The sequence below is a fragment of the Rhinichthys klamathensis genome, unplaced genomic scaffold (genome assembly GCF_029890125.1).
Source record: "Rhinichthys klamathensis goyatoka isolate OS25496 unplaced genomic scaffold, OSU_Roscu_1.1 h1tg000695l_1, whole genome shotgun sequence".
Lineage (NCBI taxonomy): Eukaryota > Metazoa > Chordata > Actinopteri > Cypriniformes > Leuciscidae > Rhinichthys > Rhinichthys klamathensis.
The window spans coordinates 522,434-579,692 of NW_026607121.1; the positions used below are offsets into that span (position 1 = coordinate 522,434).

Below are 57,259 nucleotides of genomic sequence, written 5' to 3' on the forward strand. Positions count from 1 at the left end.
TTTGGAGCACAAGTGTGTTGTAAAACTGTTGAAGATATTTTATTAAATTGCAGGTGTTTTTCTATTTGTATGTGTTTTCTTCAGTTACAGCGCGTTGAGCTCTCTCGGCCACCGTACAGTTAATTACTCCTTTGCCCTATCAAAGATATTATTTTTATGCAAACCCTGATCATTTATAAAGATGTGATTTAATTTTGAAAGGAGCTGGCTAATTCTCCTATGTGGTATTGAACATATGAACTTAACTAGTGAGAGTATATGTCTAGATTTGTGCATGCTGTGTGTTGTTTAGCAGACAGGACAGCACAGCAAGTGTCAGCTTTTCTTTTAGCTGTTAAGAGTCAGAAGTCAAGAAAGGGGTCACAAAATCAGACAGAGTGAGGGCAGAAACTGTGTTTGGCCAGGACAGGAAATGTCAGCAGAAAGGTCCCACACAATCCCCCATCAGACAGATGTCTGACAGAGGAAGCTTTTCAAAAAGTCTAATCATGTATATCATCAGAGTATAATGTATTACTGGGTAAACCGATGTGAAGCTGCATGCCACTGAAAGCAAGTAACAATTATATCTGCTAACTGCAAATATCTGTAACTGCTATATCAGAAACCCACACAGATGTAAACCCACACACTGAAAGGCATGAAAAAATGTTCTGTTGAAGTATGTTTTTGCAATGCTTATCTTGCATGTTCAATAAATGGTGACAGTGACCATAAGACTTGGTTTATATTTGTTTTATGCAGGTGCAGATAATGCTTCTTCTGAGGCACCTGTTTCTTCATGTAAGTCTAAGTTTGTTTTGTTTTATGATTTAAAAAAGTGAAGGCAACACCTTATTTTGTGTAGAAGAAATGCTAAAAAATCTTCATGCTTTTCCTGTTCTTCCTATTTTTTCTCCAGGAATGACCTTTGTGAAAAAGAAGTGTATTTAATTCTATTGGATGTGCACTTGAAGTGTGCTTCAAGTCTTAAAAGTATATAAATGACTATAAATTCCTTTGTTTGAGGTGTACCATAAAGCTTACATGATAAAATGTTAGTAATACGTATGTAACTCAGTCATTTATTTATTTGCCAAACGACGGTAATTTCTTACAAATCTGCCACTCAGTTCCGGGTAAGCTGATTCACAGCAGTTATTGTTATGTGTCGTCGTCACTGTCCCGCGTTCTCATTGTTGGTTTGCTGGCATATGGGGGATTTAATGTACTAAATCAAGAGGAGAAAAAAGTCATAACTGAAACTATTTTCATAATATTTCATTTTCTTCACAGGGACATTTATTTTTAACGAAAACTTAAATAAACTGTTAAAGACAGACCTAAGCAGACCTGTAACTATCCGAGGCTGTTAATCATATTCTATGCGTTTGTTAAAGTCATAAATTTGCATTAGCTATTTCAACTTATTTTTTCAAATAATAATTATATTTGTATTATACTTACTTATTCTAATGATGTTTTACTTATATTTTACTTATAATAGGCTACTAATATTTATTATATTATACTTAATTTTTTACTTAATTATAGGCTACTTCATTTTTAATTCTTAATAAATAAATAAGATGCCTGCCTGCCGATGCGCCGTAACCTTTAAAGGTGACGCATGTAATTTCTGCGACATTAGTGCCACCTAGCGGAATTACAAAAATACGGCACATTTTGTAAAGCCCCCTTTCGCGCGTTACGCCTGACTCAACTAGACAGCTTTTACTGGTGCTTATGAATGCATCAACTGCTTTCATTAAATGGTCAAATATAGGAAACGTTTAGCTGTGTTGCCATGTGTTACAAGATTAAGCAACTGAGAAGCAACACTCTGTCTAGAGCGAATGCGCTTATTATAAACCCATCCAAAGTGCATAGGTGCATTTTTTACATAACGCATCACCCAGCATACCCGGTTAAAAAAGTCACCGCTCGCCATAAAGTTAAAAAGTGAAAGTGACAAGGCCAAGTATGGTAACCCATACTTGGAATTTGTCCTCTGCATTTAGCCCATCCAAGTTTGTGCACACACATTAGGAGTGGTGAGTAGTGAACACACACACACTACAAACTGTGACACACACACACCTGGAGCAGTGTTCAGCCATTTTTCTTTTTTTGCTGTGGCTCCTGGGGAGCGATTGGTGGTTTCAGTCATTTCCAGCCAGTACTGAGAATCGAAGCAGCAACCATTAGACCATGACTGCCCCCATATATTATAATAAATCTAAATAATAAAAGTACTCTTTTTAAAAGTAAGTAAAAGTGTACTTCTTTTTCACAAAGGGATGATTAGTTTATTAGACTTTGACTACTCATCTTTCTTTCGCCAGTTGTGTTAAGAGCCTTGAGTCATGCAAAGGGTCACAAACACAGACAAGTAGAGAGCAGGGCTGAACAGGAAATGTCAGCAGGAAAGTAGCCCAATCCCCCAGAGAGTCAGACACAGGATGCAACTATTCACAAGTCTGTTAACATGTGAGAGAAAAGTCACATCCGAGTGTTTAACCAATGTCTTGTCATGTCTGACCCCACCCAACAACCGTAAAGCAATTCATTTGGCTGGAACTCTTTTGGGAAGCGCATTATATAATTAGAAGCATTATGTCCATAAATGTTATTAGTTAATCTATCTCTGTATATGAATTTAGTTATCATTTATCATATAACAGAAGCTACAAGTTGCCAGTTTACAAATTGATTTTCTCTTGTTTTCTGTTACTTACGGTTAGTAAGCTTATCTCAACCCTTTTTTTTAAGGGAAAAACCAACAGTAAACAATATATTTGTCTTTCTAATCAAACACAACTGGTTCAACTCATCAGCTCATTAGTAGAGACTTCAATACCAAGATTAGTAGAGATTAAAATGGATGGGTCAGATAAGGGAGATGGGACAGAACTGGGAAAGACTGAGCTATCCAGTTGACATAGATATCTTAATACTTAATGTATTAGAAAATAAGAAAGACATTTTGGTTACCTAGAACAGGACATTATGTGATAGCTTCTCCTTATAGTCTTGTGTGATAGGGTTCTGACAGGGGGAAGGATTTGGCACAACATCCGAATATACCCAGCTGCAATATTGAACAAGTAACAAGTTGCTAATTTAACTGCCATAGCAGAAAGCCACACACGGACCACTTTCTAGGCATACTGAATAATTGCTCAGAGATCTTATAAATAGTTCAAATGCATGGAAATGACAAGGAAAAATATTCATGTGTTTCTGCTCTGCTTGAAAATATTCAGTTACTGAAGTCAGTGATCACAAGATTTCATATCTGTCTTATGCAGCTTCAAGTGCAGCACCAGCTCCTGATTCTTCAGATAATGGTGAGTTTGCCATACAGTCTGCAAAAGATAAAAGAACAACTCGGATTTTTTCCCCCAGTTTGTTTTTATTCATAAAAATGTTGCCCAAATCCATCATTAATCAGTAACAGTGCCATCTATTTGATAATATTCACCAGACCTAAGATGTGTATCCACGCTAGTTAAGCTAGACAGTTATGCAAAACATGCTAATGGCATTCATTGTTTAAATATTAAAGGTATTGTAGGTAGGAATTTTATAAAAAACTTTTTTCCAAATTTGTTTAAACTTTCTGTATATATCAATACATAATTAAAATGTAAGTACTCTGATAAAAAGAGTATAAAAATCGAGTGACTCTAGACCGTTTAATCTGCACTAAACACAGCTCATTATTTCCTCCGGGACGAAACAAAGGATTGGCTTAGGCGACTGTCAGTCTCTCGCAACCATGGCAACCACCCTTTTGCCACACAGGACCTGCCCACTTGCGCGTATCCGTTTGATTTGAGAAATTCAAGAGGCACTGAACCTAGGAATAGCAAAACAATGGCAGAGAAAGACCAATCAAAATTCACATATGCAGTTCGCGAAGGCAAACCTTAACCAGGCAAAAAAAGGAAGACAGTAACGTTACTAGAAAAGGTAATGAACAAAAAGTCTTTGGATAAACAACGAAATAAAACGCGTGTCAATATCGGCGTGGCTTTCCAGCGATGGCGAGAACTGAGAGACCTCAAGGGGCTGAAAAGTGACGCCTTGTGACGACCTCCTCTGCTTCGCCCTCGACCCCGGATCTGTCCTCGAGCTGACAATGCGGTACTTGTCTCTGAAGTGTAGTCCTCATCAGAGTCAACAATGCTTTCATCATGGAAACTCTTACATGCAGAACACCATACACGAAATTCATCTTCATCACAGTGTAAATGATGGCAATGGAAAAATGTGTATCATGCAACCTGTTTTTAGCTTTGCCTTATAGATAACTAGCTCGTTAGCGAATCAATATATATTTGCAACTTTACCAATATCAATATGCTAGCTTGATAGTGAGTACTAAAATATCCTATTTGTTTATCTTCATAATGATAAAGTTAGATTTTTTTATTACTTGTGATTCTGACATGATGTCACTACATGCACTGCGCTCCTTCCTCTCCGCTCGTCTCAGGTAAATAATGCGTCTTCAGCTCAGTGGTCGGAGTCACGCGTTCATGTGTTTTTGGGGCGTGGCTTTGGAAGGAGCCCAGAAGGGAGGGGGTGGAGTGAATGGAAATAATGAGCTGTCTTTAAAACAGTCGTGAGAGGTCTACAGACACTTGATTTTTATCCATTCTTTTTCAGAGTACTTACATTTTAATTATGCATTGATATATACAGAAAGTTTAAACAAATTTGGAAAAAAGTTTTTTTATAAAATTCCTACCTACAATACCTTTAACTCGTGTGCAGCTTATTCTAGCACAGACTTTGCAAATAGTGGAATACCAGAGCGCCTGCTATGGCAGAAACCTACACACAGTACACTACTTCAGACATGACGCATTATTTTATACACATTTGTTGTTATACACAATTGTTTTAAACACATTTTATAAATAGTTTAAAGACAAGAACATCAGAACATGTTCTGTTTGAGTATGTTCAAATAGTTCAAAGACTTTACAACATGTTCTGTTTGAGTATGTTTCTAATATGCTCAGCTTGAACGTAAAATAAATGGTGCTAGTGACTGTTACACTGTGCTTTGGTTTATATCTGTTTCTTTGCAGCTTCAAGTGTAGCAACAAGTCCTACCACCACTGCTTTAACATCCAACTGTGAGTTTGTGTTTGATTTGTCACAGATGAATAAAATAATTTTCTTTCCGCTGATTGAGTCTGATTTTGTAAAATGATGACTTACCCACACTGGTTCTTTAATTGAGAAAGAACTTATCGCATAAAATCGAGGAACATATTTATTTTCTCTTGTTTTCTGCTAGTTTATGGTTAGTAAGCTAACCCAGTGTTTCTCAACCCTTTTTCTGGAGGCACACCAACTAGTAAACTTTTTTTTTCTAATCAAACACAACTGGTTCAACTTGATTACCAAGAACAGGATATGATGTGATAGCTTCTCCTTTTAGTCTTGTGAGGACAGGGGAAAGGATTTGGCACAACATCAGAATATACCCAGCTGCCATATTGAACAAGTAACAAGTTGCTAATGTAACTGCTATCAGAAAGCCACAGAAGGACCACTTTTCTAATTATTGCTCAGACGTCTTATAAATAGTTCAAAGGCATGGATACAGATATTCATGTGTTTCTACGATGCTCTGTTTGATAATTTTCAGTAACTGAAGTCAGTGATAACAAGACTGCAGATCTGTCTAATGCAACTTCAAGTGCAGCACCAGCTCCTGATTTATCTTCAGATAATGGTGAGTTTGCCATACAGTCTGCAAAAGATGAATTAACAACTTCATTTTTTTTCCCAGTTTGTTTCTATTTAAAAAAATGTTGCCCAAATTCATCATTCATCAGTAACTGTGTCATCAATTTGATAATATTCACTAGACCTTCCTTAAGATGTGTAAAGCCAGGCAGTTGTGAAACATCCTAATTGCATTAATTGTTTAAATATCTAGTTAACTTGCTTAATACCTTCAACAAAACCTTAAATATCTTTAAAGAGTGATGAACTTTGACAAATCCAGTGATTCGTTTTTCCTCGAATGGATGCATAATATCAGTCTGTAACCTTGTACATAAAAACGTTGTGCCCTTACTGCCAGAAGTTGTTTAAAGTCAACCAATTAGATTTTGTGCATTTGGTGTGTGCAGAATGCATCAGAGGGTTACTGGTCCGAGGGTGGTTTGTTGGCATGTCATGTGAGGCTGAAACTAGTTTTTTTTTTGTGTGTGTGTGTGTATATAGCTTATTCAAACACAGACTTTACAAATAGTGGAAAACCAGAGAAAGGACATTCAGCATGTCACCAACCATTATGTTCAGTTTAGTTCAGTTCAAGGACTTTTAGTTTGTATTTCTTCAGTTTGTGTCTCCCTTTGTTCTATTTTCCCACTACAATCTGTCACCATGGACACTAACATCATTCATCACAGCTGTTCATCTTTTTATCACCGTGTATTTAAGTTCCTCTCTTAGTTCTGTTCATTGTTGGTTGTTGTTTGTGTTTGACACTGTTGGCTCTCTTGTTGGTACTTGTTTAATAAACCTTGGATTATTATCTTCATCTTCTGTGGATATCAGTGTTACAGAATCATACTTCTACATGCATATAATCTGAGATCATTGTTTTCTGTTTTTGTTATTAGCAGCGGAGATTGTTGCATTGCATCATCATGGATAGGCTACGCCCTCTCTTATCGCTAGAGCAAAATTTGGCTCTTTAGCAAAATAGCTTTTTCACAAGTCAAATCATACTAAAAATATAGCCTACAGTAAACCGCTATAGCAGAAATCAACACAGAGACAGTACACCACTTTGCAGACCCTGTGAATTGTTTTATACACATTTGTTGTTATACGCAATTGTTTAAAACAGTTAACAAATAGTTTAAAGACATGAACATAACAACATGTTCTGTTTGAGTATGTTTCTACCATGCTCAGTTTGAACATGTTCAATAAATGGTGTCAGTGACCATTAGAATGTGGTTTATATCTGTTTCTTTGCAGCTTCAAGTGTAGCACCAAGTCCTACCACCACTGCTTTAACATCCAACAGTGAGTTTGTGTTTGATTTGTCACAAATTAATAAAATCGTTTTCTTTCCGCTGATTGAGTCTGATTTTGTAGAATGATGGTTTATCCACACTGGTTCTTTATTGAGAAATAATTTAAGATGTACATGTTTTCTGTAATTGGAAGCAGAGATTATTGCATCAGAGTTTTAAAATTAAGGAACATATGTAAATGCATATGTCTTCTAAATGTGTAAATGCAAATAGATATTCGTAAGAGTGAATCAATTTTGATTTCTCTCAGAAAAGTTACAATGATGGTACTGTCTTTATTGTATAATTTGATTCTTCGTGTCATTCATTTAACCAACTCAGCTAAAATATACTTCTGTTATATGTTTGACGCTAATGTGTAGGCAACAATGACATTTCTGAAATATGCTTTTGATTTTTTATTTGTTTTCTGCTTTCTGTCAATACATAATGATTTTTGGTTTCTTCCACAAATACAATAACAGGCATTACACCATCAAAACAACTGACTACCAGTAAGCTATTTTTTCATATAAAGTCTGAGTTATGTTTTTTTCCCTCTATTTATTCTATTATGAAGTAATATTTAATATATGTTGTATTGTCCTCGTCAGCAACTCTAGTGCCAAACACAACTAGAAAAGAAAATCACAACAGCACTTTTACCAGCCATCCTCCTTCACTACCAAAACCAACCATCACTGCAACATCAAGCAAAGCATCTCCTGGTGAGCATTTCACCACAATTTGCAAGTTTTCAAGGACAATCAAATGTAGGTTTTGCAATCATGGCTTTCGTAAAGGGAATATTCCTGAATTAAATGTACTAAACACTTTCTGCTATAAATACAACTTTTGGAGCTCCAACTATTAATACATTCACTCCAAAGACGATTTGGATACTTATTCCACACTTTGAAATGGTTGAATTAGTTTGAAATGTTGGTATCTAATGCAATGCCATTAATATATCTTTACAAATGTCTGTGGAGGTAATGCAGACACTTTTATCCAAAGTGATTTACATTGAATTGCGAAATTGCATAAGTCTTGCATTCTCTGGGCACTGAAGCCATGATCTTGGCATTGCTAGCACCTACTTTTTGATCTACAAAAATCTAACATTGTTTTTCATGTACTATATTTTATTGCATGTAGATCAGATTAGCATGGTTTCCTTTCTTATCCAATACACAAGAACAAATGACAGCAGTAATTAAAATACAATGATTTAAAGTATTTGTGTGTCTGTGACTGCTTTAATGCTTTGTAAAGTCAAAGGCAAAGTCAAAGTTTATTTATAAAGCACTTTTTAAAAACAGCAAGTGTTTAACAAAGTGCTGTACAATAGACCTGTGTGTAAAAAAGTGTTTATTTTCCAATTAAAGGACCCGATAGTCAAGGAAAGCTTGCAGATAATTCAGGTATATTAAATTCCATTATATTTAAGCTCAATTGAAAATCTTTGGTGAGATATATCTTTCATTCATATTTGATTCATATATTTATTAAAAAAAGCACAGTCACTACACAAACCGCTGCACTTGTGCAGACAGTATATTATTCAGTGAAATGTAGTCATTTCATCTTTCTCTTCATAGAAAAAAGATATCTGTGGATTCTGTTGCCTGCTCTGTGTATTGTACTGGCAGCAATGATATACTTGAAATTCAAGTGTAAAAAAGTCCAGCATCGGCCAGGTGACTAAATCTGAATGAATCCTATATGCAATATTTCCTTAATTTCTGTCAGTAACTCAATAAATGATAATCATATATTTTCCCTCTTTTCAGAAATGGCTGACAATGGAACAGAGAAGTGAGTGTATATGTTTACAGAATCTCAATCTTAAGATTGTAAGGTTTAGTTATCATATAAAGATAGTGTAGGCCTACAGCCAGTTAGCTGTTATTGTAAAATATTGCACAATCAAGAGTGCTGAATATCAGTGATTCGGCTGAGTTTGATTGAACTGGAAATAATTTTATTCGCATATTATTTAATTAGAATGCCTTTTTTTTTGTACACAAATCTGGATTAAAAAATGTAAATGCCACGCCCTGTATTAAACATTAACTGTAAATGACGTTTTGGGTGGGTTGAATACAGTGTAGACGCAGTAGTGTATGATAAGATTCAATTCTACATTACCCTTGTCTAAAATCTTAATTTTACTAAATTACTAAAGAATATGAAAATTCTTAACTGTTGTATTTTAATGGCTCACGTTATCGTTTTCAATGGTGTTCTTTCATGTTGTTGCGGGCACTCAGTGCTTCTTTCCAGAGGACAGACAGTAAAGACGGTGTTATGCTGTTAGGAGTCAGTAAGACATCAGTTGGAGAGGACAATGGTATGTCACTTAGTTATCTGTCTGTGATAATCACTGCATAAATGTTTGAGAACACATGAATAAGACTTTAGATAGTCTTGTTTATAATGGGGATGTATTTTCTACTAACAAATTCATAGTACCAAGTAAATCAAATAAAACCCTACATAAAGAATCAGATCTTAGATATAATACAACAGCCATCTTTATTAAGAATCTTGCAAAGTGGTCTTTTTTCTAAAGTTCTGCAAGATGACATTTTTAAAAGTCAAATTTGTTTGTTCCAAACCATGCACATTATCTTTCTTCAATGTGAAGCACAAGAGGATATTATGAAAATTGTCTTCTTTTTTGACAAAAACTGATGAAAATACTCTTCAGAATATCCAATTTTGTGTTCTAGAAATACAGACAGGTTTGGAACAACATGATCTTGACTAAATTATGACAACATTTTCATTTTTTTATTGTAATATCTATGTTTTTATTGCTAGTGTGTGTAGTGCAAACAATCCCAGATTAGATGCAGTGAGACTCGGTTGTTTGATTCAAAAGCCTCTCACAGGCAATAAGACAGATCCAATCCTATTTTTCATACCCAGATTGTTCCCTTCTCCCTCTAATCTGTCCACACACCCTTCCCTTCTCGGCATTCCATCGCATTCCCCATCTCCAAACACTCAGAGGAAGCCGAGGGCTTTGAATATCTCATTGTGGATGCAATGGAAGGTGCTTCCTCCTATTTATCGCACCTCCACAACACCAGCTTTCCCCTGCCTCTGAGCCCTTTTCCCTAACCGCCACCCATGGGTTTTCCCTAACCGCCACCCTATCTTTGTTCTCCCTATTATCTTTACTGCAGTAAAGATAATAGGGAGAACAAAGATAGGCATTTCCACTGCAAAACACTATCACTAACACAGTGACCCTAGAGACCTGCAATGTCATTGTGTATAAACAGACTTTTTTAAATATGGAAATATTTTTCTCTGCAAGCTCAGGTCCAGTCCAGTGTGCGGTTAAAATTGTGCAATTTCATTTGACTTTAATAGTCCCTGCATGCTCCGATGAAGGAAATGCTGTCGATTGTTTTGTTGAAAAGAAAATTTGAATGAGTGTTGTGACTTTGAACAGCTATTGTGTCCAGCATGTCAGTGCGACAATGTGGTTTGTTCCTATTTACCATAATGTCTGGCATAATAGCTTTATACAAGTATACATTTTTTCACATTTATACTTGTATAAAACTATTATGCCAGACATTATGGTAAATAGGAACAAACCACATTGTCGCAAATGTCATTATGTAGTGCAATTTATGTCTGTGTTTACCAAATTTTACTCAGAGATTTTGTATAGAATACATAATAGACAAAAAGTATAGAATATTATACACAAAGAAAAAACAATGTGAACAACCCAAACCTCCTCAAAAAGATGTTTTTCTTTTTGGGATATAAAATTCCGTTAAAAAATCAGTCTAATTATCATTAAACTTGACAATATAGTCAGACATTATTTTTGAATATTTTCTCATAAACCTCAGAAACAATTCCTGAGAAAGGCTCTTCTGCAATGAGCGAATGAATGTTTGTGTGTAGCTTGATGTTTGTGTTTGTTTTTTTTGTTTTTAAAGCAATGAATTTGTCAACTTTACTGTGCGTTCACACCGGACGCGAATAGCGCGTCAAATTCGCGTCTACCGCGTCTAGTTTGACGCTTGACCACTTTGTGTTAATTCGCGTGTCAATGGCGAAATTGACGCGCGTAAAAACAAAAGTTTGAAGCGAAATTTACGCGCGTGGCGGCCATCTTTTTAGATGTTTATCGAGCATTAGCATTAGCATTTTTCGAGAGAGTCACCGCTCGTATATGCTCTGGAGAGCAGAAACAGCTCCGTAGGGGACATTGTCGCTGTACTCGAGTCCACCAGAACCTCCAGAGGGTTTCAGGGGTTTCACAATTTGCTCCAGGAGTTAGGTTTGGTGGACCTAATGGTGAGGACGCCGACGAGGACAGCGTAGGCCGTATAAGCCCTCGGCCTCGAGTGGTCTAGCTATGCCTGTCGAGCCCGCGCTCTACAGCCCGGCGCGAGGTTCACCCTCGCCCGCATCCACCTAATCTGTCATTTATTTTTGTTTTGATAATAAATGAAGCCAGCCTCCAAAAGTGATTAATCTGTCCTGTGATTTTTCTCTCTCTCTCACACATCAGTGTCCAGACACGAACTTATATGTTGGTTGTCTTTACATTATAATAATATTTCATATAATCTAGATATGGAATAAATAGCATTCAATGCAAAATGAATATGTCTCATATATTGAAATCAAGTTTTATGTGATAAAATATTTGCTTTGTTGTGCATTAGAACCACAGTCATATATTACAAAATAATTTATTGAAGCATCCAGATACTTCACCACGTGACAGCAGCAAGCAGCTAGGCTCCTGATTGGTTAACGCGGCACGAATTGACGCAGAAGTTCAGATTTTTCAACTCGGGCGGCAGACGCGAATTCGCGTCAAACGCGTGAATGCACAAATAGCACTAACTAAATCATTCGCGCGTAACGCGATTAACGCGCCAGACGCTCAATTCACGCCATTCGCGCGAACTTGACGCGCGAATGAGGCGTATTCGCGTCTACCGCGCCGCGCTCTACGCCTCATTCGCGCCGCAGGAATTTTTTACGCGCGTGACGCGTCTTTGCATTGACTCACGGTAGAGATCCATTTTTGCGACACGACTGTAGCGTGGTGTCGCGACGCCTCCCCACATTTGTACTTTGATGGGCGTTCCTCAAGTTTACCGCTATGGGTGTGGTTTTGAGCCAGCGGCCAGTCTAGAACAGAGGACCTGCGAGAGACTTCCCCCCGTCTACATATGCTCTGCTTCTATTGGATAGTCGCGTCGCGTTCAACGGAATTCATTTGCATAAAGATGGGCATCGGCCAGCTTTTTGACACGCAGCATTTTTCCAAATGAAGCGCCCCCTTCCCGGGATGCTTTGCGGGCGCGTTAAAGTCGCGTGACGTCATCCATAGGAATAAAGTGGAGCGCGGCGCAACAGAAGTGTCGCACGGACAAGTGGATCTGCACCGTTAACATTGAAATCATTTGCGCCTGACGCGCTATTCGCGTCCGGTGTGAACGCACCATTAAGGCGCAATTCCTCCCTCTAGTGGGTAAATTATTTATTACAACTATTCTGAGAAGTCTTGTTATCACTCTAAGTACTGGCAGCTCATTACTCGGATTAGGTCCCATAGTTAAAAAAAATATATAATTTTCTGTTAATTGACAGTGTGTTTGACTTTCTGTGTTTTATGGTGTATATATATAATTTATGGTTTACTTGCAATAAATTTATAATAATTATTATATTATATTATTATACAATAAATACTTGCAATACAAAGTCAATTTTTTTCAAGATTATAAAGCCTACAGCAACAAAAATATAACTTTTCTGTTAGGTAACGGTGTACCTACAGTGATAACAGTTGTTGGAAAAAATCAAACAGGTCTTCTGCGATAAAAGCATTTTTTTATTAACTTACAGATCTTTACCAAATTCTTAAAAGAATAAATTAAAAATATGACACTTATGTCCTAAAGGGAAAAATTATCCATATGTAAAGTGTTCCAGGTTTGCTACACATATCATTGTTCCTTCAATGATTTGGGCAATTTCTTTTTTTGTTTCAATTTTTTTATTGTCTCTATCACCATTTAATACAGCTGCAGCAAGATAAGTGGAGTTCTGCAGGAGAAGAAGCTCAACATTAGCCATGAATCCACACTGACTTACTCTGAATAATGAAGAATAATGACAGAGGAACTGAAGAGGAAAGGAGTGATGAAAGCTTCCCACAAACAAAGGATTTCTTACTTTAAGAGGAGTGTTTGTGTTTCAGAACAGCAAACAGGAAATATTGTGTTTGGACATTCTCCATTATTTGAATAGGATTGTAAACTCTAATTCTTCACAGCTTTGCAACTTTGCTGTAGTGTAAAGAAAAGTTGGTCATAGAGTGTGTTGCAGTATTTTTTACACATCAATTTCCTAGTTTGTAATTTTATCTTTGTGACAATTAAAAATTGCCTGGTTTAGCATTTATATCTTGAACAAACTGATTGGTCATTATTTTAGCTTTTTTGTTATTATTATTTTCAGCAAGTTTCTGAAGTATTGTATATTTTTTATAAAATTGTGCATAACAATTGTTATTTTTTGGTCAGTGTAATTTGTTCCTTGACTCCAATTGTTGGGCGTTTAAACTGACTGATCTGTGTGATGCTGTTCAATACAACTATTACTCAGTTTTCAAATGTATTTGATAGTCTGAATTTGTAAGCGAATAATACTGTTTTTGTACCTTTTGTATGCACTGCTGAGATTTTGTAAGATTAAAGGAAGTTTAGAACTTCAAATGAATACCTGGATTTTCACTACTGCCATGAGTTCTTAATGCACTGTGACTTACTGCACTTATTTAGGGTCATTAAAATAAATAAGAGAAAATGATGATGGGGTCATTGTTATTTTATTTCCAGTTAAAGACACATTGGTTTATTGGTTTCTAAAATTGACTGCCTGGGTTGTTTTAGTAGATATTTTAGTGAGCTATTAATATACACAGTAGTGCCAAACTTATTGAAGGCCAGATTATTGGTAATATAGCATGCTATAGAATAAAATGGTTTTATCAACATTACAAGCCAAGGATTTGATCAGTTCTTAGTTATATATATTGATATTTATTGAATTATAAAGGATAATTAGCTTAATTTTATCACATAGACCTACGGGTTAATGTAGGGTAACATGGGGGGAGTTGCCCTCCTTAAGAACAATGTGGATTTACTTTTAAATTGTAACATATTTAGATATAAGTTTAGCATGTGCAGGATGATGATGCATCAGCCAATGTGTTGTTATAGGAAATAAATACAAGCATTTGCTAATTTAGTTCTTATAGCACAAAATGTCAAATATTAAAACAGAGATAAGATGGCCCCTACTGGGTTGAATTGACCCCCAGTCAAAGACAAGTAGAAGACAGAATTATATTTGAAGATGTCCATCTGGTAAAACTAAACAATTTCCTTTATTTTTAAGTTTACAAAAAATAAGCATAATAACAGGTTGTGAACAACTTCATAAATGATGATTACTGACTTTCCCTCTGACTGACTAATAGCCTACAGCCACCACTTTGGAACAACTCTATTTAGGGCTGTTGTGGATTAAGATTTGGTAGCATTTCTGTTTCAGGTTTGATGTTAAAATAGTGATCTATATGACATTGTATTATGTTGAATAATATATATATATATATATATATATATATATATATATATATATATATATATATATATATATATATATATATTTGTCTATTTGTTAATGAGGGATTTGTGGACAAATCAATGTGTTTGGACCGCCCAAGTGGCATGTGGCTACTGTTATTATTTTAAAATGTAATACTTATTGTAATGAATGGGGTATTATTAGTATTTCATGAATTATATGTACATTTCAGACATCTTTGCTTTCATTAAGACCTATAGATTAGTTGAATGAAATCCTTAAATTTGCATTCATTGCTATTATGATCTTTAATTAAAATAAGTAAATATTCATAGTCCTGTATATAAGTCATATAATAATTTTACCTTTCAAATTAATCTTTTTTCTGGTATTCTGCTTTGTCTGTCATCAGTTATTCAATTATCATCAAATATCACTTTATTTATATATATATATATATATATATATATATATATATATATATATATATATATATATATATATATATATATATATATATATATATATATATATATATATATATATATATATATATATAATTAAGTGTCATTAATGTAAAATACTAAATAAACTGTATTTAAAATTTTATTTTGACAATTTAGTATATATATATATATATATATATATATATATAAAATGAAGAATAATATATTAAAATTCATTTATACATTTTGTAAAAGTTTATCTATTTAGGGACCTATTTGACCTATCATTTTAGTGAGAAGTGCCACCTTGCATTTGTTATTTTTATGAGTTTCTCCTTGACATTTAAGATTTTGCTTAGCAAGCATTGTATTCTCAGCTTCTTGTCCTAGTAGGGTTATGTTTGGTTTGGTTTAATTTGCTTCATCCCAATTCGGATACTTATACTATGCCATAAGAGTACTGTTTTTGTAAAGAAAAAGTACATACTTTTGAGTGTGTAGCAGAGGATTAGGCAAGCTTTGCGTATTTAACGAACAGCTCTGTCGCTTAGTTACGTGCATCCTGTCACCGTTTAAACTGCCCTGTCAATCATCTTGGAGTTACAATTTAATACAATTTCATTTCATTTCCTACCGTTTCGAAGAGAAATGTAGTAGCACGTAGATCGCCGGTTACTGGTGTAACCTTGGTTCTATGAATAGTGGAAGACCGCCAGAGACGGTCGAACATAGTGGAAGGAGTCGCGTCTCGCGAGCCATATCGAGAATCTCGCATTGATTTGTCACCTGTGACCCTGACCGATGACGTGTCAGCAGCTATATCCGCTCCGTTCACGTCACGGTCGTTCTCTGCAGTCATTCTCAGTCCGAGTGACCAGAGACTCTGGCGGTCTTCCACTATTCATAGAACCAAGGTTACACCAGTAACCGGCGTTCTATTTCACTGTTACAGACCGCCAGAGACGGTCGAACATAGTGGAAGACGAATACAACCAAGTCACGAGGGCCGCTTACCTAGATACTGTCCGCTAACACCGCAGAACTGACCAAAGGAATAGGTGCCACATTAATCCTGTAGAATCTTGTGAACGTGCAAGGTGACGACCATGTAGCCGCTGCACATATATCAGAAAGGGGCACTCCTCGTAGTGCTGCCCAAGAAGTAGCCACTGATCGGGTTGAATGGCATTTAATAGATGCTGGAACTGTCTGACCAGCCGAATCATATGCCTGTATAATGGTATCCACCACCCAATGAGACAACCTTTGCTTCGACAAGGGTGAGCCCCTCTGACAGGCATCAAAACGGACAAACAGCTGATCAGTGGTGCGCCATGAAGCAGTCTTCAACACATACTGTCGCAATACTCTCACTGGACACACAGCTGTCTGGGAAGCCTCTTGATTAAAGGCCGCAAGCTGAATGGGCTGGTTCACAAAGCGGTCAGACAACACTTTAGGTCGGAAAGCTGGATTCGGCCAGAGTGTAACCTGATTGTCCTCGGGCCCCCATCTGAGACACTGTGGACTCACCGAGAGAGCATGAAGCTCACCTACTCTTCTGGTTGACGTTATAGCCAAGAGAAAAGCAGTCTTCATCGAAAGACTCTTAATATCAGCTTGTTCAAGTGGTTCATAAGGTGGTAAACGCAGGCTGTTAAGCACCATCTGAAGATCCCACTGGGTATGCATTATCCGTACCGGTGGATTAAGACGTACTGCTCCCTTAAGGAAAGCCACCACCAACTTTTCCGCACCAATTGATTTCCCCCCCAAGGGGTTCCGATGTGCTGACAAGGCTGCCACGAATATCCTTAGAGTCGCTGGGGACCGCCCAGTGTCCAATAAATGTTGTAAGAATTCCAACACTGAACTGATGGAACAAGTGACTGGGTTAACAGACCGATCTGTACACCATGAAACAAAGATCCTCCATTTACTGGCATAAGTGCGACGTGTTGATGGGGCTCTTGCATTCATGACAGTGTTCCTCACATCTGCGGAACACTGTGAGAGCTCTTGCTCAACCCCAGGGGCCATACACATAGACTCAACCTGCCCGGTGAGGGGTGCCAAAGCTCCCCGTTCATTTGTGACAGTAGGTCCCTCCGAACTGGCAATGGTTGTGGTGGACCGGTCGTAAGGGCCATCAGCAGACTGAACCATGGTCTCACTGGCCAGCAGGGTGCCACTAGAATAAGCCTGTGTCGTCTCATCTGCACACGCCTCAGCACAGGCCAGAGAAATGGAATTGGAGGGAAAGCATAGAGGAGGAGGTCTGGCCAGTCGTGGGCCAGGGCATCCTGGCCTAGTGATCCCTGCTCCTCCTGCTCCGCAAACCACAGCGGACAATGTGTTGTATTCCTGCTGGCAAAGAAGTCGACTGCTGCGGTCCCATAAAGTCCCCAAACTGACTGAACTACCGCCTTGTGCAGACACCAGTCCCCTGGCTTCGGACCCGATCGAGAGAGTGAGTCTGCCACACTGTTGCAGTGACCGGGAATGTGTGCCGCTCTGATCGACAGGAAGTGCTGGTTTGCCCACAACAACAGCACTCGTGAAAGTCGAAGGCAAGGTAGAGACCTCATGCCCCCTTGGTGATTGATTAAAAACACCACTGTGGTGTTGTCGGTCCGCACTAGGATGTGCCTCCCCGATAACTCCTGTCTGAAGTGTCTTAGGGTGAAAAGCACTGCCCATAGCTCTAGGATGTTGATGTGAGATGTCGCCTGCTGCAAGGTCCAACTCCCCTGCACGCCCTGGTGTTGCCACAGCCCTCCCCATCCGGAGAGAGAGGCATCTGTTGTCACTACTTCTCTGCGTGCTGGGGGTGGTCCCATTGGTACACCCCCTTGTAGAAATTGTTCCCGTCTCCAAAGCCTCAGGGAGACAGAGCAACTGGTTGTCACCACAACAAGGGTCTGTCGGTTGTGAACTGCTGACAACCGTCTGGCTATCAACCAACGCTGATAAGGACGAAGGTGTAAAAGTCCTAAGTGAATGGCCGATGAGGCTGCCGTGAGAAGGCCCGCTAGCCGTAAGAAGTGAAGATAAGGTAGCTTGCGTCGAACCTGGAACCTCGCTATGGCTCCTTGTATAGCCTGCCTCCTGCGCGCTGTGAGGGTAGCCCTCATTATTCTGGAGTCCAGATGTAATCCCAGAAAACATATTGACTGGCATGGAGTAAGGCAGCTTTTCTTCAGGTTTACCCTCAGTCCTAAAGCAGTAACATGCTCCAGTAGGCGCTGTGTGTTGTTGGCTACCTGCTGAGGTGATCTGGCACAAAGCAGCCAATCGTCCAGGTAAGGGAGAATCAACATGCCCTCCCGTTGTAGAGGTTCTAGTGCCACTTGCATACACCGTGTGAATACACGGGGAGAGAGGGAGAGGCCAAATGGTAGGACTCGATATTGGTATGTCCTGCCCTGGAATGTGAACCGAAGAAACCTTCTGTGATGAGGTGCAATGGGGATGTGGAAATATGCATCCTTCAGATCCACAGAGGTAAACCACATGCCGGGTTCGACCGCTTGTAGGACATCCTTGACACGCAGCATGCGGAAAGGAAGGTGTTTGAGACTCCTGTTCAAGCGTCTGAGGTCCAAGATTGGCCTGAAGCTTCCATCCTTCTTGCGAACTAGGAAGTACTTTGAATGAAATCCCCCCGGATGGACCTGGGGGTTTACTAGCTCTACCGCACCCTTTTCCAGTAGCTTCCGGACCTCGAGAGATAGAGCAAGAGCCTGACGAGGGTCCCGAACCACTGTGGGCCGAGTGTGTGTGCATAATTGGGGTCTGTGACGGAACTGAAGACAGTAGCCCCTGTCGAGTGTGTCGAGGAGCCACTTGTTGTTCGTAATCCCTCTCCAAAGTTGTAGTTGAGAGGTTGAAAAGTGTCCCATCACAGACCCTGGACCATCACCGACGATGAGGAGCGGTCTCCCTACCCCTGGGGGGGGCGACGAAAAGTAGCCACAGGGCGAGCAGGTGGTCTACGAGCACGGGATGCCTCCCTTCTCGAGTCATACCCAGGTCGAGTTGCCTGCTGTACAGGCCTGTAAGACTGTCCCTGCCTGCACTGGAATGGATTTGCATGACGAACAGGTATTTGATGTGAGGATGGTCCATAATTCACACTGCGCTCAAAGTGCTGGGACCGAGACTCCACTGCACGAACTCTGCGCTCAAGAGCTTCTTGAGCGGCTGGACCAAAAATCTGCCCAGGTACCAGTGGTAGCTGACGAAGATTGCTACGGCAAGCCTCTGGAAGTTTAGACTGTGCTAGCCAAACCTGCCGCCTAGCCTGAGTAGTAAGCCCAAGAGCCTTTCCGCTAGAAAATGCGATTGAACCCAAGGCTTGTAAGGAAGCCTCAAGTAACTCAGATGTGGTATTATCTGGTGGGTTAGTACTCAAAGCAGAATGAAGTGCCAGCAGAAGATGAGCCATGGAATTCCCCACACGACTCAAGCCTGAGACAGTATTATAAATCCTGACCAACAGATCATCTGTGCGTCTACACTCTGGGTTGGGACAGCGAAGATTGTGTCTAAGAGCCTCATCTGGTGACACTACCAGTGAAGAAATGCATGGCTCCACTGGGGGCATGTTACCAAGGCCCTTTTCGTCTGCATCAGCCATTGCCGCTAGCGTACGAGCCACACGATCAGGTCTGGATAAGGGAGCTGACCGAAACGCTGAAGAAACCACATCTGTGAAGTCAGGACAACTCGGCATTAGGAAATCCTCCTGCTGGGAAACTGGGCGACGCAAGAGGTTTGACTGGCCTGATAGGGGAGGAGGTGGATCCAAATTCCGCTTAGCGAGCGCCATCCTGAGTGTGTCCTGCAGAGAGAAAACCACTGAAGGCGGCGCATCCTGAAGGCCAGAACCGTCGTCGCTATGGGAACATTGGACCTGGGAATGTGAGGGTCTCGTCTCCTCCATTGGCGTATAATACTCCTGTTCCTCCCGGTCTTAGGAGTCAGAAGCCGCAATAGATAAAGTGTCTGGTTCTCTCCTGGACAACCTGGATGCCAGCTCACACCTGGGCAAGGGAGGAGCTAAAACACCCCCCCCTGTCCCCTCACTCACATTCTGACGAGTAGGGGGAACAGATAATAAGTCTCTAATACCCTGAACTGCGTTCGCAAGTTCAGCTACTTGCTGGGTCAATGTACTTGACTCCGAGGAGGTTCGCATCCTCTTTGAAGGCCTTCCAGTCCCACTGGCCACACGCTTGCTACTCACATGTGACTCTGTCCCAGCTGATGGAGCAGAATTCTCAAACTCAGGGTCTAATTCAGCCAGTCGATGCTGTCTCATCTCCAAGGACATCAAACCACATTCAGGACATGGGTCTACTAAAGCCTCTCGGAGCTGATCAATGCCTAGGCAAGTAGGACATTGAATATGAGCATCCATGAGATCCATTGGACCGAAGCAGAGGGAACATGAAGCTGCCATCACTTCCAGCCCAGTTAGTTGAAAAAACCCCTGGTCAACCAATGGGGTTATCCACAATAAGGTTTATCAATGTATCACTCTGGTTAACCAATGAGCATAACATAAAGTAGCAGTTTCTGACAATATACAATACCACACGCAGTATAACAGAACCCTGGTTAACCACTGAGTTCACATGAGTACTCACCTCAACACTGCTAGTAGCGATCGGTTCCAAACAAACCCTGGACAACCAGTGGGTATATGGTCCGATGCACGTCAAAATATATCCAAATATATCCAAATATTTCTCCCGAGACACAGCTGTAGCGGGGAGCAGTTGCTCACCAAAAAACGCTGTGCACGCTCGAGCGAGATCTCTTCGCGAGAATGACAAAGAGAACGACCGTGACGTGAACGGAGCGGATATAGCTGCTGACACGTCATCGGTCAGGGTCACAGGTGACAAATCAATGCGAGATTCTCGATATGGCTCGCGAGACGCGACTCCTTCCACTATGTTCAACCGTCTCTGGCGGTCTGTAACAGTGAAATAGAACTGGCAGTCGTGGATCTTTCATGCGGAGAACTCTCGTCATGTGTTTTCAATTTGCATAATGATGCATTTAAAAGTTAATGACCAAACATATCTTTACAGAAGTTTACAATACTGAAATATAATGTGAATAACATTGAATAAATATATTTTAGTCAGGTTACATACAGATATTTAATCACTCAAACCCATTTATCTAAACCTCGCTAAGTAGGCCTAACCGTCGGACACACACATCCATATTATAACGGTCCGGGTATCGTTCGTTCATTTGTTTTTGCTTTCATATATGAAAACGAAAAAAGTAGAAAACAACTCCTTTTTTCGTTTTATTTGAAAAACGAAAAAACGAAATTATGACTTGATATTCCGATTTTCCCCTGTGGGTGGGGCTAAATCTGATTGGCATGAAATGCATTCATTATTTTTCAAATTAAGAGTTTTCCAAACACTGTATTTGTTAGCCTGTAAAATGAATAGTCTATATGCATGCTATTTGTCACCCAATTATCTGGCTTCACTGACTGAAAAAATCTATTGAAATAGCCTCAATGTAAACATTTTCACGCATTGAAGTTGTCACGGTGGTTATCAAACAAAAGGGAGAATGGAGAGAAGGCCCTTCTTATTGTTTATATTGCATTCCATCGCAATATAGGTTACTTTTGCCTTCCCTATACTCCTGCTCACTACAGTTTAGAGGATGCCTTTCAAGACAATCATTGGCAAACACCTACAGTAGTCAACCAGAATGCCTATTATCGCTGCAGAAAAAATAAACCAGTCGCATTTCAAGTAGCCTACTTCGCGAAACGACCTCCAGGTGTCGCAAATGGATACTGTGGAAAACAGCAGCAATTGCCGCATTTTGAAATGTAAGTGGGGTTAGTCAATTAACAGTAAGGATGAAAAACTATTACCACTGGAAGACATTTTCTTTTCAAACTGACCTTAAAATGATATACAATATCTTGATCAAGTCTTGACCAACTTTTGACGTCAAATTGATATCATGGTGCCCACTGGGCGCTGGGGCAACTATGGTAAACAGAATATATATTTTTTTAGGCCAGAAAACGAGAACAATATCCTATATTTCATATTGTAGGCCTATCTAGACGTCGGTTGGCGACATAAGCCTCTTCCCCGGGAGAGCAGCGCGATAACAAAAATAAATAAATAAATAAATTAGGTGCAATAAAGCTGATTTTTAATATTCTATTAAGGAATGAATGAAGAGCGCTTTTAGTCCAAAAGAGCGCACATTTAGAAAAAAATTATTATGTTCACGTCTCATTGCTTTAGAGAGAATTATTATTTCTATAAATGTGTTCACTAAATGATGTGCTCTCGAGGGGTTTGAGTGCTCTCTCCACTGCCCCCACAATAGTATAAGCATAGGCCTATATGTCATCAAAATGAAAAAAAAAAAACGAAAAAAAAAAACCTTTAGGCCTAAGGAGTTCCCGTTTTATAGCCTATAACACGAGCCTATAATATGTGAGTTATCACACCAGCAAAAGTGCTGATTTTCTGAACATCTGCACAATCGCAAATGGGAAATGATACAACAGTTCAATAAAGTTACTGAGTAACTTTTATAGATAGGCTACCTGGCTACATTCTTTTTTTGCTCCGTCCAAGAAAACAGAACAAACAGCAGAACCGCTGCGCCTCCGGGCAACACGCGTTTTGTTCCTCAAAATATCTGCATTTTTGACAGAATCAGACGAGTAAATGATTCATGTAGACTACCCATTCATAAATACAGTCGTTTGTTAGGTTAAGCGAATTAGGATTTTTAAACGACTCGTTTGAATAAAGGATTCAACTCCCTCATTAAGATGGAGACTTGCCGCCACCTACTGGCGCCTGGCGGTGTTAGTTTCATAGTTAAAAAGTAGACGTTTCATTTTTTTTCAATCATTTCATATTTCTACCTGCAATTGTTTTACATTTAAAACATTAATCTCTTAACATAATTTATGCAATTATAATTTGCTGTGTAAATCATCATGCCATGTCTAAACAGCCTGCGTCAACCCAAAAATGTATTTTATTGATACCGACTTTCTTTTATTTGGTCATAGTAGCCATACACCGTGTCTTTGCATTCTGATTGAATTTGTTGACTAAATGTAAGAATCTGTCATAAGAGGACAGATATATGACAATGATCCTGCATTATATTGTATTATAATGACGATGTAATATTAGCCTACCACTAAACTTTGACTACATACCTAGGCATGCTTATTACTTGTTCTAGGAACCTCAAAGCATATTTACATTTTTGTCTAATTTGCTACTCCGTCATGATGTTGTAGGGCCCAAACATTAACTCAAGCCCAGGGGCTCCCAGCCCCCTAAATCTTGCCCCCTAAGTCCTGTATGTGCATACAGGCCATACATAACAAATAGACATTATAAAAAATATATTATTCATGAGTATTTAAGTTAATAAAAACATCTAAAACAAAGAATAAATGTATTATTTAAATTTGTATAATGACAACTGTCAGTGCGTGAACAGGCTTTTAGGCTTGAATTTAGGCTATTTCAATAGAATTTTTCAGTCAGTGAAGCCAAATTGGGTGACAAATAGCATGCATATAGACTATTAATTTTACAGGCTAACAAATACAGTGTTTGGAAAACTCTTAATTTGAAAAACAATGAATGCATATCATGCCAATCAGATTTAGCCCCACCCACAGGGGGAAATCGGAAAATCAAGTGGTTTCTCTGGCCTCGTTTACACTGCAGGTCTTGATGCCCAATTCTGATTTGTTGCCTATATCCGTTTTTTTTTACCGTCCGTTTACACGTTCTTTAAATTGTGACCCATATCCGAGTCATGTGTTTACACTTGACTGAAACATCGCGCATGTTTAAAGGGGTCTTCTTGCTCAGATGGACGTAGTACGCGCAGCGAGATCTCAGGACAGGTGGGAACATACAACACGATCTCATAAAAGTAAGTATCTATAGCACAAATTTTATTTCTCATGCCATTTATACGCCAAAAATAGTTTTTGCTTGCATATGATACGCACTGTAAACGTGCGTATTAAACGCCATAAAGTGCGTATCATGCACGCAAAAACTATTTTTGGCGTAAATGCCACGTGAAAAAAAATCGTGCAATAAACGCACTTTCATGAAATCGTGGGGGGCTTTAACGAGGAGCAGTGGGTCCGAAATTTTAGGATGAGCAAGCCAACCTTTGATATGTTGTGTCAACGTGTCCACATTCCTCTCCTACGACGACACAAAGTTTCGTCGGGCCATCCGTCCATCCGCAGATGCGGTAATGCCTCAGAAAATCCGATCTGGCTGTTTACATGACAGTCGCATTGGCACATATCCGATTTACATCTGATTTATTTCCACATATGAACGAGGCCTGAAACCGATCTCGAAATATCCGAATGCATGCGTTTTTTTCCTGTTTACACTGTCATAGAACACATCCGATCTGTGTCGCATACGAGTAAAAAATCGGAATTGGGTCACATTTCACTGACAGTGTAAACGAGGCCTCTGATTTCCGTGCAAAAACGAGAAAACCAAAAATCAAGTCATAATTTCGTTTTTTCGTTTTTCAAATAAAACGAAAAAAGGAGTTGTTTTCTACTTTTTTCGTTTTCATATATGAAAGCAAAAACAAATGAACAAACGATGCCCGGACCTATAACGATCACCAGTGACAGTGCCCAGGATAACCATCAGAGGGCACTCCAACCCGGACAATAACCCCACATCCACAAACTACATTTCCCATAGAACCCGCTGAAAATGGGAACTTGCCTGATATGGAATCCTCCAACGTGCAGAAGGCTGATCATCCTGCTTTAGAGGAATCGGTAGAAGGGAGCCCATCAGATCTTCCTGAAGTTGAATTTCTTGATGAAAGTTCAGTTGATGAATCTGGAAAAGAAAATGAACCAATGAGGAATTGTGAGAAATTAGATGCTGAGGGTGGACAATCATCTGGACATTCGCACAGAGAAGGAAGTATCATTTCCCCTCAAAAAGAAAGTGCCACTCCTTGTGACTCAAGATAACCAGAGTGAATTAACTGAAACTGGAGGAGGTCTTAGACTTTCAAGGAGACAACGTGAACCCCCCAAAATACTTCAGTACCCGCAACATGGGTAAACCTTTTAGTTTAGTTATCCAAACCCTGCTGTCAAGTCTGAGTACTACCTCTTTGGAAGACCCAAATCCCCCTAGAAATGACACTCCTATTGAAACCATCTAACCCTGAGCATGCAGAGGGACTTGCATACATTCAGGAGGGGAGAGTGTAACCCAGGTCATTAACTCTGGTCACTAATATTAATAATTAGTATTATTTCATTTATAAAACTATAATAGTGGGAAAAGAACATGAAGTAAAATTGATTTATTTTATTATAAATAATCCCAAAAGAAAGAAAAGGTTCCTGGACAGGTTCCTGATTGGTGAAGTGAAAGGTTAACTCCGCCCCCTGTTGGAAAGTTTCCAGAAGATCATGAAAATCAAAAATGTATGGGAGATTGCGAACGACATGAGTTCAGATGCGATTGAGTGATTTGAGTGAGAACAAACTATTTTAATAATCCAGCAATAGATTATTAACAAGTTGAGAAGCAGATTTATGAGGTATTAATTCTTTAAAAAGCTCATGCTTTGAGAAAAGTGCATTTTGAATCTTAACGCGACGAGAAGAAAAGACACTGACGTGATAGGATCTGAACAAAATCTTTTTCTTTGAAAAACTATATAAACTATGTCTCCTTGGTGAGTACCAATTTCTTTATAATAAATGTATTTAGGTAATGTGGATACTGTTTTTGGAATCTTAATGTGAAAAATACATTTAAAAAAGTGATGGGTGATATAAAAAATGTTTGAAAGACGTTTTCAAACTTTAAGTGTTTTCTAATACAATCTGTGAGTGCATATAGTTATGTTTAAATGTTTGAAAGACGTAGTATTTGTTGAGATAATATTTTTTCTGTTGTGACGTGTGTGTCATGCAGTGCTAGCTTTGCTAGCTCTGTACATAGACTCTGGTGTGTTAATCAAGCACATGGTGACTAGTGTTACGCTGTGGTGTTGGCAGAAGAAGGTGAGGCACAAAGGTTCGAAGGGGCGGAGGGGCGGGCGGGCGCCCTGGAGGCTGACGGGGGCATTAACATTAACAATTTGAGAACAAAGTATAATTTGCACGGTTTTGCGTGATATGATAACTTATAAGCGATTGTTAGATTTAATCAGCGCGATTTACTGCAATGTCAGAACCAGAACAAAGGTGGATGTTTCTTACTTGTTCAGATGACATTTCCCGGTGAAAATTCTTATGTTGGTCATACTTCCAAAAAGAATAATCTGTGATTCTGAATGCCAGTATCCACACCGGCGCGGTGACTGACAGCTGCACACTCTCCTCAAACATTGTGTTCACCCAAGCTGTGCAGTGTCGAGGGTGTTGAAGTACAACTCACGTAAAGTTGATAATTCCGCGAATGACTGCAATTGAAGATTTCGAACAGAGATGGCGAAAAAGAGGAAAAACGCCGGACTGCAGCTTTAAAGAAAAGGAAAAGCAATTTAAGACTTGCTTGATTTAAAAGGTATGAAGATACAACGTATCTTATAATATATAATTCCTTGTATGACTTTAAACCCCAAATAATGAGGGAGGGGAGCTCCCTCCCAAGGGTGACTGAAGACGGTGAAGCTGAACAGACAGGGATCTCAACAGGTGAGCAGAACAGGTACAGTAGGTAGTCAGGTAAGTTGAGCGGTAGTGATCAGCAAGACCAGACAGTGATGGTGTGGAGGGTGGCTGTTTAAATACAGTGATGGTGACAGGTGTGAAGAATTAGAATTCAGGTGAGGCTGATCGAGTGGGTGGAGCTGAAGGGTCTGGTGTTGATGGTGTTAATTCCGTGACAGTAATTTGATAAAGTGGCTAAATTAACAATAAATAAATCAACTTCTAATGTTTCCAAACAGCATAGCAGTAATGACTTTATGAACTTCTTTACTTGCAAGATTGATAATATCGGGGAGAAAATTATAACTATGCAACCGTCTACTACAGTATCGCATCAGACAGTGCATTGTAGTGTCGCTGAGGAAAAATTCCATTCATTCGTTGTTATAGGAGAGGAAGAATTGTCTAAACTCTTTAAATCATCTAAATCAACAACAATTATACCTGTCACAGTCTTCGTCTTCACTACACTTCCCAGAATCCTTCTTGTCTCCACACCTGAACTCACTCCCTCAATCACCCACCTGTTCTTCATCCGTGTTACCTGTCCTCACCTCGTTATTGTTAGTTTGTATCTGTATTTAGTTTCCTTCTGCTCAGTCTGTCCTGTCGGTTCTTGATTATGTTATTGTGTGTGTAACCTGTCTGTATCTACCCTGAAGCTTTATTGAGTAAAGAAGTTTATACTGGACCTTCTGCCTTCTTACCTTGTCTTCCTCCAACACCACACCGTGACAGAAGAACCGACCAATTTAAAATGAAGGTGGAAGACTGGATATCCCAAAACGGTCGCTCACTGGAGGAATATGTGGAGGTTTACCTCAACCTTTATCAGGACGTGAGCTGGGATGAGGAATCTCTTAAACAGCAATCATCTCTCTTTTGTAGAATTCATCGACCGCACCTTGTGGGTCTGTGGATCCTCCCTCACTGTGGGACTCGTCGAGAACCCCGAGTCTCATCCTGCCGAGCCCGAGCTCATTCTAGCCATACCTGGTCTTCACATTTTGGTCCAGCCCATTCTCAACATCCTGCCAGAACCCTTGTATCCAGCCAAGCCTCGCATCAGTCCTTCAGAGCCTTCACCGCTGGTCCCGTCCAGCACAGAGCCTTCACCACTGGTCCTGTCCATAGGCCATAGGCCCTCGCCGTGGCCACCAGAAAAATCCTCTCCACTGTGGCCACCAGAAGGATCTTCATCGCCATGGCCGCCCGAATGGTCGTCTCCGCCATGGCCACCCGAAGGGGCTTCTCCAGCATGGCCGCCTGCTCTGACCTGGTCCCCGGATCTGCCAGCTCCGCCCTGGCCGCCTGCACAGCCGGCTCTGCCCTGGAGGCTTCCTGCTACGCCCTGATTAGCCTTCAGGGTGCCTACCCCCCCTCCCCTGTTCCACGGCGTGAGGTCATGCCTACCGGGAGGGGGGAGTAATGTCACAGTCTTCAGGTGTGTTCGACATCGGCTGCGGCTGGATATAACCGATCGGTGAGAGTTGCCGCGTGCAGGCAGGGAGGAGCTGCAAATGGAGACGTGAAGTCGGACACTTTCTGGTTCCCGTAGTGACCGCTCACGTGGTGTTTGCATACTTTACCACAGCTGAAGTGAAATAAATGCAATATTTGCCAAATACACAGATGTTTCAGACACATTTTCATTCAATAGTTTACTACTTCATAGGCTACAGCATCTGTTTGAACAAGAATAAAGTTCAAGGCTATATCAATGAAGTGGAGTCAACGTTTTTTAATCCGTTTTATTTTGATAAACATGACACAATATAACATCGCGACTACATGAAAAGACTGTTTACTGTTATAAAAAACTGATTTGTGAGCTTTAGTGGAACTAAAGGTGTGAGAATAAACACGAAATGCACGTGATCGTTGTCATGCGGTGAATCCAGCCAATCGTGGAACAGCTGTGACGTCATCAGAGCTTGTGCAGCCAATCTTGAGAAGCTGCGCTGGCTGAGTCCTCCGGCTACTCTCGAAACACTCTCGCGGTACTTTGATGGCATACGTCACAGTCATGTGGTGTCGGCGCTGTATCAAGTCGGACAAAATTTCTAACCGGCATGCACTGTTTCAAGTCAGCCACCGATCAGTCTGCGCAGAGCTGCATGAAGTCGAACACACCTTTCGTCTGCATCAGTCTGTCTTCGTCTTCACTACTCTACACTTCACAGAATCCTTCTTGTCTCCACACCTGAACTCACTCCCTCAATCACCCACCTGTTCTTCGTCATCATCATCCGTGTCACCTGTCCTCACCTCGTTATTGTTAGTTTGTATCTGTATTTAGTTTCCTTCTGTCCTGTCGGTTCTTGATTGTTATTGTGTGTGTAACCTGCCTGTCTGTATCTACCCTGAAGTTTTATTGAGTAAAGAAGTTTATACTGGACCTTCTGCCTTCTTGCCTTGTCTTCCTCCAACACCACACCGTGACAATACCGACTAAGATACAAAAAAAAAAAAAATGCTTCCCGAGGTCATAGATCCTCTTCTTAAAATCATTCATTTATCTTTGTCATTAGGATATGTACCTAAAACTTTTAAGCTGGCTATTATTAAACTTCATATTAGTCAATCACAGGTCGATCTTAAATCTACCCTTTCTGTCAAAAATACTAGAAAAGTCAGTATCCTCACAACTATGTTCATTTTCAGAAAGAAATTGTATCTGCGAGGATTTCCAGTCAGGTTTTATACCATATCATAGTACTGAGACTCCTCTCATTAGAGTTACAAATGATTTGCTCTTATCATCCAATCATGGTTGTATCTCTCTATTAGTGTTACTCGATCTTAGTGCTGCATTTGATACCATCGACCACAACATTATTTTGAATAGACTAGAAAATTATGTTGACATTAGTGAAATTGCATTAGCATGGTTTAAATCATACTTATCTGACTGTTATCAGTTTGTAGCAGTAAACGAAGAGGTGTCAAATTGATCACAAGTTCAGTATGGAGTACCTCAAGGCTAAATACTAGGACCGTTGCTTTTCACCCTGTACATGATACCAGTGGCGGCTGGTGAAAAATATTTTAGGCAGGGCTGTGTGTTTTGGGGGGTCTGGGGGTCCTCCCACAGAAAATGTTTTAATTTCGTAGATGTGATTTCCTGCATTCTGGTGCATTTTAGGCCTTAGGCCATGCCCCTTGCCTATACCAATAAAATAACTTAAACCAGTCAATACCAATGGTCTAAAAATACAATATTAATTGAACTGCCATGTAGAAATCAACAGTTTCACAGGTAATGATAATGAACAAGTTGCATGTTTATTATGCTCCGTGTCCAGATAGAAAAAGTGCAAACGTATAACAATAAATTATAATAGGGAATACAACAAATAATAGGGAATACAACAATCTCTTTAACCAATCCCCAGCTGTAGACTACATATCTTTAAAGTTAACTGTAGACAAATTGACAATTGGATAATGGATAACAGTCTTTATTGATACTAGAGAAAGAGAGAGAGAGAAGGTTCTCAAAGAGAGGATGGGACAACATTCTTGAAGTGAACACCAAGTATGAGAAGAAAGATGATTTTAACATTAACTAGTAGGCTATGAAACACAGTAATCCAGTAGCTCAGAACTTAAAAAAAAAAAAAAAGCAAAGCAAACATAGTTACATTCAGGGTTCTAAATTAACTTTTTTGATCACCAGCCAATGTGGCTGGTAACTTTCTAAAGTTACCAGCCATTTAGAATTTCCACTAGCCAAATTTTTTCCGGTGAAAATAAGAAAAATTATGAGTGCCACTGAATGCATTTGATAATTTTATTAACATTGTTGGCATGAAAAACACATATAAAGTACAATACAAGACAGAAAGTGCAAACATTTCATTTCAAGTTTGGGATCTATCTCTATTAGGGATGTGCACGAATATTCGAATTTTCGCCCTGTAATTATTATTAAAAAAATAAAATACTAATACTTTTTTTCTTCAATTTTTTTTCGCAGTTATAATTAAATGCACTGGGTGGAGCATTTAACAAGTGGATTGTGTTTTTGATCACATAATGTCGTTGTCTGCCTCGCGAAGTTTGGAATTACTTAGATGAAAATGATAGCCTATTACAAAATGGAATTACGTTTAATCAATTATTAATTATTATTATTATTATAATATCACCACCACAATGAGAAATCACATGAAATCCAAAGAAACAGGAGTCGACTGAGGAAGCAGCTGTCCTTCACTGCATTAACGACTGCAGGTCAGCAGCTGTACCCCGATATCTTCTGGTAGCAAAATGATTTTGACAAATGCTTCCTTTAAGTTTCGTTGAGGGAGACAGGTTTAAGAACAGAAAACGCAAAGTGCTGTTAGTTACTTCACTTTGCACACACACACGCGCCCGCGTCTCTGCAACGCCTGTGTGTCAGCGCAGCGCGTTTTCTCACTCGAGCATGTGTGGATATTATTGTTTTTCTCAACATGAACGTGAAACAATATAAACACGATAATCATATGCTGACTCGAGTATGTAGGCTACGTTCTGTACGATAACTGCGCAGTCTGCTTCTTTTCTTTTTTTTTGCGTTTTTTCCCCGTTTGCGCTGCCTGAGCTTAAATGCTTTTGTTGTTTATATATTTTGTTTACACATATTGTTTAATGTTTTCAACTAAAAGAAAACCTTTAGATATATAGTAAGCTTGTTGTGTATAGGCTATTGCCTAATGTATAAGCTTGTAAGAAATAATGACAAAAACCTTAAACTTAAAAAAAATAACGTAGGTAGGCTATCTCTCTTAAACGACATTTAAATTTAAACCCAGAAGTCTGTCCCAACCACCGCCGCATTTAGTTTAATCTTAACTTTTTACTTTAGCTACTTTACTAGCTCCCTCCTCTTTCAGTCTGCTCCCTGCTCTGGCTCGTTCTTCATCTTCCTTGTGTTTTCTGGTGGACGGACGCGTACGCTCCGTCTGTTTCCATGATCATTTCTCGCGCTGGTTTCACTGCAAACTGCGTGCAGCCAATGGGCGTATGAAACAGCATTACGGCACAGTGTTTATGGGAAATGTAGGAAGTACTGCCAGGGGGATAAATGACCGAGAACAGAACCTTATGCATCACCGGCCAAACTGGCTAGTAAGTTTTTATTAACACCCGCCAAAATGAATTTTAACCCGCATTTGGCGGGTTGGCGGGTGTTAATTTAGAACCCTGGTTACATTCCTATTGAGATCACTATTTTATAGGGGTGTAACGATACATCGATATGGATCGATGTATCGATCAAAAGTCTAACGATACGATGCATCGATGTCAGACACAAAATATCGATATGAGATACTTTTATTTTGACAGTCTCTCCACCACGTCCTCACGTAACATCCGTTTCTGCATTTCCGCCTTTCCGCCAAAGCGCGCGTTTGGTTTTTCTCACCTGCCTGTCACTTGTGTGTCAGGTTGCGAATGAGATGGAGCAACAAAGCGGCGGTAGCAGCGAAAAGACCATGGAAAAGACAGACGCTGAACATTTTGACGCTGTTGTCGGGCGCAAGTCGTGGGTTTGGAAACATTTTTTATTTTCCAAAAAAGATGGTCAGGTAAATAAAACCCATGTTATGTGTACACATTGCCAGTACAAGCTAAAATATTCGGGAAACACCACAAACTTGTCAGTGCATCTGAAAAGAAAACACGGAATCGAGGAGAGTAACGTTAATTTGGCTGAAGAAAAACAGCCTCTCTCACCCCCATGCATGAAGAACTTCTTCGCCCCGACATTAGCCCACAACTCCAAAAGAGCAACTAGCATTACGTCCGCGATCGCTTTTTTTATATGCAAGGATATGAGGCCCTACAATGTAGCTGAAAATGAAGGCTTTCGTCACCTACTACATACTCTGGAGCCGAAATATAGCATTCCATCAAGACAGCACTTCAGTGAAAGTTGCATTCCGAAGCTGTACAGACAAGTGAAAGAGAAAATACAGCATACACTAACTGATGCAGAACGAGTCGCAATCACTACAGATGGATGGACATCCTGTACAACCGAAGGTAATGTAACTTTGACCTGTCATTATATTGACACTGACTGGCAAATGAAGAATTATGTTCTGCAGACACGTGTTTTGAATGACTCGCACACCGGGGTAAATCTTGGTAAAGTCTTGAGAGAAGCTTGTGAAGAGTGGAATATACTTGACAAAAATCCTGCACTGGTCACCGATAATGCCAGTAATATGGCAATAGCTGGAGCAGAGGCAAATCTGTCACCTCACATTAAATGCTTTGCGCATACCATTAACTTGGCAACACAGAAAGGCCTGAAATGTGCTGGTGCAACATGTCTTTTGGGAAGAGTGAGACGAATCGTGTCATTTTTTCACCGCAGCACGATTGGTACCACAGTTTTAAAAGAGAAGCAGAGGTTGCTCGGAATTCCAGAACACAAGCTTAAACAAGATGTGATCACTCGCTGGAACAGCTCCTTTGATATGCTGGAACGTTTTTTGGAGCAACAAGCTGCAGTGTGTGCTTCACTGCTGGACAAAAAAACTAAGGAAACTCTCAAATGACCTGCAGCATACCCTCAAAGAAATTAACATCACTGTAGCTGAAGATATGGTTAAGCTACTCTCACCAGTGAAAACTGCCACCACCATAATGTGTGAGGAAGAGCAGCCAACTGTATCTGTTATTGCACCTCTTAAAGCTAAATTGTTGAAACATTTCACTGTCACGGCTGAAGACTCCAGTGTGATTACAGAGATGAAGCAGATAATGGCAAAGGATCTAGAACATCGATATATGGATGTGAGACCAGTTCTTTAGCATCTGCGTTAGATCCCAGATTCAAAAAGCTGCCTTTTTTAAGTGAAGAGGAAAGAGATGCAACCTTCCAGTTTCTCATCCATGAGGCTGCAGAATTGATGATCCAGAAAGTAAGAATATATTTTTTAGTTTCAGCAATGTTTTATAAATTTTATATATTTTATAAATTCATTAAAATGCACTACCTCTTCATTTGCTATGTGTGTGTCTGTGTTATAATCTACAGAATGACACAGTGTCACAGGTTGAAAATGCAACGGCTCACTCATCTGCTGACAAAACTTCTGATGATGATGATGATGATGATGGCGACCCTGAAATGATGCCAGTGTTCCAGGCTGAAACCACTGAAGAAGGTGTGTATGTACACTACACACACTGTACTTAAACATTTGTCTATTCTTTGCTGTTAACAGCCTGAAAATGTGATGTGCTTTTATTTATCAATTAACAGCTGTAAGAGGCACATGTTTTATTTCCTCTGACATAACTAACCCATGCGTTATTTTGTTGTAATTTTAGAACATGTTCCTCCTTTCAAGAAGTCAAAACCCTTTGAAGATCTGTTTGGTGACACATTCTGCACTGCTGACCCTAGCCAGACTGTCAAGACCCCTAAAGAGCTGGCCCATGCTGAAGTTGTTAAGTACAGAGACACTGCATCTTTGAACTTGGGGGGTAAGGTGTTGGAATGGTGGAAAAGTCATCAAACTGAGTTTCCCCTCCTGGCAAACCTTGCCAAAACATACATGTGCATTCCTGGTACCAGTGTACCGTCTGAGCGCGTGTTTAGCACGGCAGGTGACATTGTCAATTCAGAACGCAGTGTCCTCTCTCCTGAACACGTTGATCAGTTGATTTTTTTAAAGAAAAACCTCTCAAAAGAGACCACTGCACTGTAGCACTTGTTTGATTCATAGATCTTATGTTGTGTGAAAGATCAAATGTCAGATAAGTTTAAGTTTTATTTTTGTATTTTTTATATCAGTTTGTTTTATTTCATTTGGTTATTTAACTAACTAGAGAACCTCAGTTATTTGCACTATTTGCACCTCAGGTACTATTGCACATGTTGGCACAAAAGACTGGAAGGCTTTATTGACCATTATAAGCTTGATTGATTTTTATCAATCTCCCCTCCATTATTTATTTTTATTTTTGTTGTGTTGTTGTAAATGTCCCAATTGGGAAAGAGGGTGCAATTTTCGAAGTGTTTAATTAAACATTCATGTTATATATCTTTTGGTTGCATTTGTGAGTTAATAGAAATGAAACTGGTTGTGTGAAGTGGCGCATAATATCTAAATATCGATTAATTGATCGATATAGCAATGAATCGAATCGAATCGAATCGTATCAAAAAAATTTTTGAAGGATCGGCAAATATCGTATCGCTGGCTGAGAGAATCGATATCGAATCGTATTGTGATGATCTGTCCGATTTACACCCCTACTATTTTAATGGCAAATGTGTGTGAAACATGGTGTGTATGTGTGAGAGAGAGTGACAGAGACAGCCAATAAAGCTTATTGAATTGAGATAGCAGGTGTTTGTGTGTGTGTGTGTGTGTGTGTGTGTGTGTGTGTGTGTGTGTGTGTGTGTGTGTGTGTGTGTGTGTGAGAGAGAGAGAGAAAGAGAATGACAGCGAGTGTGTGTGTGTGGTTCAAAGTGAGTGAGTTGGAGAGATAGATGGGTGAGTGTGTGTGTGTGAGAGGGAGAAAGAGAGAGTAAAGAGTAGAGAGAGACTAAGATATGGTGTCTGTGACAGTTAGACTTGTGTGTATGAGAGAGGTAGATGGAGTGAATGTGTGAGTGAATGCGGGGGGGTGGGGGGGGGAGGGGTGAGTGAGTTAAAGGGTTAGTGTTGTGCAAACAAATGAAGCAAAACAGCGAGTTAGCTACTCCCCAGCCGGTTAGCCGGTCAGCAAGCATGGCGACGGTTCCTCAGGGAAAGAGGGTTACCATACGTAACCGAGACGTTCCCTTTCGTTCGGGAACTCCTACGTCTCGTCGGAGGAGTTTCCAACGAATTGGGATCCCTAATAAAACACCATGGTGCTGGCCCCTTCCAGCGCCCAGCTTAGCTTCCCGCCAAAGCAGTTTCTTAGTTTTCTTTACGGGGGGAGCTAGCTAGGAAGAATCACACTGGGGAGGGAACGCTCCAACCCGTAGGAGGGAACGCTGCGGAGCCCCTGCCCGTCCGAAGGGAGGCACTGGAATACACATAAGTACTAACCTGTGGGGTAGAGAAACATATGGCAGTCCCTGAGGTAGTCCCAGCCCAGGGGGTGGGAGTGTACTCAACAGGGATGACAGAACGGGTCTGTCGAGGGGAAGACACGGTGCTAACCCGGAGGGTAGCTGGAACGTGGAAGAAATAGGTCGCCGTAGGGACCACTGATAAGGCCACCCAGTCTAATAACAACTCCTACGAGAGGTAATAGACCTGGCGCCGGCGATCCGCCTCGCCTGGTGCCGGAAGGGTGATGGAGGAACTCACGAGGTTAACCGTTTGTTGGGGAACCAATGGAGCAAAAAGACGCACGTATCCGGCCCATAGGGCGGGAATGGCGTAGCAAGCCGACATGACCTAATTCCTCGCGCTACTGGCCGTAGCGAGTACACGGGAGGAAACAGGTTCAACACGTAGGCTATAAAATCTAGCGAACGTGTTAGGTGTCTAACAGATGTCTGTCAGCGAGGTGCCTTGCGCCAGCGCCCAGGAGGAAGCGACACTCCTAGTGGAGTGTGCCGTCAACCTAGGTGGGCAAGGCACGTCCTGGGACTCATAAGCCCGGACGATAGCATCCACTAACCAGTGGGCTAACCTCTGCTTGGAGACAGCCTTCCCCTTCTGCTGGCCTCCGTAACAGTTAATATTACTAGGCTAATGTTACAGTAAATCCATGGTAAACGATGGGAATTTGTAGAAGGAAAAGCCCTGACTGTATCGTTGCGCAGTGTTCCTCCTGTTCGTCAGCGCTGTTTCATCTGCCTTTAACCTGCTTTAAATCACTGAGACATTTGTGTTCTTCGCTGAATTCAAGCACTTCTCACTGGATCTCGTAACCGAGGCCGATCAGAGTTAACGCGTCTGCTCTAGTGAGCTCGCGCTGCTCTGCCGTTTGGACTTTGAGCCAAACGGATAAACAGTCCGTTAAGCGAGCGAGGTTCAAATGCGTTTCGTTCCACTTTTGGCGCATAAACATTATCGAACATTTATCGAACTCTTGATATCGTTTTATCGAGAAAAATTATATCGCGATAACTATCGTTATCGTTTTATCGCCCAGCCCTACTTGTACTGATATGCCCGACCCTCGAACGCAAACCGAAGAAACGGTCTGTGTCGAGGAAGAATCGAGACATGAAAGTACGCGTCCTTCAGGTCGATCGCTGCAAACCAATCCTGGGGACGGATGCACTCGAAGATGTCCTTCTGCGTGAGCATTTTGAACGGGAGCTTGTGTAGGGCCCGATTCAAAACTAGCAGGTCCAGGATCGGCCGTAACCCACCGCTTTTCTTGGGTACAATGAAGTAAGGGCTGTAGATCCCAGACCTCATCTCGGCTGGAGGGACCGGCTCGATCGCGTCCTTCGCCAGCAGGGCGTCGATCTCTTTCCTCAAGACAGGGGCATCGACACTCCGCACTTGGGTGAAGCGGATGCCCCTGTACTTGGGGGGCCGGCGGGTAAACTGAATTGCATAGCCGAGCCGGATGGTACGGATGAGCCAGCGGGACGGCCTCGGAAGCGCTAGCCAGGCTTCGAGAGAACGTACCAACGAGCCAACCCGGACCACCGGCGTACTCGCGGAGGGGCAGCGAAGTGGAAGGCAGGGACCGGACTCCGGAGGCATTGCTGCGGCCGAGAGAGGAGTCTGGGTGTGTGGGGCAACACCTACCTGCTTCCAGCGGGGGGCAGGCAGCAGGGAATGCCCATCTTTTTCTGAGGCGTTCGACTGCTGGCTGTCCCGGAGGCGAAGGAAGGAGGGGAAACGAGGAGCAAGGGCGTCGAGTCCTGGTTTCCGCGCCTCCTTGCCCAGCGAAAGACGAGAGTGACGAGGCCGTAGCGGCGTTACTGACATCTGAGCGCTGGGACGAGGGGAATGAGAGCGGCGAGGCAATGTGGCGGCGCACACTGTCATTCTGGCCCTCTTGGACGGAGGAGACTGGGAGAGGCGAGGCAATTGAGCGTCGACCTGGACTGTCGCCGTACGCAGCTCTTGGAGCACCCCAGGGTTGGTACCACTCTCCTGCATGTCACAGAGCGCCTTGGCCTGGTGGACCTGGAGGAGAGCCATGGCATGCAAGGCAGAAGCAGCTTCTCCACACGCACTGTAAGCCTTTCCAGTCAGACTGGAAGAGAACCTACATGCGCGGGAGGGGAGCGAAGGGTTACCCCGCCAGGTGGACGCGGTCTTGGGACACAACTGCAACGCCACAGACCGTTCCACTGGGGGGATGCCTTTGTATCCCTTCACTGGCCCGCCATCGAGAGTGGTGAGGGAGGAGGAGGGAGTCGACCTGTGTCTAGCCGCCAGAGGGGCCGTCCACGATCCCGTCGCCTCATCATGCACCTCCGGAAAGAAAGGAACCGGGGCGGAGCGCTGAGAACCAGCACGGGCCGCCCCGAGAAACCAATCGTCGAGCCGAGAAGGTTCGGGACACGGTGGAGGATTCCACACGAGCCCGACCCTCTCGCCCGCCCAGGCAAGCATAGCAGTCATTTCCGGGTCTGGCTCGGACAACACTACCACACCCGAAGGGGGCAGCGCAGCCGAGTCATCATCCCCAGAAGATGATCGCTCTCCCTCCGATGCAGTGATCGACATCTGGTCCTCCGGTGGAGCCCCGAAGGAAACGACTGGGACCACACGAGATGAACCAGCGCACTCCTCCAGGGGCTCCAATGGCAGCGATGCAGAGGAGTGGGAAGCCCGCGGGGGTCTTTCACCCGGCGGGTCATTCCTCACTGTAACCCTCAGACTACCAATGGGATTAGCCAAAGTAGCCTTCTTCTGAAGTGAACCAGAAGAAGTATTAGATCGGGGAATCTCCAAAGGGACTCCCCCTCGAGAGAGGGTTCACAGTCTCAGTCTAAGCACCGCGACGGTCATGTTCCCACAATGAGAACATGACTCCTTCACGAACGCTGCCTCAGCATGCGCGAGGCCCAAGCACGAGAGGCAGCGATCATGACCATCAGCCGGAGGCAGAAGTTGACCGCATCCAGAAACACACGGGTGAAACGTCATCCTGAAAAGGACGCGATCTTCACCCGTGTTGCTCTTTTCACAGAAAAAAACGCTCTCTTTATTGTGCTGAAGCACACAGGGATAAACGCGGCAACACAGCGGGGAAACCGCAAGCCCACTGTGTGCACTCAACCGAATACCAGCTGTGACAAGTTATTTGAAAAAAAGGCAGATCGCGTGAAGCAACAGCTGGTACCCGAGAGCGCCGTCACACCAACACAGAGAGGTCTCGGAGAAAACAGCAGACTCGTTGAGCGTGAAGATAATACACTAATCTTGAAGCTCATCCACTCAGAGGAGACAACCGGTCGGCTCCGAAGCAAAAAGCATATGTGTATGCGCTCGCTTCCGCTTTATACCCGCACTGGCAGGCGGGGCGCGTAATGCAAGTCCTGCATGCCAATGTTCATTGGCTCGTTTTTATTCACTCGAAGGCAATTGGTCTCCCTAGCGGGATCCCAATTCGTTGGAAACTCCTCCAACGAGACGTAGGAGTTCCCGAACGAAAGGGAACTAACTATACCGTGCTCTGAGAGCCCCCTATTGAGAGCCCCCTCTGAGAGCCCCCTCTGAGAGCCCTGCATTAGGACTCCCCTAATGTTGGGAGCATTTCTGTTGTGTTGTGGCTTGTTTCCGTTGTGTTGTGGCTTGTTTCCATTGTGTTGTGGCTTGTTTCCATTGTGTTGTGGCTTGTTTCCGTTGTGTTGTGGCTTGATTACGTTGTGTTGTGAACTTATGTTAGTGTGACCGAACGGTTACCGGCAAAAACAGTAATCAGCCTGATTTAAAGAGGAAATCTCAAGTATAGTTTTGTTTGTCGACTACGCCACCCAGGGACTTACACCCTAAGAATTAAACAAGCCACCGGCTTTTCATACTCAAGCACACAGGTTCGTCATCAGCGAGAAGAATTGGCAGAGTCGTGGGCTCTACAAAAATAGCTCTTTTTATTACAATAAAACTTCAGGCACTCATAAAATTCAAGATGAATTGAAGTCCATTGGCGTCTAAAGTACAGCAACGGCAAATCACAAAAAAATAAACACATCAAAAAAAAAAAAAAAACATTGGTTCTAACTGAGGCCAAACACATTCAACAACACAACCATGCAGGGCTGAAGGACATCCACTCTAGGCACCCCTGCTGGAAGTGAATCTACAAGGAAAGCAAAAAAAAGCTCACTCAACTCACACACCACCACACCACACTGGTGAAATACAGCACTGCAAGTGAACAGAAGATCCCACTACCACAGCCCCAGGGTACCCACGTAAGTGGCCTTCAGCTCCTGCATGAATACACAAAAGAAATTAATACAAATACAAACAAATTAATACAAATACAAATTCACACACCGTGTGAATCAATATAACAATAAACGTGGTCAAGGGGAGACAGTTATCTGGGCTTCCACAACCCAAGACTCATTAATAACTAAATAAATTTCCAAAATAATATTAACAAAGTTAAATACAAAAAAGAATAAGATAATAAACGACAATACCCGATCTTCAGATACAGGAGAAGAATCCCTCCCTTTATCTCGGGAAAAAAATAATCAAAAGAAAAAACAAACTATTACAAACAGACAAAAGGAATCAAAACATTCAATAAATCAACCCTAAAGCGAAAGGGTCGATTACTAACACATACAATAATACAAAAGAATAGAACTCAGTAAAACGAAAAGAAAACAAATCCAATTCACCATTTCACGTTCAGGCAAACCAGGTTAACTAAAAAAAAAAAAAAAAAAATAATCATAACATCCACGCGAGACAGCAGCGCCGTCCGGCCCACTCACACCACTGCTAAATATAGCAGTCTGCCATGCACCCCTTATCCAAAGCAAATACATTTTTAAAAGATCGGAATAAGGTAAATCAGATCATAGCAGAAAAACAATCCATACATACCGAGGGTAAGCCGATTTTCCTTGCACAAATGAACCGCAACTGGTGCACAGACACCACTAAACGTCCCACGCCACAGAACTCTGTAATCATACACGTTATAAGCACACGCAAACTAACCCCGAATTGATGTAAACGCCACTCACCTGCATAAATAACCAGCCAACCCCAACCCATCCGATCTCAAATGGTCCAAATGATCAACATGCATGCTACCTTCCAGTCTATGCCAACACAGAGAGTATTTAAACGTCACATCGCCAACAAATAGATCAGACGCAAGCACTTACACATACCTTTTCTTCTTGCAGCCCGTCAAGCCAAAATGACACCAACAAAAGGGGCCGGGTGTTACAACCGATCGCATCACACCAGACGCAGCCCATTTAAATACCCTCTTCCTGATTTAATCCTCCACACATAACCAATGGGCGCCGTATACGTCACCCACACACTACATTAGCTTTTTTAATTTCATTGTGTTGTGCACTACTGCAGGGCCACTGTACTGACACCTAAATGCCGTGTTAATTTTTTGTGGACTTTAAAAACATTCCTAATGTAATAAATTTCTCCAACTCCCTCTGTTTCTCTTTTCACACTTGCATTTTCTCTCTCACTCTCTCTGCTTGTGTCAGGCTATGAGATGCACTGTGCTGACTAATGCATGTGACTCTGTTTTCTTACCAGGATCTTGTTCATGCAATGTGACCACTGATCTGCCTGAGGACGGCTGGATTTCATATACTCTGCCAGTTCTGTGTACGTGTTTGTATGAGTCAGATTTCATGGATGAAAACAACGTTCCAGTGCTGTGTGGATTCTATCCCATGTTCTGTAACTTTTGACATAACATATGTGTAGCATGCATGAACAAAAACAGCTTGCCAAGTTGCCAGAAGGCCATCTCAAGTAATCTATAAACTATAGTTTAAAGTACACACTGAACTGAACATATAAAATTGCATTGAAAAAATGGGAGATATTCGTTTAAATAACTTTTTAAAACCTGTAAATCACACTTCCTCGACATTTAAATGTATTTACACAATGCACTAATTTTAGCAGTGCTGACTGTCCTGGAGTTCATTGACACATATTTTATTGTAAGGATCTGTCTAGCCAAATAGGATTTTGTTTTGTTTTCAACAGTTTTCCAAATATTACATTTCAGAATTATAACTGAATCCTGTGAGGATGGCATTAAACGGGTTGGTGGTGGTGGTGGTAAACAACAGGTAGCAACAAACTACTGTTTACCAAATAAATAAATGAATAAATGAATAAGAAAGAAAGAAAGAAAGAAAGAAAGAAAGAAAGAAAGAAAGAAAGAAAGAAAGAAAGAAAGAAAGAAAGAAAGAAAGAAAGATCTAATGCCACTCAGCAATTGGGTAAAGCGCTGGCACATGTAGCAAATCACAATCGTCAAAACAAGTCGTGGATCTCAAGTGCCTAAAGCGCGAACTGGTTGCCTGGTAGAAGTTATAGTACCGGTACGTTCCACAATGTAAAACGTGCGCTGATTGGTCTGTGATGTTTGATAAGCACGTGGGTATAGGGAAGCTATAAATACTGCTTGAGCTTGAGCTAGCGGCTTCTCTCATTTGTTAGTCTGTGTACACGTGAATGTTGACGGAGATGTGTGTATTAGTCTTTGTGCTATTGAAATACATTTTTGTGTGAATAATTTATTGTAAAATTATATCCGTTTTACAAGGGTAAGTATCTTATATTTACGTGTTTTATGTCCCTGGTTAGTGATATTCTGGTTAATGCATCCATGTGAATGACTGCAACAAAAAAAAAATTGTGCGTTTGTTAGTGATTGCAGCGAGCTATGCAATATGTACGTTAACGTTATTAATGTTTTTGTTCTAAATCTCGAACTGTGTAAGCTTAATCAACGAGACGATGAAAAGTGAGCAATAAATTTGCTCTAATATAATTTAGGCATAGGCTACTGAAGTTTTGCATCGTTCCTTCTGGTGTGCAGCATTTAATCCAGAATCTTAATTTTTCAGCACTTTATACAAAACAGGATTTTCACAATGGTTGCAACAAGCACATTAAACAGAAACTCGGAATGCCTCTCTGAATTTGCTGGTAGAGGATATGACCTGACTTGCATCGATCATGGTAAGATATAATTTTTTTTTCATGTATAATGTTTAGTATCTGTGATTTGTGGAGCGCTAACATGGTTTTCAAATAATTCTACTGGATTTGAGAGCTAGACTTGTTTACTGCGCTGATGGTGCAGAGCTGCAGCGGTGATGTCATGTCAACAAAGATGAAGTCATTCTGTTATCCAGATCTTCTTTGTGGCCACGACTTTAGGTTAAAGTAGTAATCGGGATTTTTCTTAATTGTTACTGCGTAAATTAGCTATTGAAAATTAGATATATTACAGGATCATTTTAGTCTACCACCATAGTCTACAAATTACTAAAGTTATTACCGTTTTCCGAATCACCAATTAAAACGTTTTAAATTGCTAAATGCATTTATTAATAAAAGCATTTATCCTAGTTGTTCCGTTCCACTTGATGTTTTCAGATATTTTGAGCTCGAATTTAGATGTAGTAAAATGTATCAATTTATGACCACTATCTGATAACTGGCTCAAAAGTTATCCTATACAAAAAACTAATAAAAAAAAAAAAAAATAGTTTGGCACTGTCAAATTAAGATTGTATGTCTAAATTACTTTAGTAGCCAATATTATAATACGGTATAAAATATGGATGTTCAATTTGAAGTCTGCTAAAAAAAGTATTTTAAATGTGCGGTGAGGTTGGTCTTCTATTATAGGAAAGTGTCCAAGAAATGCTTTTTAAGGGCTCTTTAAAGTGCTCTTTAAGGGGTTTAATATTTGTTGTAATCCCTCTCCTTAAGTTGGTGCTAGATGGTAAATGTTATCTGAAAATAGGTGGAACCAAGAATCCATGATTAAATACCCATATCAGATGAAAACAAATCCAATCTGATCAAAACCAGTAAATTAATAATGATATTATGTTCCCAATATATCATGCATCATTCAGTCTAACCTCATGTCTATTCTCTCTCTCCAGAAATGGACTTTTGGGAACGGTGTTTGGCAGAGCCTTACCTGGGTGCAGAAGTGTGTGAGGAACAGACATGTCAGCAGCTCGCCCAGCTGCTTGAGGGCTGTTTGTCTAGGGCCAAAGCCAGCAAGCTGAAATGTGCCCATGTGCTGGTGCCAGAGACTCTCACCCGGCGGGTGGCACGGGACATGCTCAGGTTGGCAGCAGGGGAGCCGTGTGGGTTGCGGGGCTGTGTGCTGGATGTGCATCTCGAGCTGGAAGAGCAGCAGCACCGCTGTGAGAGACTCGAGCGACTTGCTTGCGACGCTACTGTGGTGCCAACTTTTGAATTGACATTGGTTTTCAAACAGGATGGTGGTGGCTGGCCGAGTCTGAGGGATTTTTTGCGCATCGGTACGTGTTTCCCACCTGGCACCCACCGTGCACTTAAGCTTCGCCCTGGGTTTAGGCTTATTAAGAAAAAACTGTACACCTCCGCAGCTGGAACTATAGTTGAGGAGTGCTGAGATGTAGATGGGGAGGAAAGGCTGGAGTTTAAAGATGCATTTGAATGCACTTACTTTATGAGTGTAAGAGTCTGCTGGGGAAGCAAAACTCAAGTTTTTGTAAGCTTTTTTTTAATCAGTAATAGAAGAGTTTTTGTTTGGTGGTTTGTTTGTTTTTTGGCACAAAATGACATGGAACAAAATGGAGAGTGATTGTTTATAGGTATTCGCTGTAGTTTTTGAACACATTAAGGATAGTGTTTAATATTGGCCTTGACCTTGTGCCAGCTTCATCTAAAATGGTCATAATTATGCTCAAATGAAGGGTTCACGAAGTGTTTCCTTTTATATATCACACATGAATTCATTCATCATTAGATGTGTTTTCAAAGTTGAGTTATTTGACTACTGAAGTTTTAAATTTAAGTACAGGAAAGCATCGCTCTAAAGGGGGCCATATTTCTGAATGTATTGGGTCTGTGCTCATGAAGTCTTTCTAATGTAAATGTCAAGATTTCCAACTGGTCACTGTTGTTTTTTTAGGAGAATATATGGATAGGGCTTTGTAAGGTGTTTATTTTTTTTTTTAATTTTACTTTTTTTCTTTATTTTTTTTTAATCCCTGTGTGAGTTCACCTTGTAATGGTCACTGCACAAATGTTCTTGTCTTTATCCTTCAACACTTGATCTTTGTTTTACTTATTATCAACTGAATACACCTCTATATTTTGCCTGAAGTGCTGGTACAGCAACTGAACATTTTTATTTATAAGTTGAGAGCCTTGTCTATTTTGACAATAAACTATATTTTCAAAAGTTTGCAGGTATTTTTTTTTTTTTTGCATATTTACATATATACAGTAGTTGACTAATATCTTGCCTGTTAAACCAGATAACTTTTTTTTTTTTTTTTTTTTTTTTTACTTAATGTCACTCACTGGACAGAACTTTCCTTATCCACAGGCACAAACTTCATCCTATAAAGTGGTCATGAGTTGAGAAATCAAAATGTCTCTGATCTTTTGACATGTAAGAGGTTATTTTACTGTAAAGACTCAACTTCCTCGTTATTCCAAAACTGCTTTTTTTGAATCCTGCTTAGAAAAAGATTCCTTTGGATTGTCACATTATGACGAAATATTGCGATGAAGGATCACCTCTGCAGTATCAAATCCACGCGTATTTCTACATCTTTGACCCTGCCCACTTACACGTTAGTGAGATGAAGAGAAGAGAGATATGTGATCACTGGACTAAAAATAACAACTAGGAAAGTGGTTATGTATAATGTCATTGACAATGCTCATCACTGCAACCTTTCATGCCAAGGTGTATATCTAAATGCTATAATCAACTCTTTTCAGAATTAGTTAATCTCAATAGCTGTAATAGTAAAAACGTAGTAAAAAAAATGTCAATAGGGTTCCACATGTAATACTTATTTCATATGCAAGATGTTAGCCAATCATAGCAGTGGGTGTTTACATTGAAATCTCACAGCAGACACACCCCGTCCAACAGTGTTCAAATCAGAGGGCTTAAATCAGGGTAGAAAATGGCCTTTTATTTCTAAATTACAATTTTATGTAAAAATCATACTAACATAAGTGCACCTCAGGAAACATAAAATGTAAAAAAAAAAAAAAAAATGCAGTCCATGACCCCTTTAAAGTGCTAAAAGGCACCCTTTTATGGCTTTAGGGTATCATGAAAGACATAAATATTTGAGGTCATCAAACTAGCGAGCATGTGCATATGAACATACAGGAAATATCTACAGCACTTGTTATATTTCACCTCTTCTGTTAAAGCTGCAGTCCGTAGCTTTTTTGGGGTTAAAAATGATCCAAAATACATATTTGAGAAAATACAATAACCAGCCAGTGTTCAAAACTATCTGCTTGCCTTAGCTCGATTCAAAGCGGTAAGCTTGTAATAATGTTTTTAATTCCAGCGGTACTGGTGGATTTCCACGGAAGATTCGAGCATGTCTTTGCGTCATTACGCCACATCTGTACAAATAAAGGAGTCTCGGCTAGTAGGCTATATTGCGTGTGAGGATGCTGGAGGAGGAGATTTATAGCCTTTTGTCACAGCACTTGATATAATTAAAGTTATCAATTTGATGGCGGATCCAGAAAGGTTCAAACGACAATCACCAGTGACAACAGATTCACCGGTTGTAAAATGCAAAAGACTTCGTTTGGACTTAAAAAGAGACTGCAACCGGCCCATGCAAAAACAAGGATACGGAAGGACATTACATGTAGTCACGCAATGCTGACGTTGTTAATATTAACTATTTGAGAACAAAGTATAATTTCCACGGTTTTGCGTGATATGATAAGCGATTTTTTGATTTAATCAGCGCGATTTACAGCAATGTCAGAACCAGAACAAAAGTGGATGTTACTTACTTGTTCAGACTACATTTTCCGGTGAAAATTATTATGTTGGTCATACTTCCAAAAAGAATAATCTGTGATTCTGAATGCCAGTATCCACACCGGTATGGTGACTGACAGCTGCACACTCTCCTCAAACATTGTGTTCATCTGCGCTGTGCCGTGTCGAAGTACAACTCACGTAAAATTGATAATTCCGCGAATAACTGCAATTGCAGATTTCGAGATGGCAACAAAGAGGAAAAACTGCGTACTGCAGCTTTAAATGAACTTTCCTGCTTGTTGGTCTAGTGGAAGTAACTTAATTTCTTATCAGCAACTTTGACTTCTTGACAACCTGGGATATTTGAAATTTACTTGTTTTAAGTTTAAGTACAGGGACACCTTTGCTGTGGAAATGTGTTGTATGAGCAGGAGCAATTTTTCTTTCTTTTTTTTGCACTTATCCTGAAAATGGACAGCTGGGTTTGCAAGACACATTTTGAACAAAGATCATTAGACGGACAGGGTCCTCTTCGCTGTTAAGTGGCTACAGTTTTTTATGTAGGAAAAACATTGTTGAAAAGGATTTGATTTTCTAATTTTACTTAAACCCTAATAGCTGCAGAATTGGTATACTACAGAGGAACATAGATACTTAAAGGAGCTGTATGTAAGATTGTGGCCAAAACCGGTACTGCAATCACTTTCAAATTACTGTAGAGCGGTGTATCCCCTCCCCCTCCCCCCTGACTCGAGGTTGCCAGATTGGCTGCGTTTTTTTATCCGACACGTGTGTAGCTGCAGCTGTGGTAACTAGAGCAGAGCTGGCAACCCGGATGGCGCAACACTACTGACTTCGTGAATGGTCGATAGGTGGAGGGTGGAGCAACAGACCAAAACACAACATGACAACATCAACATCAGTTGAGGGCTGCAACTTCACTTTTTGAATGACAATATCCTGGCCGGACTACTGTTGTCAGTGATATAAGTATTTGAAATGAACATGATTTCTCAATGTCTAGTGACATATCAGGGCCATTTTATGATTAATTCAAATAAATTTCTTACATACAGCTCCTTTAAGATCTGAATTGTTAATATCAGTTACATTGTTTGAAGTGAAATGTTGAAGCAAACTCTAATTGTAAGTAAATAACAGTGTGCATGCGAGTTGGCAGGAACTTTCTCGTAGTCATACAACAAATTACTTGAAAGTCTCTGAACACATGTGAGCAGAGCTGTGTGCTGTGAATTCCCAGGCTCAGCGATTCTGGTCAGTCATATAGGCGGTTGAAACGGTCTAGGCCAGAAAGAATTGTAACCCATAAAAGGGCTTTAAGAAATATGACAAACATTATGTGGAGCGATATATAATGTGTGATCTTGCATGGAAGATCTGTTCTATAAGGATAAGCAACAAAGACTTCCTTTCATTTCTAATTTATTATTATTATTATATATTAGACAGGCTACTTGTATATTCAGTGCAGGACTGTATTAATGTAAAACAGTAAAACATTGACAAGCTGAGACTGAGCCAGAGGCCCTCAAACACACTAGTACTTTTCTGTTGTTTGCTGTCCAGCTTACTACACACACTTGGAAAAAACATGGATGGGATTTTAAGCACCATATCTTGTTGCCTTCATGCTATTCTGAATAAAAGTAATTCGTTCTAAAGGGCCACCTGTTTACTTTTTAGATCTGAATGAAGAGAACTTGAGTTTATGATGTGAAAAGTATTCGCTCTGTTAGCTCCTCTAAAGACTCACAGTGTTGTTTCACAAAATTAGTGAAGACATCTCATAGACTTCCATTGTTTTTAGATGAATTAGATGTCCTAGTCCGAACCCTAGCCGTAAAAATGTTCTCACAAGGTTTTTCATGATATTTTACTATATTAGTATAGTCAAACCTGTACTCAAGGCTTGCATGTGTGTCTGCAGCTGCAAGTGATAGGTGCTAATTCAGCAGAATGTCTCACAGGACCACAAGACACACAAAGGCGTAAAGGAAGCTGCCCCCCCCCCCCATACACACACACACACCTTTAACACTTTCCTCTCCAAATCATAAATATATCTATGTTTCTATGTTTTATCTATCTATCTTTCAATTAAGCCGCTGGTATTGTTAACAGGAGTGAGCAAGTGATTGATGCGTACAAACTCCATGAACACAGATGTAATATGCAAAACAGTGTCTTTATTGTGCTCCAATTAATAAACATTGCTTCCAATTAGCTTCCTGTGGTGTCTCATTCTTTCAAGTTCACAGCATACAAATATGAAGATTCCTTGCAGATATGACGCACACATTGTCCATAGTCCATATTGTTCCTTGAATGTTATTCTTTATCAGCGAAGCATGGTTAAGCACCATTAAAGGGATAGTTCACCCAAAAATGACAGTTAGCCCATGATTTACTCACACTGAAGCCATCCTAGGTGTGACATTCTTCTTTTCAGACGAATACATCAGAGTTATATTAAAAAAATGTCCTGGCTCTTCCAAGCTTTATAATAGGAGTGAATGGGCACTATTTTTGGAAGTCCACACAAGTGCATCATATCCATTATAAAAGTGTCCCAAATGGCTCCGAGGGGTTAATAAAGGCCTTCTGAAGCGAAGCGATACGTTGGTGAAAAATATCATATTTAAAACTTTATCGACAAAAATAACTAGCTTCCGGCAGACGGCCATATGCAAGTCAACTTACGCCAAAAGAGTAACACTTGACGATGTATGTATGAATTTAGTATTAGCGCGTGCCACAAGTTCAGCTCTCTCTGCGCTCATACAGTGGAAGAACTTCTGCTGTTACTAAATTAACTATAGTTACTAAATGCAGTGGCACCCTTTGATACATCTGAAACGCTGTCCTCAGGAACAACATCCTTAACATTTACATGAACCCCTTCAGATACTACAGATTTAGACAGCCATACGTTCACATGTTCAGTAAAGAGCATACAAGTTTTCAAAGAGATGGCCTTGAAAACTAGATTAAATTATTTCCTAGATACTGGAAATTGGTATCTCAAAATAAAACCACTAACGTCACTCCATTACTGAACCAGATTTCTGACGCTATGGGGAGACACTGTTTTCTCCTAAATACTGAAGCCTGATTGGTTCACATCTGTGCACCTGCACAGACAAATGGCTTTTCAGCCCGCCCGAACGGGTGGAGCCAACTGCCTATTTAAGTCGCGCTCAAAATAATTTCAAGTCAGAATTTTTCTCCTTCAGCATGAAGATCATCTCCTCGCTGACTCCGATTACTACGACGACACAGAATCCTTTCTCTCACCGTTAGGTGAATAACACTGATGTTTAAAGGGTTAGTTCACCCAAAAATGAAAATTATGTCATTAATGACTCACCCTCATGTCGTTCCAAGCCCTTAAGACCTCCGTTTATCTCCGGAACACAGTTTAAGATATTTTAGATTTAATCCGAGAGCTTTCTGTCCCTCCATTGATAATGTTTACACGGTATACTGTCCTTGTCCAGAAAGGAAATAAAGACATCATCAAAGCAGTCCATGTGACATCAGTGGGTTAGTTAGAATGTTTTGAAGCATCGAAAATACATTTTGGTCCAAAAATAACAAAAACTACGACTTTATTCAGCATTGTATTGTCTTCTGGTTCTGTTGTCGAACTAACCCTTTAAACATCAGTGTTATTCACCTATCATTACCCTATGATTTTAGGGAAAAGTTATGGGTAGGGTTAGGTTTAGGGGTAGGGATTGGGTAAGGACTACATTTTGGGACAGGAATGTTGATCCAGGATCAACAAAATATGTTGATCCAGGACCATGTCTTACTTGGCAAAATCACGGTGACCGGGGTGCACCCGCCGTCCAACATCACCTGCAGAAATGACAAAATAGAAGCGATCTCACATGACATGGGGTCTATGCACCAGATAAAGATACACCAGAAAAAGATATAACTTCTCACCTGCGGCTTTCCAGCGAAAAGCAAAAGATAAAATTTTACAGCGCAAGGAGAAAGAGCAAACCTTTTCATTCTAAAAGAGCGAATTGAGCGATGTTTGGTTAAAAAATGTTTTGCCTCAATAGTATGGCATGGAGGAAAAAGGATACACCAAACTTCCCCCGCTAGAGGAAGCTGTCTCTGTGCACCTCTGCCCACCCAAGTTCCAAGTTCCAAGTTCCACTTTATTTATCCTTAGAAAAGGAAATTTAGGGTGCAGCAGGATATCTAAAAAACATACACCGAAAAAAGCACCACCAGATGCCAACAACATAGTAAACACAACACAGGACACACGTCAACACATTCAATTCAATTCAAATTTATTTGTATAGCGCTTTTCACAATACTGTTTCAAAGCAACTTTACAGAAAGTGCATTTCAGAACATATAACATATAACCGGCGTTGAGTCGTCTCTTCACAGGCGTCGAGTCGTCTCTTCACAGGTGTTGGGGCATCTGAAGTCTCCGTGTCTCCACATCAATGAAGACACTCCTTCCCCCAAAAACCAATGACAGAATCCAATTGGACAGTACACAGGTCAGTATGTCATAATGAACAATGACAGAAATAAATTTTATAAGATGTCACTCAAGTGAATTCAGGTTCCTAATAGCCACAGGAATAAAAGAATCCCTGGCACGTCTAGTTCTTAACATAGGTAGCCTAAAACGGCGACCTGAAGGGAGCAGATGAAACCTCCCAAAGAGTAGGTGATCAGGGCAATTTAAAATTTGGTTAGCCTTACCCTGGACCCGTTTATCATATATATGTTGCAGCTGTGGTAGCTGTACCCCAACCACCTTAGACACTAAGTTTACCAGCTTTGTTAGCTTACGCTTGTTGATCATTGAAAGGCCACTGTACCACACCACAATACAAAATGTCAAGACTGATTCAATAAAACACTGGTAAAACAAAATCATCAGAGTCCTGCACACGCTGAATGATTTCATCTTCCTCAAGAAGAAAAGTCTCTGTTGGGCCTTTTTACAGGCAGCATCTGTGTTGCTCTCAAAAGATAATTTACTGTCAATGATGGTTCCTCAACATTCATGTTCTGAATAACAGTTTGTGAAACATTGTGCTGTAATCTACGTAAATCAATAATCATATCCTTTGTCTTGGAAACGTTGATAGACAGATAGAAGTTTTCATACCACGCAATGAAATCATCAACTACAGGGCCAGGCCAATCCTCATCATTGTTCAAAAGGCTCACTATAACAGTGTCATCTGCAAATTTCACACAGTGCCTATTCTCATACTTACTCCTACAGTCATTTGTATATAAAATAAAAAGCAATGGTGAAAGAACACAGCCCTGAGGAGAGCCTGTGGAGGTAAGGGCTTTTGAGGATAAAACACCATTAACCCAAACACACTGCAACCTGTTCGACAGAAAATCCAGTATCCAGCCAATTAAGTTAGGGTTTAAGTTAAAAAGAGACTGAAGTTTCTCAGCCAAGAAGTAGGGCTGAATGGTATTGAATGCTGAAGAGAAGTCGATAAAAAGGAGCCTTGCATGAGTTTTTGAGGATTCCAGATGTTCATAAAGAGAATTTAACAATGTAAGTATTGCATCCTCAACACCTCTGCTAGCCCTGTAAGCAAACTGGAGAGGGTCTAACTGTTCCTCCACCTGCTTCAGTAACTCCTGCTTAACCAACTTCTCAAAAGTCTTCATCACTAAAGCCCCGTTCACACTACAAGCGACTTTGTCGCTGCAGGTCGCCAGTGGCTGCGCTGGAGGGCGTTCCCACTACTGGTTGCCTAGTAATGTTTGTGAGTGACATTCACGGATGTTACTCTATGTTAGACAACAAATACGTTTTCTTGCCGCTACAAACAAATATTTTGGAAGGAAAAGTGTAAATATAAACGGAATCAGTACATAAAATGCATAATATTAAAGATGAACGAGAAACAGTGAGTGCTCTTTGCCATCGCGGCTATTTAACTGCAGCAAACGGGCAAATACCGGTCTATCTGGGTTCCCGAAACCATTCAGGCACGGAGTCAGTACGGTGAATACCACTGTATGTACACGGAGATATATCATAAATTATAGGACAGTTTCTGACTGCTAAAATGAGCTTCTCGTTCAACTTGCCTCGGTCAGACTCAGCACTGAAGAGTGACGCGCTCCACTGACTTCACTCCTATTGGTTGTCACTCCCGAAAGTCGCTCTGCATTTGCATAAAGTTAAACAGATCTCAACTTTGTCGCGTCGCCAGACACGCCCCACCGGTCGCCAACGGTCGCTGTCGCCGGAAATCGCCCGCTCCCCATTGAAATGAATGGTATCGTGTCGCTTTGTCGCTTGTAGTGTGAACGGGGCTTCAGAAGAGCAAAAGTGTGACTCATTTGTTTATGACCACTTAAGCTGCTCGAATCATGACCTCCATTTTTTTGTGTTCACATACCTATTGCCATAAAAGTCACCAAGTTTCGTAATTTTCTGATGAAGCTGTGATTTTTAAATATTCAAAACAGATTTCTTTCATCACAATTTATTGGTGTTTTTGTGTATACAAGTGTGTGTGTGTGTGTGTGTGTGTGTGTGTGTGTGTGTGTGTGTGTGTGTGTGTGTGTGTGTGTGTGTGGGTGGGTGGGTGGGTATGTCTGTTTTGCACTCTTGATGTTTTAGAGTGTCACCCCTTCAATGCTGAGCACTTTTTTTCTGCATCGTCGCCGATTTGTAGATTGTACACACAAAAATTCTCAAAATTTTTGTGTTTTTGTCAATTTCCCATTCATTTCCTATGGTCGGTCATTTTTGACCGAAGAGCACAAGTGTGCCTATTTTTTTTACGACCACTTAGCCTGCCCGGATCATGACCTCCATTTTTTGTGTGTTCACATACCCAATGCCATAAAAAGTCACCAAGTTTCGTAACATTCCGATGAAGCTGTGATTTTTAAAAATTTAAAACAGAAAAATTTTCGGTCACAAATTACTGAAGAGCACCGGAAATTATGCATAAAAAAAAAAAAAAAAAAAAAAAAAATGTAAGGCTTAATTCTCTTAATCAGCTCTGTTTCTTTCAAATAATTGAGTATTTAGACTCTCTAATCCATAATCATTCTTTAGAATTAATTCTTCCACATCTTCTAAGTTTCCTTTTCAGTGTTTCATGATTTGAAACATTCTTTAGCATTGGTGGCAGTTACAATACACACCTTGTATTGCAGTATTCAGATTTTTATTTGACATTAGTAATAAAATAAGCATGAAATAATAATAATAGGCCCTACCGGTAGTTTACATTTTTCGACGTTTGACTAAGTGGCATTAATAGACATTTAACAGAAAAAAAAATAATAAAATGAAACTCTCCGCGTTGTTATTATGAGAACTACAGTACCCGACAAAACAAAGGCTTAAATAACATTCCCCTTTTTGTGTAAGAGAGTTGCAAAATCCGCAATGTAACTGGTCAATGCATGTGCCAAACAATAGAACACAAGAGCTGATTGGCTAGTTCACAAGCCTAATGTCCCGGATGTAGAAACGAGTTAAATTTCACAGAGAGAAGGCGCGTAACTCAGTTTGAATTGGGTGAGCAACTGTGTGTTTTCGCGGCTCAGCTGTAGTAACTGTCATTTACAAATTATAAAATGGTAAGTATTTTTTTGTTTTCTGTTTATTTTGTGACGCTCTTCTTTTTGGAAAGATGCATAACAGGTTAAAAGTACATTTAGAGTTGTTTTCCTAGTCACTGTTGAACAATATTATGCGGGTAGTTAGCTTAGCTCCGGTGCTAACTGGCGTCGTGTAAACACGAGAGCGCGAAACAAGTGAACTATCGACTTGTTTAAATATGGCCGTGTACGTAATGCAAAAGGTGTAAACGCTTCAGTTAACTCTTATAACATGATGAGTGACTGGTGCTGTTGATTTCAGGCTGGGGGTAAAGCAGGAAAGGACTCCGGGAAGGCGAAAGCGAAGGCTGTTTCGCGCTCACAAAGAGCTGGACTGCAGGTCAGACCCTTCGTAATGAACAAAGGCCATTGATTGAAATTAATGCATATAAACAATATGGCTTGCTAATAACTACTGTTAGGGTTGTGTTTACTGTTTGTTTATTGGGTTTTTTAACGTAATTTCACATATGCTGAGCCAGTTTGTCACTTTTCGTCATCTTCAGTTTCCAGTGGGTCGTATTCACAGACACCTGAAGTCCAGGACCACCAGTCACGGGCGCGTCGGAGCTACTGCCGCAGTGTACAGTGCTGCTATTCTAGAGTATTTGACTGCTGAGGTGAGTAACATTTTAAGGGAGACTGCATTAGGTTGAGACTTTACAAACCTGTGATTTAACATGCCTGTGTTCATATTAAGGTACTCGAGCTTGCAGGAAATGCTTCTAAAGATCTGAAGGTGAAGAGAATTACCCCACGCCACTTGCAGCTGGCTATCAGAGGCGATGAGGAGTTAGACTCCCTCATTAAGGCGACTATTGCTGGTGGTGGTAAGTACTAATTCCACCTTCGAGTTTTTAAATTTGTGTTTTTAAATTTGTGATCTAACCTTTTCCCCTCCTTTTTAAATCCCTGCCTTGTAGGTGTCATACCCCACATTCATAAGTCTCTTATTGGCAAGAAGGGACAACAGAAGACCGTGTAAACAATGTTGTCTCAGGACATGAGTGTTCACAAATGTATTGTTTGCCCTGTAGATTAGAATTTTAAAACTTTATATTGTCCATCTTTGCATTTACTCATTTCTGGGGTATTTTTTTTAAACATGGCTTCAGAGAAGCTTTTTTCTTTTCTTTTATGATGTCTGGCTAGTCTTGTGTTTTTGTTTGTTTTTTTTGCAATTTGGCTTTTGAACTTTGAAGTTTCAGGATTTTATTTCAATAAAGCTCAAAGTGCCAATATAAAGGTCCAACTGTTTGATTTTAAAAATCGGTGAAGTTCATTCACAATGTAAAATTTGTGTACCAATTATTTTTCTTTTTTTATTGTTGTGGAGAAACCTTAGCTTTTCTATTGAGGGAGTCTCAATGGACATTTGTAAAAATTAAAATAAAGCCATTTTAAATCCTTATATGCATCCCAGAACTCATTACAATCTTTATCCAGTTATGAAGTCTTTTTTTATTATTTTTATATATAGCGCTTTTTACAATACAGATTGTTTCAAAGCAGGTTTACAGAGATAACAAAGTTTGTTTCCAGAAGAAAATGGCATCACAGTCCAGCTTAAGTTCAGTGTTTCCTTTTTTGTTTTAAAAGTTATTTAGTTCATTTATTATATATATATATATATATATATATATATATAGCTGCTCTGCAATCCGTGATGTTCAGTTCTTGTATAATAGTGTCAATGCAGGCAGATCAATGTTATTGTTGAATATTAAATGTTAAATGTCCCCAACTAAGCAAGCCAATGGCAACAAAGGTGGGAAAAGGCGACAGTGGTAAGGAAGACTGAACCAGTTTTGTTGGAAACGTTCATCTGACTGTTCAAGTAGCAAACAAGAAACTGTAGAGGGCAGCGTTATATGGGATGATTTTAGTATCAAAATGATTAACACGTGCAAGCACACTTATCAATGAACTTGATACATGTTGCAGAAATGTTTTATCCATGCCTTTCAACTTGTGTGTGCAAAATTCAAAATTGAATGAATGTGAAGCAATTTGTACAAATAGAGACATTTTTGTGAATACAAATGTTTTCCTTTGTATTAGTGTATCATAATTTGCACATGCAACACAGAAGACGTGCATGTGTGGATCAGGTGACGCGCGTGCATTCATTGACTCGATTCATTGAGTCGATCCTATTTGATTCATTTGGATTTTGAGACTTTCATTTCGCGGGTTTCGCCTTGCACGATCCACACACAGCTGTCTGAGAAAAGCTGCTACCACTAGATGGCAGTATTCTGCAAAAACAGACAACGGCAGCATAATCAAGCGTTCTTCCGCATTTAAGACGCTTAATGAGAGTGATATTGAAGCACCAAATTTAGTACACAATAATATAGGCCTACCCTATTAATAAAGCATACTTTATAGAGGCAAACATTACGTCAGATTATGAACAACACCCATAGAAAACCATTATAAAACGCTTAACGTGCAATCGCGCGTTGCATGTTCAGTAAGGTGTATTGGCTACTGAGTTTAAATATCACCGTCTTACTGCATTGACGTTAAGCTTTTTCTTTATAATATGCTCTATGGGAGGAAAACTATATAGCCTACAGACAAGAGACTACATGAACGCAACGCACGGCGTTTCAAGTTAATACAATTTTCCTTCCTGTTAAAAAAAGGTGAAATTTCGCAGTTGCGTTCATATTATATGCTTATTTTTATCTGACTACACATTGTGTACATAGTATACAAGCAGGAATTTGAAAATGTCTGTTTTTAAATATTAAAGACGATTTTCGCAGTAGGCTACA

The 57,259-nt window shown here is 40.4% G+C and overlaps 3 protein-coding genes across 3 annotated transcripts; all 3 read left to right on the top strand.

Annotated features, from left to right (window-relative positions):
- The first annotated feature begins 24,944 nt into the window (after window positions 1-24,944).
- Window positions 24,945-35,097, top strand: LOC130076846 (uncharacterized). Its single transcript, XM_056242117.1, has 5 exons — window positions 24,945-25,146; window positions 27,786-28,018; window positions 33,632-33,817; window positions 33,934-34,063; window positions 34,230-35,097. The coding sequence occupies exons 1-5, from the start codon at window positions 24,945-24,947 to the stop codon at window positions 34,607-34,609; spliced, it is 1,131 nt and encodes a 376-aa protein (XP_056098092.1). The 3' UTR covers window positions 34,610-35,097.
- A 7,770-nt stretch (window positions 35,098-42,867) lies between these two features.
- Window positions 42,868-45,013, top strand: LOC130076849 (DNA damage-inducible transcript 4-like protein). Its single transcript, XM_056242121.1, has 2 exons — window positions 42,868-43,015; window positions 43,954-45,013. The coding sequence occupies exons 1-2, from the start codon at window positions 42,928-42,930 to the stop codon at window positions 44,451-44,453; spliced, it is 588 nt and encodes a 195-aa protein (XP_056098096.1). The 5' UTR covers window positions 42,868-42,927; the 3' UTR covers window positions 44,454-45,013.
- A 9,304-nt stretch (window positions 45,014-54,317) lies between these two features.
- LOC130076848 (histone H2A.Z) lies at window positions 54,318-55,627 on the top strand. Its single transcript, XM_056242119.1, has 5 exons — window positions 54,318-54,455; window positions 54,739-54,816; window positions 54,983-55,096; window positions 55,177-55,306; window positions 55,400-55,627. Exons 1-5 carry the CDS (start codon window positions 54,453-54,455, stop codon window positions 55,459-55,461), a joined length of 387 nt encoding a protein of 128 aa, XP_056098094.1. The 5' UTR covers window positions 54,318-54,452; the 3' UTR covers window positions 55,462-55,627.
- Window positions 55,628-57,259: the final 1,632 nt, after the last annotated feature.

What these genes read in the sequence shown, in the direction of transcription:
- LOC130076846 (XM_056242117.1), top strand. Translation starts at nt 24,945, where the DNA reads ATGGAATCCTCCAACGTGCAGAAGGCTGATCATCCTGCTTTAGAGGAA. An exon ending in CAGAATTGATGATCCAGAAA is followed by an intron (nt 33,818 to 33,933) that starts GTAAGAATATAT and finishes TATAATCTACAG; the next exon opens with AATGACACAGTGTCACAGGT. An exon ending in GGCTGAAACCACTGAAGAAG is followed by an intron (nt 34,064 to 34,229) that starts GTGTGTATGTAC and finishes TTGTAATTTTAG; the next exon opens with AACATGTTCCTCCTTTCAAG.
- LOC130076849 (XM_056242121.1), top strand. Translation starts at nt 42,928, where the DNA reads ATGGTTGCAACAAGCACATTAAACAGAAACTCGGAATGCCTCTCTGAA. An exon ending in CCTGACTTGCATCGATCATG is followed by an intron (nt 43,016 to 43,953) that starts GTAAGATATAAT and finishes CTCTCTCTCCAG; the next exon opens with AAATGGACTTTTGGGAACGG.
- LOC130076848 (XM_056242119.1), top strand. An exon ending in CACAAAGAGCTGGACTGCAG is followed by an intron (nt 54,817 to 54,982) that starts GTCAGACCCTTC and finishes CGTCATCTTCAG; the next exon opens with TTTCCAGTGGGTCGTATTCA. An exon ending in GGCGACTATTGCTGGTGGTG is followed by an intron (nt 55,307 to 55,399) that starts GTAAGTACTAAT and finishes CCTGCCTTGTAG; the next exon opens with GTGTCATACCCCACATTCAT.